Source organism: Bombina bombina, chromosome 10 (genome assembly GCF_027579735.1).
Source record: "Bombina bombina isolate aBomBom1 chromosome 10, aBomBom1.pri, whole genome shotgun sequence".
NCBI classification, from domain to species: Eukaryota; Metazoa; Chordata; class Amphibia; order Anura; family Bombinatoridae; genus Bombina; species Bombina bombina.
The window spans coordinates 183,241,422-183,313,510 of NC_069508.1; the positions used below are offsets into that span (position 1 = coordinate 183,241,422).

At 39.2% G+C, this 72,089-nt stretch overlaps 1 protein-coding gene across 1 annotated transcript; it reads right to left on the reverse strand.

The window, feature by feature from the left end:
- Positions 1-16,358: 16,358 nt before the first annotated feature.
- Positions 16,359-46,624, reverse strand: CCDC17 (coiled-coil domain containing 17). The gene is made up of 6 exons (XM_053693208.1): positions 46,598-46,624; positions 43,553-43,632; positions 35,544-35,759; positions 33,219-33,441; positions 33,022-33,132; positions 16,359-16,546 (listed from the first exon to the last, which is right to left on the reverse strand). The coding sequence occupies exons 1-6, from the start codon at positions 46,622-46,624 to the stop codon at positions 16,388-16,390; spliced, it is 816 nt and encodes a 271-aa protein (XP_053549183.1). The 3' UTR covers positions 16,359-16,387.
- Between the last annotated feature and the right edge of the window lie 25,465 nt (positions 46,625-72,089).

Genomic DNA, 72,089 nt, shown 5'->3' on the forward strand with positions numbered 1-72,089 from the left:
GAGAATCCCTATTCACAAGTAGAGCTGTTGTCTTTACAGCAACAATTAATACCTGGGCTTCAGGTATATGATATTTTTTTATAACAATGTCCCTTTAAAGTCAACATTAAACTTCCATACTGATTCATACAGAGCAGGCACTTTTAAAGGGATAGGAAAGTCCAAATTAAACTTGCAGGCTTCAGATACAGCTTTTCTTTTTATCCCTTGTTGAAATATAATATGCACATATCCTACACTAGTGGGAGCTAGCTGCTGATTGGTGCCTGCACTCATTTGTCTCTTGTGATTGGCTAACTAGATTTGTTCAGCTGGCTGCACGTAGTGCAATGTTGTTCCTTCAGCAAAGGATAACAAGAGAACAAAGCAAATTTTTTAAAAGAAGTAAATTAGAAAGTTGTTTAAAATTGTATGTTCTATCCAAATCATGAAATACATTGTGGGGGTTTCCTGTCCCTTTAAGATATTTACTTATATTATCTAATCTGCTTCATTCTATTGGTATGTGTTGTTAAAACTCATACCTAGGAAGGCTCAGAAGCAGTAATGCGCTACTGGGAGCTAGCTGCTGATTGGTGGCTACACACATAGCCTCTTATCATTGGCTCACCTGATCTGTTCAACTAGCTCCCAGAAGTGAATTGTTGCTCTGAAGCTGACTTTATCTATGTTTTAACCCTATTTAGTTATATGCAAGCAATAGTGCTATAATAAAATACACTACTACATTATAGCACTTTCCTTATGTCCCTTTAAAGCAGTGTTTTTCAACCAGTGTGCCGCGGCACACTAGTGTGCCGTGAGAGATCCTCAGGTGTGCCGCGGCAAACTGACAACAGTGTGACATATTTTTAAAATTTTGCTTGTTTTTTACTCCCAGTGCAGGGGTGTCCCTCCTTCAAATTTTGAAATATTGGGAGGTGTGTGACAGGCTCATCAGGCATAATTTACAACCATGACATATTGCCATTCATTCACAGACAATCATTATGATTGTTTGTGAATGAATGTCAATATGTCACGTATAGTGTGTAGGAGGCATGACATCACAGCACAATATATACAGTATGTGTGTGTGTTTGTGTGTATATATATATATATATATATATATATATATATATATATATATATATATATATATATATATATATATATATATATACTGTATTAGGCTACAATGTGTGATTTTTTTTTTAAATTTTGGGATAGTGGTGTGTCACAGGATTTTTTTAATGTAAAAAAAGTGTGCCACGGCAAAAAAAAGGTTGAAAATCACTGCTTTAAAGGAACATTGTACACTACATTTTTCTTTGTATAAATGTTTTGTAGATGATCCATTACTTTAGCCCGTTCTGGGAGTGTTTTTGTAACAAATCAATGTATAGTTTTGCTTATTTTTTATTTTTTTTAAATATATTCTTTATTAAGATTTTCAGGATAACAAGTCATCAAGACAATAACAAAAAAGAAAATCCATAGTGTATCATAACATAACATTTTCAGCGTCAATTTCAAGTCATACAAATTGTGTCGAAGGATGGAGACCCCCATATTCTTCTCTACTTGTCAACAAACATTGGAGAGTTTATATTGTTCCCAATAGAATTTAATATTATGGAAGAAATCTGTATTTTGTTTCCTAAAATAACCATATCCTCCAATATCAATAATCCTTCTATTCTAGCTGTCCATAATTGTTTAGTGGGGGGCACTGTTTTCTTCCAGTAGTTTTGCTTATTTTTTTAATAACATTGTGCAGATTTTTAGACTCCTAACCAAGCCCCAAAGTGTCTCAATACTTATTGAGAACAATGGAAAATGATCATTTTATTACTTAACTCTTCTACACCCCACCAGGAGTGTAATTTCTTCTGCTGGCTGTTTTTACATTGCCTGTCAACAGCCTAGACTTATGTCTAGAAACTTTCAATATAGGTTGGGATATCACAGGCTAAATCAGCTATTTCGAATGCCAAAATAAGGGTAAAGGAGCTAATTGTAAACAATTTAATACACTCCAGCAGGTAAAATGGGTAATTGGGAACAAATTAAAGGGGACATTTTTTTCAGGTAAACTGCCTCTTTAATTTATGGCCTCACCTCGCCATGAAGGCTTAGCCAATCAGTTTGTTTTGGATCTATGATATTAGCTGAATCAGCAGTGCATCTAGACCATAACATTTGGGGGGAGCAAAAATTCTACCACAAAGCTAAATAGAGGGTGTTTGAGGTACAGGAGGGGAACGGCTCCTGCCTTCTTTACCTCTCCCCTAAGGAAGCTGGTACCTTTAAGGTTTAGGAGGGCTACAGTAATGGGGGTACCCAGCACCCTATAGAACTGTCACTCAGCTGTAGAGGTAATGGTCGGCCACTGGGGTTACCACCTTTTAAAATAAATTTACAAAAGTGATTATACAGCATAACTCAAAAACTAAACCTGCTAGGACTGACTGTAATTTTTTTGTTTTGTTTCATGAGTTGGGAAGAGCATGCAATTTTAAACAACTTGCCAATTTACTTAAATTTCATTATATCATATATTATCATTCTCTCTTGATATAATCTGTTGAAAAGCATATCTAAATAAGCTCAGTAGCTGCTGATTGGTGGCTGCACATAGATGCCTTGTGTGATTGCCTCGCCCATGTACATTGTTATTTTTTCAACAAACAACAAAGAATTAAGCAAATTAGATAATAGAAGTTAACTGGAATGTTGTCTAAGATTGTTTTCTCTGTCTGAATAATGAAAAAAAAAATGTTTAGGTTTCATGTCCCTTTAAATGCTTGTTTGTTTTATAACTGGATCCTGACACACATTAGTTTATCATTTCTATATGTCATCTTTATTTTCTACATTGGCCTGAAATAGCGACCGTGTGAGTAACATACCCGCGGGGTGGCACCGCTATGGACCACACGCGATCTAACAGATAAATACTGACATTACTCATTGTGATGATGTAAATAAACTGTACAATTGCTCACTCACTTGTCCTGTTTTCATGCGATATCCTGTAAGTCTCATTGTCCCGTCTCCGAGAGGCGCCCCCTTTACTCTGTATATTATAAACCCCACTGCTTTTTCTGCTACAGATACGTTCTGTTCCGGGAAACCCTCATCTTCCATTATTTTATCACTGAAAAATACAAACACAGCCCCCAGATGGTTTCATACCTGAACTTAAAGGGACATTATGGTATAAAAATGTTCTATTTCACTACAGCATGTTAAACAAATCATCTTGTTTTACTATGTGCTTAACTATATTTCATTACAGCATGTCAAACAAATCCCCTTATTTTACTATGTGCTTAATGACTTGAAAAGGGTTAAACTTCTAGTCAAAATTTCCCTTTTGGAACATCGACAAGATGAGAATCTAGTCACTGACTGGAGAATATAAATCTACGGTTGCTCCTGATTGGCCAACTAGCTGTTATCCACATGTGGAGCTACACAACCTTAAAGGGACACTGTACCCAAAAATGTAATTTCGTGATTCAGATTGAGCATGAAATTTCAAGCAAATTTCGAATTTACTCCTATTATCAAATTATCTTAATTCTCTTGGTATCTTTATTTGAAATGCAAGAATGTAAGTTTAGATGCCGGCCCATTTTTTGTGAACAACCAGGGTTGTCCTTGCTGATTGGTGGATAAATTCCTCCACCAATAAAAAAGTGCTGTCCAGAGTACTGAAACCAAAAAAAAGCTTAGATGCCTTCTTTTTAAAAAAAATGATAGCAAGAGAACGAAGAAAAATTGATAATAGGAGTAAATTAGAAAGTTGCTTAAAGGGCCATAATACCCAAATGTTTAAACACTTGAAAGTGATGCAGCATAGCTGTAAAAAGCTGATTAGAAATTTTACCTCAAAAGTTCCTCAGTAGCCACATCCCATTTTAAAGGATTTCTAAGCAGCATATCAGTATGTCTGTCCCGGGACAACTGAAAGAATGAGCTTCGTGCACTCTCATATTATTTCACCAATCAGGTAAAGGAAGCTTACTATGAAATCTCATGAGAGTTAAGTCAAATCTCATGAGATCACAGTAAAAGAGTTCATGACCTCAGCACTGCTGATGCTGATTGGCTGCTGTTCATTTCTTCCTTTTTTTATTTTTTTTACCTGCAGCTTGGAGCAGCTGAGTATAACTTTTTACACAGAACTTACTCTGCTGAGCTGAGGAGATTGTGAGGTAAAATATCTTCCTTTTTTACATAGAGATGCTCAGGTGATATTTTCCTGTCAGCTTTTTACAGTTATACTGCATCAGTTTCAAGTGATTTAGCATATGAGTATTATGTCCCTTTAAAATCGCATGCTCTTTCTGAATTACAAATGAACAAATTTGGATTCAGTGTCCCTTTAACTATGTATAGTATATTCAACCCACAACAATTAAAGGGATTTTAAACCCAAAACTTTTCTTTTATGATTCAGACAGAGCATACAATTTTAAACAACTTTCTAATTTACTTCCACTGTCAATTTTTCTTCAGTTTCTTGTTATCCTTTGTTGAAAAGTAGGAAGATAAGTTCAGGAGTGTGCAAGTGTCTTCGGCACTATATGGCAGCAGTTTTTCAACATAATACATTAGCAAGAGCACTAGATGGCAGCCCTATTTCCTGTCATGCAGTACTAATGTTATACATTAGCAAGAGCACTAGATGGCAGCACTATTTCCTGTCATGCAGTACTAATGTTATACATTAGCAAGAGCACTAGATGGCAGCACTATTTCCTGTCATGTAGTACTGTTATACATTAGCAAGAGCACTAGATGGCAGCACTATTTCCTGTTATACATTAGCAAGAGCACTAAATAGCAGCACTATTTCCTGTCATGTAGTACTAATGTTATACATTAGCAAGAGCACTAGATGGCAGCACTATTTCCTGTCATGTAGTACTAATGTTATACATTAGCAAGAGCACTAGATAGCAGCACTATTTCCTACCATGTAGTACTAATGTTATACATTAGCAAGAGCACTAGATGGCAGCACTATTTCCTGTCATGTAGTACTAATGTTATACATTAGCAAGAGCACTAGATGGCAGCACTATTTCCTGTCATGTAGTGCTAATGTTATACATTAGCAAGAGCACTAGATGGCAGCATTATTTCCTGTTATGTAGTACTAATGTTATACATTAGCAAGAGCACTAGTTGGCAGCACTATTTCCTGTCATGTAGTACTAATGTTATACATTAACAAGAGCACTAGATTGCAGCACTATTTCCTGTCATGTAGTACTAATGTTATACATTAGCAAGAGCACTAGATGGCAGCACTATTTCCTGTCATGCAGTACTAATGTTATTCATTAACAAGAGCACTAGATGGCAGCACTATTTCCTGTCATGTAGTACTAATGTTATACATTAGCAAGAGCACTAGAGGGCAGCACTATTTCCTGTCATGTAGTACTAATGTTATACATTAGCAAGAGCACTAGAGGGCAGCACTATTTCCTGTCATGTAGTACTAATGTTATACATTAGCAAGAGCACTAGAGGGCAGCACTATTTCCTGTCATGTAGTACTAATGTTATACATTAGCAAGAGCACTAGATGGCAGCACTATTTCCTGTCATGCAGTACTAATGTTATTCATTAACAAGAACACTAGAGGGCAGCACTATTTCCTGTCATGTAGTACTAATGTTATACATTAGCAAGAGCACTAGATGGCAGCACTATTTCCTGTCATGCAGTACTAATGTTATTCATTAACAAGAGCACTAGATGGCAGCACTATTTCCTGTCATGTAGTACTAATGTTATACATTAGCAAGAGCACTAGATTGCAGCACTATTTATTTTCATGTAGTACTAATGTTATACATTAGCAAGAGCACTAGATGGCAGCGCTATTAAATGACATGCAGTGCTACAGACGTGCACGCTGCCTACCTAGATATCTCTTCAAGAAAGAATAACATGAGAACAAAGCAAATTTGATATTAAAAGTAAATTGGAAACTTTTTTAAAATGGTATCCTCTGTCTGAATCATTAAAAAAAGAAAAGTGTTTCATGTCCCTTTAAAATACATAAAAAAATAAAAGAATGTAAATGCTCTAATTAAATATAGCACTTTATTTTTAAACAAGAATATCCCAGTAATGTGCATTGTGTGCACAAAAATAAATTACAGCTTGTTCAGTAGGGGACTTTTCATCCTGAACAAAAATGTATTTGCGCAATAGTTTACACCGTATTTGTTTTTCTTGTAATGATTTGCACCCTATTCAGGTAACAATAATCGCTACAAGGAAGTAGATCCTAACAGTTGCAAATCAATATGTGATCATTATGACACCACAGTGATTAGTATTGATGCACTGCAGTCTAAGATTGTGGTACTCCCCAAGTCTGCTCCAAGTTCCGTTATAGAGCTTTGCTACATTGTGTTACTGAGCTTAAAGGAACATGAAACCCCAATTGGTTCAAATGTTCCTTGTTGTCTTAGTATGTTTTGTAAAAAAGTAGGGACGTAAGCTCAGGAGCATACATTTGTTTGGAGCACTAGATGGCAGCAGTTTTGCAAGAGCACTAGATGGCAGCAGTTTTGCAAGAGCACTAGATGGCAGCAGTTTTGCAAGAGCACTAGATGGCAGCTATATTTCCTGCCATGCAGTTCTCCAGATGCTACCTCTCTTCAACACAGAATATTATGAGAATGAAGCACATTTGATAATAGAAGTAAAGAGGAAACTTATTTAAAAACATAATTTATGCTTACCTGATAAATTCCTTTCTTCTGTTGTGCGATCAGTCCACGGGTCATCATTACTTCTGGGATATAACTCCTCCCCAACAGGAAATGCAAGAGGATTCACCCAGCAGAGCTGATATAGCTCCTCCCCTCTACGTCAGTCCCAGTCATTCGACCAAGAATCAACGAGAAAGGAGTAACCAAGGGTGAAGTGGTGACTGGAGAATAATTTAAAAGATATTTACCTGCCTTAAAAAACAGGGCGGGCCGTGGACTGATCGCACAACAGAAGAAAGGAATTTATCAGGTAAGCATAAATTATGTTTTCTTCTGTTATGTGCGATCAGTCCACGGGTCATCATTACTTCTGGGATACCAATACCAAAGCAAAAGTACACGGATGACGGGAGGGATAGGCAGGCTCATTATACAGAAGGAACCACTGCCTGAAGAACCTTTCTCCCAAAAATAGCCTCCGAAGAAGCAAAAGTGTCAAATTTGTAAAATTTGGAAAAAGTATGAAGCGAAGACCAAGTTGCAGCCTTGCAAATCTGTTCAACAGAGGCCTCATTCTTAAAGGCCCAAGTGGAAGCCACAGCTCTAGTGGAGTGAGCTGTAATTCTTTCAGGAGGCTGCTGTCCAGCAGTCTCATAGGCTAAACGTATTATGCTACGAAGCCAGAAAGAGAGAGAGGTAGCAGAAGCTTTTTGACCTCTCCTCTGTCCAGAATAAACGACAAACAGGGAAGAAGTTTGGCGAAAATTTTTAGTTGCCTGCAAGTAGAACTTGAGGGCACGAACTACATCCAGATTGTGTAGAAGACGTTCCTTCTTTGAAGAAGGATTTGGACACAAGGATGGAACAACAATCTCTTGATTGATATTCCTGTTAGTAACTACCTTAGGTAAGAACCCAGGTTTAGTACGCAGAACTACCTTATCTGAGTGAAAAATCAGATAAGGAGAATCACAATGTAATGCTGATAACTCAGAGACTCTTCGAGCCGAGGAAATAGCCATTAAAAACAGAACTTTCCAAGATAACAATTTTATATCAATGGAATGAAGGGGTTCAAATGGAACACCTTGTAAAACGTTAAGAACTAAGTTTAAACTCCATGGCGGAGCAACGGCTTTAAACACAGGCTTGATCCTAGCTAAAGCTTGACAAAAGGCCTGGACGTCTGGATTTTCTGACAGACGCCTGTGTAACAAGATGGACAGAGCTGAAATCTGTCCCTTTAATGAACTAGCCGATAAACCCTTTTCTAAACCTTCTTGTAGAAAGGACAATATCCTAGGGATCCTAACCTTACTCCAGGAGCAACGTTTGGATTCGCACCAGTATAGGTATTTGCGCCATATTTTATGGTAAATCTTTCTGGTAACAGGCTTCCTAGCCTGGATCAGGGTATCAATAACCGACTCAGAAAAACCACGCTTTGATAAAATCAAGCGTTCAATTTCCAAGCAGTCAGTTTCAGAGAGGTTAGATTTTGATGTTTGAATGGACCCTGTGTCAGAAGGTCCTGTCTCAGAGGTAGAGACCAAGGTGGACAGGATGACATGTCCACTAGATCTGCATACCAAGTCCTGCGTGGCCATGCAGGCGCTATTAGAATCACAGATGCTCTCTCTTGTTTGATTTTCGCAATCAATCGAGGAAGCAGCGGGAAGGGTGGAAACACATAAGCCATCCCGAAGTTCCAAGGTGCTGTCAAAGCATCTATCAGAACCGCTCCCGGATCCCTGGATCTGGACCCGTAGTGAGGAAGCTTGGCGTTCTGGCGAGACGCCATGAGATCTATCTCTGGTTTGCCCCAACGTCGAAGTATTTGGGCAAAAATCTCCGGATGAAGTTCCCACTCTCCCGGATGAAAAGTCTGGCGACTCAAGAAATCCGCCTCCCAGTTCTCCACTCCCGGGATGTGGATTGCTGACAGGTGGCAAGAGTGAGACTCTGCCCAGCGAATTATCTTTGATACTTCCACCATTGCTAGGGAGCTTCTTGTCCCTCCCTGATGGTTGATGTAAGCTACAGTCGTGATATTGTCCGACTGAAACCTGATGAACCCCTGAGTTGTTAATTGGGGCCAAGCTAGAAGGGCATTGAGAACTGCCCTCAATTCCAGAATGTTTATTGGAAGGAGACTCTCCTCCTGATTCCATAATCCCTGAGTCTTCAGAGAATTCCAGACAGCGCCCCAACCTAGCAGGCTGGCGTCTGTTGTTACGATTGTCCAGTCTGGCCTGCTGAATGGCATCCCCCTGGACAGGTGTGGCCGATAAAGCCACCATAGAAGAGAATTTCTGGTCTCTTGATTCAGATTCAGGGTAGGGGACAAATCTGAGTAATCCCCATTCCACTGACTTAGCATGCACAATTGCAGCGGTCTGAGGTGTAGGCGTGCAAAAGGTACTATGTCCATTGCCGCTACCATTAAGCCGATCACCTCCATGCATTGAGCTACTGACGGGTGTTGAATGGAATGAAGGACACGGCATGCATCCTGAAGCCTTGTTAACCTGTCTTCTGTCAGGTAAATCTTCATTTCTACAGAATCTATAAGAGTCCCCAAGAATGGAACTCTTGTGAGAGGAAAAAGAGAACTTTTCTTTTCGTTCACTTTCCATCCATGCGACCTTAGAAATGCCAGGACTAACTCTGTATGAGACTTGGCAGTTTGAAAGCTTGAAGCTTGTATTAGAATGTCGTCTAGGTACGGAGCTACCGAAATCCCTCGCGGTCTTAGTACCGCCAGAAGGGCACCTAGAACCTTTGTGAAGATTCTTGGGGCCGTAGCCAATCCGAATGGAAGAGCTACAAACTGGTAGTGCCTGTCTAGGAAGGCAAACCGTAGATACCGTTGATGATCTTTGTGAATCGGTATGTGAAGGTAAGCATCTTTTAAATCCACTGTGGTCATGTACTGACCCTTTTGGATCATAGGTAAGATTGTCCGAATAGTTTCCATTTTGAACGATGGAACTCTTAGGAATTTGTTTAGAATCTTTAAATCTAAGATTGGCCTGAAAGTTCCCTCTTTTTTGGGAACCACAAACAGGTTTGAGTAGAACCCTTGTCCTTGTTCCGACCGCGGAACTGGATGGATCACTCCCATTAATAACAGATCTTGTACACAGCGTAGAAACGCTTCTTTCTTTATCTGGTTTGTTGACAACCTTGACAGATGAAATCTCCCTTTTGGGGGAGATAATTTGAAGTCTAGAAGGTATCCCTGAGATATGATCTCCAGCGCCCAGGGATCCTGAACATCTCTTGCCCAGGCCTGAGCGAAGAGCGAAAGTCTGCCCCCCACTAGATCCGGTCCCGGATCGGGGGCTCTCGGTTCATGCTGTCTTTGGGGCAGCAGCCGGTTTCCTGGCCTGTTTGCCCTTATTCCAGGACTGGTTAGGTTTCCAGCCTTGCCTGTAACGAGCAACAGCTCCTTCCTGTTTTGGTGCAGTGGAGGTTGACGCTGCTCCAGGTTTGAAATTCCGAAAGGGACGAAAATTAGACTGTCTAGCCTTAGATTTGGCTTTGTCTTGAGGTAGGGCGTGGCCCTTACCTCCTGTAATGTCAGCGATAATTTCTTTCAACCCGGGCCCAAATAAAGACTGCCCCTTGAAAGGTATATTAAGTAATTTAGACTTAGAAGTAACATCAGCTGACCAGGATTTTAGCCACAGTGCTCTACGTGCCTGTATGGCGAATCCAGAGTTCTTAGCCGTAAGTTTGGTTAAATGTACTACGGCCTCCGAAATGAATGAATTGGCTAGTTTAAGGACTCTAAGCCTGTCCATAATGTCGTCTAGCGTAGATGAACTAAGGTTCTCTTCCAGAGACTCAATCCAAAATGCTGCCGCAGCCGTAATCGGCGCGATACATGCAAGGGGTTGCAATATAAAACCTTGTTGAACAAACATTTTCTTAAGGTAACCCTCTAATTTTTTATCCATTGGATCTGAAAAAGCACAGCTATCCTCCACCGGGATAGTGGTACGCTTAGCTAAAGTAGAAACTGCTCCCTCCACCTTAGGGACCGTTTGCCATAGGTCCCGAGTAGTGGTGTCTATTGGAAACATCTTTCTAAATATTGGAGGGGGTGAGAACGGCACACCGGGTCTATCCCACTCCTTAGTAACAATTTCAGTTAATCTCTTAGGTATAGGAAAAACGTCAGTACTCGCCGGTACCGCAAAGTATTTATCCAACCTACACATTTTCTCTGGTATTGCAATGGTGTTACAATCATTGAGAGCTGCTAAGACCTCCCCTAGTAATGCACGGAGGTTCTCCAATTTGAATTTAAAATTTGAAATATCTGAATCCAATCTGTTTGGATCAGAACCGTCACCCACAGAATGAAGCTCTCCGTCCTCATGCTCTGCAAGCTGTGACGCAGTATCAGACATGGCCCTAGTATTGTCAGCGCACTCTGTTCTCACCCCAGAGTGATCACGCTTGCCTCTTAGTTCTGGTAATTTAGACAAAACTTCAGTCATAACAGTAGCCATATCATGTAATGTTATCTGTAATGGCCGCCCAGATGTATTAGGCGCCATAATATCACGCACCTCCCGGGCGGGAGATGCAGGTACTGCCGCGTGAGGCGAGTTAGTCGGCATAACTCTCCCCTCGCAGTTTGGTGAAATTTGTTCACATTGTACAGATTGACTTTTATTTAAAGTAGCATCAATACAGTTAGTACATAAATTTCTATTGGGCTCCACCTTGGCATTGGAACAAATGACACAGATATCATTCTCTGGGTCAGACATGTTTAACACACTAGCAATAACTTGCAACCTGGTTATAATCTTTTTTAACAAAAAAACGTACTGTGCCTCGAAGAGGTACTTAAACGATTAAATGACAGTTGAGATAATGAACTGAAAACAGTTATAGCATCAAGTTTAAAATAACATAACTTTTAGCAAAGGTTTGTTCCCATTAGTAAATAACTAAATTTGACATAAAAAATTATAGAGTAACGTTTTTATTCACAGTCAATAAAAATTCTCACAGCTCTGCTGAGAGAATGTACCTCCCTTCAAAGAAGTTTGAAGACCCCTGAGATCTGTCAGTGAACCGGATCATGCAGGAATATAATAGTAGCTGACTGGAATTTTTTGATGCGTAGCAAAAGAGCGCCAAAAACGGCCCCTCCCTCTCACACACAGCAGTGAGGAGAAACGAAACTGTCACAATTTAAAGCAGACAACTGCCAAGTGGAAAATAATGCCCAAACATTTATTTACTCAGTACCTCAGCAATGTAAACGATTCTACATTCCAGCAAAAACGTTTAACATGACAATATTTATTAAAAGGATTAGTGACCTTTAACAGAGTAGTTCCGGTGAAAAACCATTCCCAGAATACTGAAGTGTATACATACATGTCATTATAACGGTATAGCAGGATTTTTTCATCAATTCCATTCAGAAAATAAAAACTGCTACATACCTCAATGCAGATTCATCTGCCCGCTGTCCCCTGATCTGAAGCCTTTACCTCCCTCAGATGGCCGAGAACAGCAATATGATCTTAACTACTCCGGTTAAAATCATAGTAAAAAACTCTGGTAGATTCTTCTTCAAACTCTGCCAGAGAAGTAATAACACGCTCCGGTGCTATTGTAAAATAACAAACTTTTGATTGAAGTCATAAAAACTAAGTATAATCACCATAGTCCTCTCACACATCCTATCTAGTCGTTGGGTGCAAGAGAATGACTGGGACTGACGTAGAGGGGAGGAGCTATATCAGCTCTGCTGGGTGAATCCTCTTGCATTTCCTGTTGGGGAGGAGTTATATCCCAGAAGTAATGATGACCCGTGGACTGATCGCACATAACAGAAGAAATTCTATTCTCTGTCTGAATCACAAAAGAAAAAAAATTGGGTTTCATATTTCTTTAAATATTTAATTTGTGCAAAGCTCTATAGCAATAAATGACTCCATGGTTGGAAGTCTGTGAATTTGAAGCTTCCACGCTGTCTGTGTTTATAAAGCCATGGTGTCTAAGCTATAGAAATATCAGTATTTATATAATGGAAATGAAATAATTTTGTAATGTAATGAAATAGGAATTAGTACACGCTGCAAGTGTAGATAAAGAAGTGAGACCACAGAGTTTGCTGGTCAGTCAGGGCTGCATATACATTGGCTCTTATGTGTGTACAGTGACTGCCAGTGATTTCACCAGCACTCAGTGACCGCCAGTGATTTCACCAGCACTCAGTGACCGCCAGTGATTTCACCAGCACTCAGTGACCGCCAGTGATTTCACCAGCACTCAGTGACCGCCAGTGATTTCACCAGCACTCAGTGACCGCCAGTGATTTCACCAGCACTCAGTGACCGCCAGTGATTTCACCAGCACTCAGTGACCAAGCTCAGTGTTTTTATACAATTGTCTGGCACATTATACGTGAGGTTCATCTTGGTGTTAGCAAGTGCCCGCTCCGTACTTTTACATCATTTGTGTCAGGGTCATTCCAAGCACCTGAGATAGGCTTGTTGTGCCTTGTGTTCACTGCCTCTTCTGCTATCTTGGACTCTCACTTAGTTTATCTGTTCTACATTTCCCAGTATATTAAGAGTAACAAGGATCCCCATTCCAATCCACAAGAACTCCTGTGGAATGTGTGGAAATTTTTTAACGCAACATAATTTCAATACATTAGATAACCATGTCTTTTAACTCCGTTTTTAGACTTTTCAAATTCTGCAGCTTTAACTTTTCAAAAAACAGTTCTGAAGTGTTTAGGGCTATATCCAGGCTGCTCCCACAATTTATTTTTATATTAATGTTTTAGTGCATGCTCAGCTCAAATAATAATACTCACATTTTTTTATTTAGTATAGAATTAAAATGATTGTTTAGATCACACTTTTAATTCATGAAACTTGTACTCAAATTAAATCATCAGAATTTTCACTTATATTTGCACAACTGAGCTGCATGATCATTGGATACTTTACTGATATTTTCAGTTATCAAAGTCTCTAAAATAGTTCTTATCATTTATGGACCTTTAATTATCTTTCATTCTATATTCCACTAAACTGACTTGTCACCCAGGAATTTGAACTCATCTACTAGCATTTTTCATCATAACCCATGTATATACACACACACTGACACCATGACAGACCATTACAAACTGTCTACAACAGACATGTCACATTCAGATACATGACCTATATATCTTTATGCATCCACTTGTCTGGGGCAGTATTGATTTGCTAATACTATAAACTAGGGGTGCCTTTTTTATTATTATATGTTTTACATAAAGCGCTACATAATTTATTTTTCTTGAAGGGTAATTGAATTTTTTTTTAAATACATTAAATCAAAACAAAAAGTCTAAACTTCTATGAACACAAATGTTTAATGATAAACTGGGTTGGTTTATAAGTTACTGTGCTCTGCTGTATCTGTTTTATTGTACAGACAAATACACAACCATTTGCTGCTTGAAGAGGAATACAGTTTCTATAATATGGAAGTTCTGCTAAATTCTCAGGGCTTCAGGTTGGACGACCCTGCTATAATCTAATAGTCAGTTTTGTACCTACTCACAGTTGTTCGCTTACTAAAACTGTACTCTGAAGCACACTACTGTAACCACCCACTCAATAGCAAACCGAACAAACATCACAGAAAATCACAATCAGTTCAGTCAAAAAACTATAGACCCAGCCTGACATAGACCCAGCCTGATATAGACCCATGTACAGACCAACAGGTGTTGTCTTTTAGTGTATACATATTTTTTATTGATTTTCACCTGCAACTGAAGTTATTGGCTAGGAAACTGTAGGGTGTCGCTTTAGCAGTTTTTCTACTGAACCGATTGTGATTTATTGTGACGTTTTTCCTGACTTTTTTTGACAATCACATAAGGTGGGAGATTGTCCCATCAAAGTATATACAGATTTTTAACTCTTCTTTAAATAAATAATAAGGGATAATTTATATTTACTCCTTTTTCTTTCTCTTTATATGGTCTATAACTGCACATATATTTCTTTCCCTAGGGAAACAATTTGTTTTATATTAAAGGGATAGAAAGGTCAAAATTGAAATGTGCACAGGTTCATTTCAGTTTTAAATAGAAGCCTCTCTGCAATATATTTCCTTTAGAAAAAAATGCTTCTAATAAAAGTTATTGCCATTTTTCAGCAGCATACACACTTATGCTGTAAAGGCCTGTACACCATTACTCAAGTACTGGGAGGTGGGGTTGGTGTGTATTGTGTATGTGAAGACTTAATTTGTGTCATATAAGCAACTGCTGACTCTCAGAAAGTCTAGCGTTTGAATACAGGTGCACGGGACCTAGCAGCATATATGAGTATGCCTCTAAAAAACAGTAATACTTTTACTGGAAGCATTTTTGATAATGTAAGAATATTGCAAAAATGATGCACATTTCAATTTTGACCTTTCCATCCCTTTAACCCTTTAAAGACCAATGATGGAATTATTCCGTCATGAAACAATTGAGCAAATTGAAGCTGTGTCCTTAAGGGGTTAAGACTGAAACAAAATATTAATACATCTAAGAGCACTGAGTTGAGAACTTTTAGTATTTCTATATTTATGAAGATTTAGAAGATTATTCATAAAAGGTTCTCAATCATCTGACTCTCAATAAATACAGCAATATGTTAAAGGGACAGTCAAGTCCAAAAAAACTTTCATGATTCAAATAGGGCATGTAATTTTAAACAACTTTCCAATGTATCACCAATTTTGCTTTGTTCTCTTGGTATTCTTAGTTAAAAGCTAAACCTAGGAGGTTCATATGCAAATTTCTTAGACCTTGAAGGCCGCCTCTAATCTAAATGCATTTTGACACTTTTTCACCACTAGAGGGTGATAGTTCATGTGTTTCATATAGATAACATTGAGCTCATGCACGTGAATTTACCATGGAGTGAGCACTGATTGGCTAAAATGCAAGTATGTCAAAAGAACTGAAATAATGGGGCAGTCGGCAGAGGCTTAGATACAAGGGAATTACAGAGGTAAAATGTATATTATTATAACTGTGTTGGTTATGGAAAACTGGGGAATGGGTAATTAAGGGATTATCTATCTTTTAAAACAACAAAAATTCTGTTGTTGACTGTCCCTTTAAGATACAAATGGAGCTCATACAATATATGGCTAACAAAGCAAACAGTTATAAACATAAATCTAATTTATCCCATATGAGAAAATGAAGATCCTTTGATGAATAAAACTGTTAGCACTTTGTATTTCCCGTGGAAATGAACTCCATTCCCAAAAATAAGACAAAACCCAGAGGTAGATTTAATGCAATTTTATTTTACACATAATCATTAAATAATATAAATTAAGTACAGTTTGTACAAATTTTTTAAAATATTTAGGTTAAACAAATTGCATTAAGGGGCATTGTATAGTAATAAAATGGTTACTTTATGAGTAATATTTCACAGGAACAATAGATATTATTTAACAAAGTTGCAATATTTACATTTTATGTTGACACCTAATAATATGGCATCCGTACTGCAGGCTGACAGTTGTGGTCATTTTACAATAATGCATTTTCAATAAAAAAACAATAATGTGATATCAATAGAAGCAAATGCTTAGGTCACATCTAGACTTCTCACCTCTGATTGTCTTTTGTGGGAAGTTCCTGAACTGGGGGAGGATCTACATAATCAGTGTAGGGGAAAAGGGGCAGATTGAAAGTTTTTGAAGAGTGGTGGAAAGAATCTGTCTGAGGAGCTGGATTGTCAATCACTGAAACAGCTGGAACAGACATCTGTGACATGAAAGAAAATTAAAAACAAGATTGAGGTTCATATATTGTTGCTGCTTCTGAGTACACTTTATTTAAATCCTTACACAATGGGAAAATGTGACACCTACTGCTTGTGTGATACATTGTATTGTTAAATGTGACACCTACTGCTTGTGTGATACATTGCATTGTTAAATGTGACACCTACTGCTTGTGTGATACATTGTATTGTTAAATGTGACACCTACTGCTTGTGTTATACATTGTATTGTTAAATGTAACACCTACTGCTTGTGTGTGTCAGGGTGCCAGGAATCAGACTGAGACAAGAAGTGCAAAAATAATCACACCTTTATTAATAGCAAAAAATAATAAAAAGTTCACAAGTCAAATAACAAGCCAGGAATCAAAACCAGAGCTGGTAGTCAGACGAGCCGAGTCAGGAGCCAAAGCGAGTAGTCAGATGAGCCGGAATCAGGAACAAGGAGAACAGCAGAGTCAGGAACAAGCCAGGGATCAGGAACCAGGAGGGACGTCAGACAGCCAGGTAATACACAGGAGCTCTCGCAAACAGGTCTGAGACAACGCAAGGGCAAAGCATACTGAACAGAGGCCCTTTAAATAAAAAGTGATGACATCACAATTCTGAGACTATATCCTGTCTCACACGGATGATGTACACCAGTCTGGCCATAAAAGGAAGTGCCGGAAATGAGCAGCATCACACAGTATGCTCAGCAAGAGAGGTGAGTAAAATGTCTGCCTGCAGCACATGGCAAACAAAACAGGGAAAAAACCCTGACAGTACCCTCCCTTCAACGACCCCTCCCCCGCGGAAGGACAAAAGGCTTATTGGGGAAACGGGCATGGAAGGTACGGAAGAGGGAAGGAGCATAAACATCAGAGGAGGGAACCCATGAACGCTCCTCCGGACCGTAGCCCCTCCAATGAACCAAATACTGTACGCGGCCCCTGGACATACAAGAGTCAATAATGCTGCTGACCTCATACTCCTCATGGTTGTAAACAAAGATAGGACGGGGCGAGGCAACACAGTGATAAACTGATTACAAACCAATGGATTCAAGAGGGAGACATGGAAAACATTGGAGATGCGCATTGCAGGAGATAGGTCAAGAGTGTAGGCCACAGGATTGACCCGTCGGAGTATTCGAAAAGGACCAACATAACGAGAGCCAGTTTATTGGAAGGCACACGAAGGTTCAAGTTGCGGGAGGACAGCCAAACTCTCTCACCAACCTGGTAGGAAGGCGCGGACAGACGCCTACGATCAGCCTGGAACTTTTGGCGCTGCATAGAACGATGAAGGCAATCCTGAATCTTCACCCATGTGGAACGGAGTTGCCGGAGATGCTCCTCCAAAGCCGGAATACCCTGAGACATGAATGAATCGGGCAACAAGGATGGTTGAAACCCATAATCCGCCATGAATGGGGATAACTTGGAGGAAGCATTAATAGCACTATTAAGAGCAAACTCTGCCCAAGGTAACAGTTCAGACCAATTATTGTTGTGATCTGAGACATAGCAATGGAGGAACTGTTCCAGAGCTTGATTAGACCGTTCCGCAGCCCCATTGGATTGAGGGTGATATGCCGAGGAGAAGGAAAGCTGGATCCCCATTTGAGCACGAAAGGAACGGCAACATCTGGAGACAAACTCGCTACCCCGGTCCGACACTATCTCCTTGGGTAACCCATGTAAATGGAAGACCTCCCGGGCAAAAATTGAAGCAAGCTCCTGAGCGGTAGGCAACTTCTTCAAGGGAATACAATGTGACATTTTAGAAAAACGGTCAACCACCATAAGGATAACAGTATTGCCATTGGAAACAGGGAGCTCGACAATGAAGTCCATGGAAAGATGTGTCCAAGGATGCTCACCATTAGCAATAGGTTGAAGAAGACCCACAGGAAGACGTTGAGGAGTCTTATTCTGTGCACAAACTGAGCAGGAGGCAACATACGCAGCAACATCAGAACAAAGAGCTGGCCACCAGAATTGTTGAGTGACAGACCAAATCATTTGGTTCTTGTCTGGGTGACCTGCGGCTTTAGGATAGTGGTAAGTGTGCAAAAGTTTAGTTCGAAGATTCTCAGGAACAAAAACACTTACCACTAGGTTTCTCAGGAGGTGCATTGGTTTGTGCAGCCAGAATCTCTTCCCTCAAGTGAGAAGTCATATTAGTACGTATGGTAGCCAAAATATGGTCAATAGGTATAACTGGAGTAGGTACAGACTCCTCCTTGGACAGAGGCGAAAATTGTCGAGAGAGGGCATCAGCCCTAACATTCTTACTACCAGGCAGGTAGGAGACCACATAATTAAACCGAGACAAAAATAGTGCCCATCTGGCCTGTCGGGGCGACAAACATTTTGCTTCAGATAGATTTTTTTTAAACTTTATTAAATCTTCAGTAGAGAGAAACAATACTGAATATTCATGCACAAAACTGAAATAATCATGGCATTATGGCATCACGCAGGACCCAACAAAGCATAAGCAAGACATTTGTCATCATTCAAAAACGTCATGAAGATCTGCAAACGAACAATCTAACCCAAAACTTTGCCTTAATTCCGTACAATAATGTCTTAACTGTAGATATGCATAGAAATCTTGATTCCCAAGCCCATATTGTTGGCGTAAATCAGAGAAAGCTAGAGGAGAATAATCCATATCTAAAATTTGTAAGACATATTTCAGACCCTTACTCGCCCATTGTCTAAATATATTATTTGTAATCCATGTACAAAATTAGGGTTACCAGTAATAGGAAGAAATTTTGAGATATAAGGGGAGCAGCCAACCTCAGAACAACATTTCTGCGACGCTATAATAATATTTGTAATCGTTATCAACGCATAGACCGAAGAAGGCAACAAAGTTATTGGACAATGCAAAATAGCGTTCAGTTGAAAGGGTTTCACTAACGATGATTCCTATAACAGGGAAGTTACCTGTTCCTGCTCAGTAACCCAGTCTAAAGCAATCTTAACACATGCCGCAAGACAATAAAATTGAATATTTGGTAAAGCCAAACTGGAGGCTAATTTGGTATTCATAAGACGATGAACCGCAATACGTGCTTTAGCCCCTTTCCAAATAAACTTGGAGCAACACTTATTGTATTTTAATATCAGTTTTATGTATATTGACTGGGATATTCTGTATTAAATAATATAATTTCGGAAACAATAAATTTTAATCAATATTATACGCGCTGTTAATGAAATAGGAAGCTTTACCCAGTCCTCCATCTTTCTCCTACAATTCTCAAAGCATCTAGGGAAATTTAAATTATACCATTCTTCAGGATTAGGACATAGCCTGATCCCTAAGTAGTTAATCTGGGAGGTTTCAACAAATGAATGATTAATACTGTGATCCTTTTAATGCAGCCACATGAGTTCAGATTTAGACAGGTTAATTTTATATCCAGAAATTTGACCAAATATTGCAACAATATCAAGAAGATATGGTAAGTTCTTCTTAACATTACTCAAAAACAGCAATAAATCATCGGCGTAAAGTAACAAGACTAATTTATTATTCCCTAAATAAATACCCTCAAGCTGTTGATCGCCAGCTGATTCTAAAGAAACATTAAAGAGTAAAGGAGAAAGTGGGCAGCCTTGTCTAGTTCCCCTTTGCAAAACTAACTGATGAGAAATCTCCCTGTTAATAATAAGGGCTGAAGTTGGTGAACTATATATTAAACGGATAAAATTGTTGAAATGTCCAGTCAAACCAAATTGTTCTAGAGAATAGAAAAGATGCTCCCAGGAAATCCGATCGAAAGCTTTTTCTGCGTCCACTGTCAATAATGCCAGGTCCGCAATATCACTATGTCTAGCTGCCTTAAATTTATTCCAAAAAAAAATCAAGCAGTGTCATTACCTTACGCATATTTCTTACCGGATTCCTCCCAGCCATGAAACCTGATTGATTCTCGTGGATAATTAGACCTAGATGCGGCTTTAATCTATTTGCTATGATTGAATTTACTATCTTGTAATCAGCGTTCAACACTGATATAGGTCTATATGATGACATAAGTTCAGGATCTTTATCTTTTTTTGAAATCAGATATATTGGCGTCTGCAAAATATGGGGAACATTTAGATTTATTTAGGAAATACGTATTAAACAATTTCTTTAATGTAGGAGAAATTTCTGCCTGCAAAATCCTATAAAATTCAATAGGTAGACCATCTAGTCGGGCCGCTTTATTAATTTTAGCAGCCTTAATGGCTGTCAATATTTTAGCCTCTGAAATAGAACAGTTAATTTCAGCCAAACTCTATGCTGGAAGTTTGGGACACTTAATTTTATCCCAAAATAGCTTTTTCTTATCTACCTCCCGATCCTCACATTTATATAATTCTTTAAAGTAGTTAAAAAGTATTCTTTCAATATCAGAGTTATTAGTGAATCTATCAGTTCCACATCTAATGGCCGCTATGCTATTCCTATTAATTACTTTTGTGATTCTAGGAAGAAATTTAGCGGACCTACCCACAAAACCCCCGTATAACGCTTTTTGTTTTTGATTTTCTTTAATGGTTTTCTGTTTAATGAAAATATCTCGAGCGGCCTTAGCATTAATATATTTACGCCAATGATAGTTAGAAGAATTACCTAAATACCCTCTATATGCATTTTTGACTTGGTTTGACATCTGAATTTCTTGTTGTTTAAACCTTTTTTTTTTTTAAAACGACAGATATAAGCTTTAATATTCCCTCTTAGAACTGCCTTGGCAGCTTCCCAAAACACCTCAGCCTTTTCTATGTGGTCAATATTATGACTACAAAAGGCTCTCCATTCCTCTTTAAGCCAATTTTGAAAATTGCTATTATTTACTAGATATTTAGGGAAATAGAAACGCTGATAACAAGACGGATGTATAGAGGAGGCATTTAGCTCAATTGAAATAATAGCGTGGTCCGAAATTACTATATCCCCAATATCTGCTTTCCAGTCAAGCCCAATCAAGGAATCAGCAATCAAAAATAAATTGATTCTGGACAAGGATTGATGTCCTTTAGAAACACAGGTGTAAGATTTTAAATCCGGGTTCTGAGTGCGCCAGATATCAATCAGTCCCAGATGTGCACAAAACTTCTGCAAAATACGTGTCTTCCTATCCCTACAGCCCTGCATGATTTTACTATATCTATCTAAGTTGGGATCTGCTGTTAAATTAAAATCTCCCGCCACTAGGAGATTCTGACCAATATATTTATGTAAAAGGAGTGTTAAATTATTCCAAAATTTTCTGTCAACATTATTAGGACCATTACATAATATAAATCGTGTTTTGTTATATGTTATCTCTATAATTTGAAAATGTCCCTCTGAATCAGAGATATTTGACTCTATTACATACTCTAAAGATTTATTGAAAAGAATAGCCACTCCTCTCTTCCGAGAATTATAAGGGGTAAATTGGAAATTTCAGTTGTTTTTAGATGGATTTCCTGTAAAAAGACAATATCGGGCTTAGATTTGCCAAGCTGCTTAATTATTGACTTCCTTTTTATTGGGGAAGTAATGCCGCCAACATTCCAGGATACTAATTTAAACGTTGTCGACATATGTCCAAACTACACTTACGCCTGGGGGGGGAAGAGGAGAGAGGAAAAAAAAAAAAAGGGTGGAACCCCTAATTAAAACCACACACAATATATAAACTAACTTCATCTTGATTTTAGAAGATTTACCTGGGATAATTACCCCACAATAGTTGACTCCATTATAATAGACCCATCTCTTTGCAGAAAGAAGCAGCTTTGTTCACATTATTTAACGTATAAGAGACCCCTTCTTTATTGACTATCAGTTTAGCAGGGTAAATTAATCTAACATTACAACCCACTTTCATCAGTTTTGCATAAAATGGGGACATTTCTCTCCTTTTAGATGACGTCTCCCAAGAGAAGTCTTGGAAAATCAAAATCTTATGTGAACCAATCAAGAGGGAATTAAGTTTCCTATAATATTTCAAATACAGCATTTTATCTTGATAATTGACAAATTTAAAAATGATGGGTCTTGGCTTAGCTTCCACAGAATTCTCTCTAACGAAACCAATTCTATGAACTCTTTGTATCTGAAACGGAACGGAAGGAGGGGGGATCAGGAGTGTCTGAGGCAGGGTAACAGAAACAAAAGCCATTAGATCTTGAAAATCTGGAATGCCAATAATTCTCAGGTTGTTGTATCTCGATCGATCTTCCAGATCTTCAATTCTAGACTGTAACAAAGCAATGGCTTTGTCATGTGCCGTTGAAGTAGGAACAAAACGATTCACTCTGTCTTCCAGATCAGACACTCTTGTCTCTACCTCCTCCATTCTGGCTGTAAACTGCCTAACTTCTGTCGTCAAGTTAGAAATCTCAGATTTAATTTCCTGTTTAATCACATCTAGATGGGGTGTAATCAATTTTTGCCACTTCAGAGGCTAACTCTGCCATATCATTGAAACAAACGCTGGTTGCTCCCCGCTCTTGAGATATATCTAGGACCACCTCTGCATTTTTAGAATTCCCTTTCCTATCTTTTTGTTTAGGAGGCATACTGGGGGCGGCACTTTTAAGGTGAGATATATATCTATCCATTAAAAAAAAGCTAAAACCAACCGTTAAATATCTGGCGAATCTATTTGCAAACACCAAATCGTGAAGGGGGGGAAAAAAAAAAAAGGAAAGAAAAATCACCACTTTCGCGTGGTATTAGTAAGATGTCACCTTGTACTCAAGGTGACAGTGTACTACTAAATTGAGGGGGAAAAAAATCCACCGCTTCCTGCATAATAGTAGGGAGATATCCCTGTGTGCTCAAAGTAACAGTGTACTGCTTATATAATAAAAGGGAAAAAATATATATATTTTTTTTGTGTGTTGTAGGTCAGTCAGGTCCGAACACACCCGTAAGGACACAGCTGAAATGATGTGTTTAGAGTAAACTCTTCAAAAAACTAACTACTAAAGTGAAAAAAAAAAGGGGAGCCTCCCTTCTGGTTGAGTTTTTTAAGGGGGTTATAACACAGTCTATAGAATTACTAAAGTTGACCTAAAAAAAAAAAACCTTCAAGTCTTATACTTATCAGAAAACCATAAACACCATATAGCTTAGAGATTTATACAACTAGCTATAACCTATTAATGTGTTACCATTGTTCATACATCTTAGCTAAAACACAAAACAGAACAATACAACCTATATTATAGACACACAATTCTATAGCAAGAAAAAAAAAAAAAAGCACACAGAAAAATAGACACCCAGGGAAGACAAACAATGCCTTTATGGTATAAAGTTTTTAGTCCAAGAGTGTAGTTAGATAATCTCTTGTAGCCTCTAATCTCAAGGAGGCTAATGAAACAATGTATCTGCAAGTTCTTGCGTGTAGCAAATCACACTTGACACGGCTCACAGAAATTTCTTATATGTTGCCATACTTATACAGTTTATTATAGACAAATTCTCACCCCAACAGCGTGACACGGATCGGGGGGGGGGGGGACTCCAGGCGATGCTTCCTCAACGGCTTATGTTGCTGCAATCCTCCAGGAAAGAGCACTTGAAATTTAATGTAACAGGCCGCCTCCTAGATCCACACCGGGACCAAACAGACACACAAGCAGAGAAGGATGGGACTGACTATAATAAAGCCGTGCATATACCGGAACTTCTGCCCATACAAAAACACGGGAACCAATATGGTTATGGAGGACCACGGGATTTGCCCGTTCCTCCGACAGCTCCAACACCTTTAGGCTCGGCTCCGGATTTCCAAATTTACACATTCCCAGCTGAGCTTCCTCTGATCACCCAGCCATACTCACAGTCTCACAGGCTCACTGTGTGAAACCAAGAACACGGAGGCTGTGCGATTTGCCCATCCCTGCCAGTGACCTGCTGTTCAATCAGAGACTCTTAGACGAAAACAGCTTAAGGCTTCCTGTGTGAATACACTGCCGCTGCTTACGCCAACACACTCCCGGTCCAAGCCGAACAGCTACAAGCCCATCCACCTGGCCGGCAACCCAAATCAGCTGTGCGCCTCAGTGTACACAGGTAGGCAAAAAGGAGCGGCGTTGATGTAAAGTCAGTGTGCACAGTTAATTAGCTGGTAATAAAATTCTTAAAACATTAATCTGTAGGATGAAGTGCTTTAGCAACAAAGCAATATATTGCCAATTGTGGACTTCCTGCTGAGATCCTCAGATCCTATACCAGCCCTAGCACAATCTAATCTGGGCAAGGTAAACTTCGTCAGAGTGGAGAATATTAAGTTCCCAAACACTGAGAAACGTAGCCGATGGCAGCTACCTGCTTGCTCCGCCCCCAAACTGAAGTCTCCTTGCTTCAGATAGATAAGTTAAATTCTTGTGGTCAGTAAGAATGAGCACTGGCATGCTAGTACCCTCGAGAAGATGCCTCCATTCCTTGAGTGCCAAAATTATGGCCAGTAATACCCTGTCACCAATTTCATAATTGCACTCTGCTGGAGACAATTTCTTAGAGAAGAAACCACACGGATGCAAGGAACCATTAGGCGTAGGACGTTGAGACAAGAGGGTACCTACTCCAGTCTCAGACGCATCAACCTCAAGAACGAAAGGCAGGACAGGGTTAGGATGAGCCAGAACTGGAGCGGCAGCAAAGGCAGTCTTAAGACTATCAAAGGTCTTAATGGCATTAGGTGACCAATGGAGTGGATCATTCTCTTTACGGGTCATGTCTGTTATAAGTTTGACCAAGGAAGAAAAGTTTTTAATAAACTTTCTATAGTAATTGGCGAACCCCAAAAAACGTTGAATAGACCGAAGACCAACTGGGCGAGGCCACTGCAGAACTGCAGATAACTTGTCAGGATCCATGGAGAACCCTGCAATGGAGATAACATAACCTAGGAAGGTTACTTGAGTCTGATGGAACTCACATTTCTCGAGTTTACAAAACAGGCCGTTCTTACGTAGTCTCTGAAGAACCCGTGTAACATCAGAACGATGAGCCACAAGTGTGGGTGAGTGTATGAGGATGTCGTCTAAGTACACCACAACACACTGTTGCAACATATCCCGTAGGACATCATTAATAAATTCCTGGAAAACAGCAGGATGCTCCGGGTTGCAGGTCTATGGCACAATCGTAAGGCCGGTGAGGATGCAACGTACCGGCACGCACCTTGTCAAAAACGTCTAAGAACTCTCGGTACTCCTCTGGCAATTGAGATTCCGAAGACGTGCACAAGACTTTAACTGGTTTCTGAAGACAAGTAGAAATACATTGTGGAGACCACAACAAAATTTTGGACCTGCGCCAGTCGAGACTGGGATTGTGCTTTTGGAGCCAGGGATAACCCAGAACAACCGGAAAATGCGGAGAGTTTATCACCTGGAACTGGAGGGTTTCAAAATGGAGAGCCCCAACAGTCATGGATAACGGAGCAGTTTCGTGAGTAACGAGTGCAGGCTGAAAGGGCCTGCCATCAATGGCCTCAATAGCAAGCGGAACGAGGCAAAACAGGAATGGAGTGCTTTGATACAAAAGCACTGTCAATGAAATAGTCTGCAGCACCGGAGTCAACAAGAGCCTGGGTGACTATGGAGGAGTCCACCCAGGAAAGGACAGCTGTGACCAAAGGTTTCTCCTTTAGCGGTTCCGGGGACAAGGATAAACCACCCAAGGTCTGCCCCCGACAGGACCTTAGGTGTGAGCGTTTCCCGGCCGTGTAGGACAAGACTTCAAAAGGTGGCCCTGTAACCCAAATAGAGGCAGAGCCCCTCCCTCCTCCTAAAGGCCCTCTCCGCCATGGAGAGACGCGTGAATCCCAACTGCATCGGCTCAGCAGTACCTGGTGACTCGGGACCAGGAGGTATGGGAGGAGAGGGAGGCATGGCTTGGAATGAACACGGAGACAACGGAACAGGAGGCTTCTGCAAGCGCTCCTTGAAAGAGGGCCTCTCACTTAGTCTGATGTGAATTAGGATCAAGAAAGACACCAATGACCCGAGATCTTCTGGTAAATCTCTGGCAGCAACTTCGTCTTTAATTGCATCATAGAGCCCATGAAAGAAGGCAGTAACAAGGGCTTCATTGTTCCAACCTACCTCTGTGGCAAGCGTACGGAACTCAATGGCATACTGAGCAACAGATCTTGTACCTTGCTGAATGGACATGAGTCGTTAAGCAACAGAGGAGGAGCGAGCCGGAACATCAAATACCCTTCGAAAGGAGGCCAGAAATTCAAGGTAATTTGAAATCACAGGTTTATTGGTCTCCCACAAGGGATTAGCCCAGGCAAGAGCTGTGTCAGAGAGTAATGAGATGAGAAATCCCACCTTAGCTCTGTCAGAGGGAAACGCCTGAGGTAACATCTCAAAGTAAATGCCCACCTGGTTAAAAAACCCTCTGCACTGATTAGGAACGCCTCTATATCGCTGAGGTAAAGGTGCAGAACCGGAAATGCTCCTGGTAGGACTAGATGCAGCAGCGGAAACAGGAGCAGCCATAACTTGCGGGACACTTTGGTCCAAATGTGCAGTGCGAGTCAGCAGGGTTTGCAGGGCTAGTGCAAATTGATCCAAGTGGTGATCCTGTTCATCCATCCTGGAAATTATGGCAGGTAAAGGTGGATTATTAGCACCATTAGGATTTATGGCCCTTGCATAATGTCAGGAATCAGACTGAGACGAGAAGTGCAAAAATAATCACACCTTTATTAATAGCAAAAAATAATAAAAAGTTCACAAGTCAAATAACAATCCAGGAATCAAAACCAGAGCTGGTAGTCAGACGAGCCGAGTCAGGAGCCAAAGCGAGTAGTCAGACGAGCCAGAATCAGGAAAAAGGAGAACAGTAGAGTCAGGAACAAGCCAGGGATCAGGAACCAGGAGGGAAGTCAAACAGCCAGGTAATACACAGGAGAACTCACAAACAGGTCTGAGACAACGCAATACTGAACAGAGGCCCTTTAAATAATAAGTGATGACATCACAATTCTGAGACTGCATCCTGTCTCACACGGATGATGTACACCAGTCTGGCCATAAAAGGAAGTGCAGGAAATGAGCAGCATCACACAGTATGCTCAGCAAGAGAGTAAAATGGATGCCAGCAGCACATGGCAAACAAAGCAGGGAAAAAACCCTGACAGTGTGATACATTGTATTGTTAAATGTAACTCCTACTGCTTGTTTGATACATTGAATTGTTAAATATGACACCTACTGCTTGTGTGATGCATTGTATTGTTAAATTTAACACCTACTGCTTGTGTGATACATTGTATTGTTAAATGTGACACCTACTGCTTGTGTGATACATTGTATTGTTAAATGTGACACCTACTGCTTGTGTGATACATTGTATTGTTAAATGTGACACCTACTGCTTGTGTGATATATTGTATTGTTAAATGTGACACCTACTGCTTGTGTGATACATTGTATTGTTAAATGTGACACCTACTGCTTGTGTAATACATTGTATTGTTAAATGTGACACCTACTGCTTGTGTCATACATTGAATTATTAAACATGTGACACCTACTGCTTGTGTCATACATTGTATTATTAAACATGTGACACCTAATGCTTGTGTGATACATTGTATTGTTAAATGTGACACCTACTGCTTGAGTGATACATTGTATTGTTAAATGTGACACCTACTGCTTGTGTGATACATTGTATTGTTAAACTGTGACACCTACTGATTGTGTGATACATTGTATTGTTAAACTGTGACACCTACTGCTTGCGTGATATATTGTATTGTTAAACTGTGACACCTACTGCTTGTGTGATACATTGTATTGTTAAATGTGATACCTACTGCTTGTGTGATACATTGTATTGTTAAATTTGACACCTACTGCTTGTGTGATACATTGTATTGTTAAACTGACACCTACTGCTTGTGTGATACATTGTAATGTTAAATGTAACACCAACTGCTTGTGTGATACATTGTATTGTTAAACTGACACCTAATGCTTGTGTGATACATTGTAATGTTAAATATAACACCTACTGCTTGTGTGATACATTGTATTGTTAAACTGTAACACCTACTGCTTGTGTGATACATTGTATTGTTAACTGTGACACCTACTGCTTGTGTGATACATTGTATTGTTAAACTACAACACCTACTGCTTGTGTGATACATTGTATTGTTAAATGTGACACCTACTGCTTGTGTGATACATTGTATTGTTAAATGTGACACCTACTGCTTGTGTGATACATTGTATTGTTAAATGTGACACCTACTGCTTGTGTGATACATTGCATTGTTAAACTGTGACACCTACTGCTTGTTTGATACATTGTATTGTTAAACTGTAACACCTACTGCTTGTGTGATACATTGTATTGTTAAATGTGACACCTACTGCTTGTGTGATACATTGTATTGTTAAATGTGACACCTACTGCTTGTGTGATACATTGTATTGTTAAATGTGACACCTACTGCTTGTGTGATACATTGCATTGTTAAACTGTGACACCTACTGCTTGTTTGATACATTGTATTGTTAAACTGTAACACCTACTGCTTGTGTGATACATTGTATTGTTAAACTGTAACACCTACTGCTTGTGTGATACATTGTATTGTTAAATGTGACACCTACTGTTTGTGTGATACATTGTATTGTTAAACTGTGACACCTACTGCTTGTGTGATACATTGTATTGTTAAACTGTGACACCTACTGTTTGTGTGATACATTGTATTGTTAAACTGACACCTACTGCTTGTGTGATACATTGTAATGTTAAATGTAACACCTACTGCTTGTGTGATACATTGTATTGTTAAACTGACACCTACTGCTTGTGTGATACATTGTAATGTTAAATGTAACACCTACTGCTTGTGTGATACATTGTATTGTTAAACTAACACCTAATGCTTGTGTGATACATTGTAATGTTAAATATAACACCTACTTCTTGTGTGATACATTGTATTGTTAAACTGTAACACCTACTGCTTGTGTGATACATTGTATTGTTAACTGTGACACCTACTGCTTGTGTGATACATTGTATTGTTAAACTGACACCTACTGCTTGTGTGATACATTGTAATGTTAAATGTAACACCTACTTCTTATGTGATACATTGTATTGTTAAACTGACACCTAATGCTTGTGTGATACATTGTAATGTTAAATATAACACCTACTGCTTGTGTGATACATTGTATTGTTAAACTGTAACACCTACTGCTTGTGTGATACATTGTATTGTTAACTGTGACACCTACTGCTTGTGTGATACATTGTATTGTTAAATGTGACACCTACTGCTTGTGTGATACATTGTATTGTTAAATGTGACACCTACTGCTTGTGTGATACATTGTATTGTTAAATGTGACACCTTCTGCTTGTGTGATACATTGTATTGTTAAATGTGACACCTACTGTTTGAGTGATACATTGTATTGTTAAACTGTGACACCTACTGCTTGTGTGATACATTGTATTGTTAAATGTGACACCTACTGCTTGTGTGATGCATTGTATTGTTAAACATGTGACACCTACTGCTTGTGTCAAACATTGTATTATTAAACATGTGACACCTACTGCTTGTGTGATACATTGCATTGTTAAACTGACACCTACTGCTTGTGTGATACATTGCATTGTTAAACTGACACCTACTGCTTGTGTGATACATTGTAATGTTAAATGTAACACCTACTGCTTGTGTGATACATTGTATTGTTAAACTGACACCTACTGCTTGTTTGATACATTGTATTGTTAAACTGACACCTAATGCTTGTGTGATACATTGTAATGTTAAATGTAACACCTACTGCTTGTGTGATACATTGTATTGTTAAACTGTAACACCTACTGCTTGTGTGATACATTGTATTGTTAACTGTGACACCTACTGCTTGTGTGATACATTGTATTGTTAAATGTGACACATACTGCTTGTGTGATACATTGTATTGTTAAACTGTAACACCTACTGCTTGTGTGATACATTGTATTGTTAAATGTGACACCTACTGCTTGTGTGATACATTGGCCTCTAGTTATCAACGTATCTACGTGTCTACGTACCTGCCATCGCCGGCCCCAATACGCCTGCCTAAGCTCGCCTCACATCGCCGCCGCGGACCTGAAGAGGCTCGCCAAAGTTATAAAAAAAGCTGTAAAAAAGCTGCGCACCAAGTACGGGGCGATTAGCAGCGGACTGTGATAGTTATCAATCATCCGATCTCGCTGCTCTTCGGCTTTTTCCCAGCTTTATTGATACCCCTGTCACTAAGCACTCACACTATATTATACTGTTCTACCCCCTATACCGGCGCCCCCAGAGCCCCCCCGCAACTAAATAAAGTTATTAACCCCTAAACCGCCGTTCCTAAACCCCGACGCAACTATAATAAATGTATTAACCCCTAAACCGCCGCTCCCGGAGCCCACCGCCACTCTAATAAACTGATTAACCCCTAAACTGCCGCTCCCGGACCCCGCCGCCATCTACATAATACCTATTAACCCCTATCCTGCCCCCCTATACCGCCGCCACCTATAATAAATTTATTAACCCCTATTCTGCCGATCCCGTACCACGCCGCAACTAAATAAATTGTTTAACCCCTAAACCGCCGCTCCCGGACCCCACCGCCACCTATATTAAACTTATTAACCCCTAATCTGCCCCCCTACACCGTCGCCACCTATAATACATTTATGAACCCCTATCCTGCCCCCCCTATACCGCTGCAACCTATAATAAAATTATTAACCCCTAAACCTAAGTCTAACCCTAACCCTAACACCCCCTAACTTAAATATTAATTAAATAAATCTAAATAAATATTACTCTTATTAAATTAGTTATTCCTATTTAAAACTAAATACTTACCTATAAAATAAACCCTAATATAGCTACAATATTACTAATAATTATATTGTAGCTATTTTAGGATTTATTTTTATTTTACAGGCAAATTTCAATTTATTTTAACTAGGCACAATAGCTATTAAATAGTTATTAACTATTTAATAGCTACCTAGTTAAAATAAAGACAAATTTACCTGTAAAATAAAAACTAACCTAAGTTACAATTACACCTAACACTACACTATCATTAACTAAATTATTCCTATTTAAAAATAAATACTTACCTGTAAAATAAACCCTAAGATAGCTACAATATAATTAATAATTACATTGTAGCTATTTTAGGATTTATATTTATTTTACAGGTAACTTTGTATTTATTTTAACTAGGGAGAATAGTTATTAAATAGTTATTAACTATTTAATAACTGCCTAGCTAAAAGAAATACAAAATTACATGTAAAATAAATCCTAACCTAAGTTACAATTAAACCTAACACTACACTATCATTAAATAAATTAAATTAATTAACTACAAATACCTACAATTAAATACAATTAAATAAACTAACTAAATTACAAAAAATAAAAAAATATTACAAGATTTTTAAGCTAATTACACCTAAACTAAGTCCCCTAATAAAATAACAAAGCCCCCCAAAATAAAAAAAAATGCCCTACCCTATTCTAAATTACGAAAGTTAACAGCTCTATTACCTTACTAGCCCTTAAAAGGGCCTTTTGCGGGGCATGCCCCAAAGTATTCAGCTCTTTTGCATGTTAAAAAAAATACAACCCCCTCCAACATTAAAACCCACCACCCACATACCCCTACTCTAACCCACCCAAAACCCCTTAAAAAAACACTAACCCCCTGAAGATCATCCTACCATTAGCCGTCTTCAGCCAGCCGACCACCGATGGAACAGAAGAGGACATCCGCAGCAGCCGAAGTCATCATCAAAGGGGCGCTGAAGAGGTCTTCCATCCGATAGAAGTCTTCATCCAAGCGACGTCTTCAATCTTCATCCATCCGGAGCGGAGCCTTCTTCAAACGAGCCATCCTCTTCCAACGACGCCTACTTAATTTACTTTGTATACTTCTAGCCATGTACTATGCCAGGGTTCTTCAAACCACGGGTCGGGACCCATTACTGGGTCGCAGCACCATGTTTACTGGGTCGCGAAGAGTGTGTCTTGCAGGAGAGTGTGTGTGATGTGAATGTTGTATGAGTGTGTGTGTTTGGTATGAGAGTGTGTTTGGTATATGTGTGTTCTATGATAGTGTGTGTTTTGTATTTTTGTGTGTGTGATGTATGAGTGTGTGTTGTATAATAGTGTGCACTATTACCTTTTATAACACTTTCAAGTTTGACTACAATCAGTAATAAGATATGCACACATTTTAGTTACTTTGCCAAAAAAATAATAATAGGGTCGTGAAGATATGTGGCATTATTGCACTGGGTCTTAAGAAAAAAAAGTTTGAAGAACCCTGTACTAAGCACTATAAATATGGCAGTGCTTACAAACAATATGTATATGATCACTGGTCATTTATTAATAACTCACCATAGGAGGGTACTGGTAGAGAGAGGCATTCTTAGGATCTATCTCTGCCATAGACTGAATATCTGCATCCCTGGCATTCACAACACGTATAAACAGCTCTGCTTTCCCAACCTGTAAACAGATATATTTAGAGGCTGTGACATCTATTTTACTTGTTTGTAAAGTTAATAAGATTGTTAAATTCATTGTGATTCTACCTGAGGAATTGTGTTCAGCTGTCCAATGCTCAAACCCGGCCGTAATGGGAGAGCTCTTACTGGCAGCTTCCACCGACCACTCAGCACCTGGTTATGTTGGTCAAACAAGTCCAGTTTTGTCCAACCACAAGACAATAAGCGCTGAACCTCCTGACCGTAAGAGTTGAATCCTCCTGATGCCTGTAGCTCCATAACTAAAGCTATGGTGGATCCTGGCCGAACCCTGAAATAAACAAAACATGAAACATCATTAGTGTATAATATGTGGGAATATAAAGCAAAAATGAGAGGTTAAAAAAATATATATCTGATTAAAAACAGGTTTCTTAGTGGCCTCTACTGGTACTCCCCTGGTCCAACACCATACTGTTTGGTTTTATTGGCTGCAATTATAGTGCTTAATAAATTATTTTCTTCTAAATCCATGATATTTGTCATTAATTAAAGCAACTTGAAATACTTTCATAGTGTAATAGAAAATGTTTAATTACGTGTAGCAAAAAAACGGTATGGTCTGGCATTAAACAGGAAGCCCTTAGGGACCTTCAGGACAAAGGTGAGTGGAGCGTGTCTCATTCCAAGCAATATCTATGTTGTCCTTCATAGTTTTACATATTGTAAAGAGCCTAGAGCATTATGTTTACACTGTTATACATAAATCGGTCTGTTAATAGTGGCCCTGGACTCAATCATATATGAATTTATCTAAGTAAGCAGTAATTACTGCAAAGGTTTTCTTGAAACCCCGGTTTTTCAAATCTAAGGAGGGGCGGGACCACTACGCTATGGAAAAAAAAAACTCAGAGTGGCAGGGAGGGGAGAGTAGGGGGATCATGCTGAGGAGGTGGGATAAGAGGGTGGGAAATTGATCTAGGAGGGGGTAAATGAGGTGGGGGGCAGCTACACTACATTTTTTTAATGTTATTAAATTTAGTTGGCAAATTTTGGAAAACTGGGTACTGGCAGATAAAACTGCATTCTGGCAGACTGTCTGCCAGTACTTAAGATGGGGGGAACCATTGGGAGGTGAGGGAGGGAAGAGAGCTGTTTGAGAGGGATCAGGGGGTGGGAATGGTGTGGTGTGCAGCTGCAATTGGCGGCTTTATAATTACCAAAAAGCAAGGGCAAAGCCATATATGTCTGCTATTTCTGATCCCAGAGAAGCTTTTACAACCATTTGTGCCATGATTGCACAAGCTGTTTGTATTTTATTTTATTTGATCGCATTTGGTGGTGAAATGGTAGCATGAAATATACCAAAATGGGTCTAGATCAATACTTTGGGTTGTCTACTAAAAATTTTTTTTTTTATATGTATATATGAATATATATATATATATATATATATATATATATATATATATGTATATAAACATATAAAAAAGGCTCTATTTCTGTTTAAATGTAGTGATGGCAAAAAAGCTAAAAATGCACTGGTCTTTTGGGGAAGTTTTTGTCTGAAATGCCTGGTCCCGAAGGGGTTAATAGCATCTATTATGGATGTATAAGAAAAAAATAACCATAATATTTCTTTAATGTCCCTTTAAATTTTAGAAAAATGTAACATGATCACCAAGGGAATTTAGAAGATTATCACCAGCTAGGACCCACCCACTAAAACAAAATCCTGGCATAAGCATTGAGAAAAAAAAAAAAGAAAAGATAACTTAAAGAGACATGATACCCAAATGTTAAAGCACTTGAAAGTGATGCAGCATAACTGTAAAAAGCTGACAAGTAAATATCACCTGAACATCTCTATGCAGAAAAAAAAGTTATTTTACCTCAAAATGTCCTAAGTATTCACACCCCACTGTAAAGAGACTTTAATCAGCCAATGAGGATACAAGTCCCAGGACTTCCAAGGGAGTGTATATCTTTCATGTGCAGGCACAGCCATGTTATTTCCCTCCTCAGTTTAAGAAAGTTTACTATGAAATCTCACATGATTTCAGTGAAATCTCATGAGATCACAGAAAAGCAAAGCATGATCTCAGCACTGCTGAATGGCTATTGGTTTTTTTATTTTATTTTTTCCAACTTGCAGCTGGACAGCAGCTGTAGCATGACGGTTACCATAGCATGAGCTGAAGAAATTTTGAGGTAAAACATCTTCCCTTTTTACCTAGAGATGTTCAGTTGATATTTTCATGTCAGCTTTCTACGGTTAAACAACCTGCATCCCTTTTAAGCAATTTAGCATACGAGTATTATGTCCCTTTAATAACAAAAATGTGGTTATAATAAAAGGACAATGGTTGTGTTTTGGTAATGATGTAACATTATAACAGAGATGTGAAATATAAATACAGTGTTTCTCTTTACCTGGGGATTGGCTGCTTTGTAGAAAGCATTGCAACATTTCCTCTTGGTGCATTTGTTAAGTGGTTAGATGAATGCCACATCTCGCACAGGACATCAGGCAGAGAGGTAGCCTGTCCCATCCTGTGCCCGTTACTGTACAGACCGCTGACAACACGTAGCTTCTGCAATGTTGGCTCTAACCCCAGCAGATAGTCATAAAATATAACAAAGCCAGCGCTGTAGACATTAAGGACAGGAGTGTAAGTAAAACAAAGACAGCAAATTAAACAGCATCGAAAAGACAAGAACGACAAAAGAACATAACAGGGGTGTTTTCATTTGCTTTTTTACGTCTGTTGTTCTACACAAAAGTTAAAGGAGATAGGGGATTTAAATAATATAAAAAAATAAAGACAGGAATAGGTTGCACAAAATGAGGTCCCTCATCTATAAAACCTGCACCCATAATATTTAACTCTAAGCTCAAGTTTCCAATTTTCCAACATCCGTTATCTAATTTGAATCCCTTGCTTGGTATCCTTTGCTGAACAATGCACTACTGGGAGCTACAATTACAAACAGAAGAAATCTGCCAGGAATGAACAACAGCTCAGTGGCTTGTTCTAGGGCCCAGTTACCACCTGGGAGTAGCTTCATTTAGCCCAATTGTGCTTTTAACAGAGGAAAATGTCCCTGAAGTATATCAGTCTGATCCTGCCTAACAAGGTCAGTCCAGCCCCGAAATACCAGGCAATTCTCAGAATAAGGGGAATGGCAACCCCAGACTATCGCTTTGGCCTCCTTTGAGCCTCGTCAGTGAGGTGCAGCCATATCACTACTGGGAGCTGACTGCTGATTGTTGGCTGCACATATATGCCTCTTGTCTTTGTCTCAGTTAGCTACCAGTATTGCATTGCATGAAGCTAATTTGATAACAAAAGTAAATTGGAAAGTTGTGTGCTCTATCTGAATCATGAAAAAAAAATGTTGGACTTCATGTCCCATTAAGCAATTGCTGTTAGTCTATTAGATTTGACTGTAGCAAGGCCAATGCACAAAATTCTTAAAGGCAATTTGCTGGACATCAGCCAGCAAATTCTAAAAGCCAAAGATAGAAAAGAGGTATATTGCAGAGACATGGCTTAAACAAATTGTGGAGTAAAACTTTTATTTTTCCCTCATTATAGATTCTAGAGTGGAATTAAATTTTGGGCAGGTGCAAATCTGCTGAACAGGCTGAGCCATTCACAGCTGTTGGAATGTTGTTTTACTGGGGATAGGTGGTAGAACAACCAATAAGGGAGCAGATAGTAAGTTATCGTCATGGAGACCTCATTGTGGGCATCATTAGGGTAACTAAAGCAGCTGAAGGCCAGAGGTTCCTCAGTAAATCCTCTAAATCCCTGTGTAATACTGTGAAAAGCCAGTAGTAGTAAGCGTGTTTAAAAAACAAAGGAAGGTTGGGAGCACATAACTACCTACTACCCTTTGCATTTGGCTTTTTGATTGTATTTTAAAATACCCACCCAAGAGCTTGAATGTCTAGAACTATTCTTTGCTGGAAAGTGCTCCTCAGGGGGAGGCTTTCTGAATAACTATACTCTGAGTCATAAGAAATATCAATCCACGAAAATAAAAAAATAAAAAAAGCACTGTATATGGGGATATGGGGATGCAGAACCTCACAAAAACATAATTTATGCTTACCTGATAAATTTATTTCTCTTGTAGTGTAGTAAGTCCACGGGTCATCCATTACTTTTGGGATTATATCTCTTCCCCAACAGGAAGTTGCAAGAGGATCACCCAAGCAGAGCTGCTATATAGCTCCTCCCCTCACATGTCATATCCAGTCATTCGACCGAAACTAGACGAGAAAGGAGAAACCATAGGGTGCAGTGGTGACTGGAGTTTAATTAAAATTTAGATCTGCCTTAAAAGACAGGGCGGGCCGTGGACTGACTACACTACAAGAGAAATAAATTTATCAGGTAAGCATAAATTATGTTTTCTCTTGTTAAGTGTAGTCAGTCCACGGGTCATCCATTACTTATGGGATACCAATACCAAAGCTAAAGTACACGGATGAAGGGAGGGACAAGGCAGGAACTTTAAACGGAGGGAACCACTGCCTGAAGTACCTTTCTCCCAAAAATAGCCTCCGAAGAAGGAAAAGTGTCAAATTTGTAAAACTTTGAAAAAGTGTGAAGTGAAGACCAAGTCGCAGCCTTGCAAATCTGTTCAACAGAAGCCTCATTTTTAAAGGCCCAGGTGGAAGCCACAGCTCTAGTAGAATGAGCTGTAATTCTTTCAGGAGGCTGCTGTCCAGCAGTCTCATAGGCTAAACGTATTATGCTACGAAGCCAAAAGGAGAGAGAGGTAGCCGAAGCCTTTTGACCTCTCCTCTGTCCAGAGTAAACGACAAACAGGGAAGAAGTTTGACGAAAATCTTTAGTTGCCTGCAAATAGAACTTCAGGGCACGGACTACGTCCAGATTATGCAAAAGTCGTTCCTTCTTTGAAGAAGGGTTAGGACACAATGATGGAACAACAATCTCTTGATTGATATTCCTGTTAGAAACTACCTTAGGTAAGAACCCAGGTTTAGTACGCAGAACTACCTTGTCTGAATGAAAAATCAGATAAGGAGAATCACAATGTAAGGCAGATAACTCAGAGACTCTTCGAGCCGAGGAAATAGCCATCAAAAACAGAACTTTCCAAGATAACAGCTTGATATCAATGGAATGCAGGGGTTCAAATGGAACGCCTTGCAGAACGTTAAGAACTAAGTTTAAGCTCCACGGCGGAGCAACAGTCTTAAACACAGGCTTAATCCTAGCCAAAGCCTGACAAAAAGCCTGAACGTCTGGAATTTCTGCCAGAGGCTTGTGTAGAAGAATAGACAGAGCAGAAATCTGTCCCTTTAACGAACTAGCGGATAAGCCCTTTTCTAAACCCTCTTGTAGAAAAGACAATATCCTAGGAATCCTAACCTTACTCCATGAGTAACTCTTGGATTCGCACCAATATAAATATTTACGCCATATCTTATGGTAAATTCTTCTGGTAACAGGTTTCCTAGCCTGTATTAAGGTATCAATAACCGACTCCGAGAAGCCACGCTTTGATAGAATCAAGCGTTCAATCTCCATGCAGTCAGCCTCAGAGAAATTAGATTTGGATGGTTGAAAGGACCCTGAATTAGAAGGTCCTGCCTCAGAGGCAGAGACCATGGTGGACAGGACGACATGTCCACTAGGTCTGCATACCAGGTCCTGCGTGGCCACGCAGGCGCTATCAGAATCACCGATGCTCTCTCCTGTTTGATCTTGGCAATCAGTCGAGGAAGCATCGGAAACGGTGGAAACACATAAGCTATGTTGAAGACCCAAGGGGCTGTCAGAGCATCTATCAGCACCGCTCCCAGATCCCTGGACCTGGATCCGTAACAAGGAAGCTTGGCGTTCTGGCGAGACGCCATGAGATCCAGATCTGGTTTGCCCCAACGATGAATCAGTTGAGCGAAGACTTCCGGATGAAGTTCCCACTCCCCCGGATGAAAAGTCTGGCGACTTAGAAAATCCGCCTCCCAGTTCTCCACGCCTGGGATGTAGATCGCTGACAGGTGGCAAGAGTGAGACTCTGCCCAGCGAATTATCTTTGAGACTTCCAACATCGCTAGGGAACTCCTGGTTCCCCCTTGATGATTGATGTAAGCCACAGTCGTGATGCTGTCCGACTGAAATCTGATGAACCTCAGAGTTGCTAACTGAGGCCAAGCTAGAAGAGCATTGAATATTGCTCATAACTACAGAATATTTATTGGGAGGAGTTTCTCCTCCTGAGTCCATGATCCCTGAGCCTTCAGGGAATTCCAGACTGCACCCCAACCTAGAAGGCTGGCGTCTGTTGTTACAATCGTCCAATCTGGCCTGCGAAAGGTCATCCCCTTGGACAGGTGGGACCGAGAAAGCCACCATAGAAGAGAATCTCTGGTCTCTTGATCCAGATTTAGTAGAGGGGACAAATCTGAGTAATCCCCATTCCACTGACTTAGCATGCACAATTGCAGCGGTCTGAGATGCAGGCGCGCAAATGGTACTATGTCCATTGCCGCTACCATTAAGCCGATTACTTCCATGCACTGAGCTACTGACGGGTGTGGAATGGAATGAAGGGCACGGCAAGCATTTAGAAGTTTTGATAACCTGGCCTCCGTCAGGTAAATTTTCATCTCTACAGAATCTATAAGAGTCCCTAGGAAGGGAACCCTTGTGAGTGGTAATAGAGAACTCTTTTCCACGTTCACCTTCCACCCATGCGACCTCAGAAATGCCAGAACTATCTCTGTATGAGACTTGGCAGTTTGAAAACTTGACGCTTGTATCAGAATGTCGTCTAGGTACGGAGCCACCACTATGCCTCGCGGTCTTAGTACCGCCAGAAGTGAGCCCAGAACCTTTGTAAACATTCTTGGAGCCGTAGCTAACCCGAAGGGAAGAGCTACAAACTGGTAATGCCTGTCTAGGAAGGCAAATCTTAGGTACCGATAATGATCCTTGTGAATCGGTATGTGAAGGTAGGCATCCTTTAAGTCCACAGTGGTCATGTACTGACCCTCTTGGATCATGGGTAGGATGGTTCGAATAGTTTCCATTTTGAATGATGGAACTCTTAGGAATTTGTTTAGGATTTTTAAGTCCAAGATTGGTCTGAAGGTTCCCTCTTTCTTGGGAACCACAAACAGATTTGAATAGAATCCTTGCCCGTGTTCCGTCCGCGGAAATGGGTGGATCACCCCCATTAGTAAGAGGTCTTGTACACAGCGTAGAAACGCCTCTTTCTTTATTTGGTTTGCTGATAACCTTGAAAGATGAAATCTCCCTTGTGGAGGAGAAGCTTTGAAGTCCAGAAGATATCCCTGAGATATGATCTCCAACGCCCAGGGATCCTGGACATCTCTTGCCCAAGCCTGGGCGAAGAGAGAAAGTCTGCCCCCCACTAGATCCGTTTCCGGATAGGGGGCCCTCTCTTCATGCTGTCTTAGGGGCAGCAGCAGGTTTTCTGGCCTGCTTGCCCTTGTTCCAGGACTGGTTAGTTTTCCAGCCCTGTAGGTAACGAGCAACAGCTCCTTCCTGTTTTGGAGTGGAGGAAGTTGATGCTGCTCCTGCCTTGAGGTTACGAAAGGCACGAAAATTAGACTGTTTGGCCTTTGATTTGGCCCTGTTCTGAGGCAGAGCATGGCCCTTACCTCCCGTAATGTCAGCGATAATTTCTTTCAAGCCGGGCCCGAATAAGGTCTGCCCTTTGAAAGGAATATTAAGCAATTTAGATTTAGAAGTCACGTCAGCTGACCAGGATTTAAGCCATAGTGCTCTGCACGCTTGGATGGCGAATCCGGAGTTCTTAGCCGTAAGTTTGGTTAAATGTACGACGGCATCAGAAACAAATGCGTTAGCTAGCTTAAGTGCTTTAAGCTTGTTCATAATTTCATCCAATGGAGCTGTGCGAATGGCCTCTTCCAGAGACTCAAACCAGAATGCCACCGCAGCAGTGACAGGCGCAATGCATGAAAGGGGCTGTAAGATAAAACCTTGTTGAACAAACATTTTCTTAAGGTAACCTTCTAATTTTGTATCCATTGGATCTGAAAAGGCACAACTATCCTCCACCGGGATAGTGGTACGCTTAGCTAAAGTAGAAACTGCTCCCTCCACCTTAGGGACCGTCTGCCATAAGTCTCATGTGGTGGCGTGTATAGGAAACATTTTCCTAAATATGGGAGGAGGGGAAAAAGGCACACCGGGTCTATCCCACTCCTTGCTAATAATCTCTGTAAGCCTTTTAGGTATAGGAAACACGTCAGTACACACCGGGTACCCGCATAGTATCTATCCAACCTACATAATTTTTCTGGAATTGCAACCGTGTTACAATCATTCAGAGCCACTAATACCTCCCCTAGCAATATGCGGAGGTTCTCAAGCTTAAATTTAAAATTAGAAATCTCTGAATCCAGTCTCCCTGGATCAGATCCGTCACCCACAGAATGAAGCTCTCCGTCTTCATGTTCTGCAAATTGTGACGCAGTATCGGACATGGCTCTCACATCATCAGCACGCTCTGTCCTTAACCCAGAGCTATCACGCTTGCCTCTTAATTCTGGCAATTTAGATAATACTTCTGTCATAACAGTAGCCATGTCTTGCAAAGTGATTTGTAAGGGCCTCCCTGATGTACTTGGCGCCACAAAATTACGCACCTCCTGAGCGGGAGGCGAAGGTACTGACACGTGAGGAGAGTTAGTCGGCATAACTTCCCCCTCGTTGTCTGGTGATAATTTCTTTACATGTAAAGACTGACTTTTATTTAAAGTTACATCAATGCATTTAGTACACAACTTTCTATTGGGCTCCACATTGGCCTTCATACATAGTGAACAAACAGATTCATCTGTGTCAGACATGTTTAAACAGACTAGCAATGAGACTAGCAAGCTTGGAAAATACTTTTCAAATAAATTTACAAGCAATATAAAAAACGCTACTGTGCCTTTAAGAAGCACAAAAAGCTGTCACAGTTGAAATAACAATGAACCAAATTAGTTATAGCAACCAAATTTTCACAGTAAATGTATTAAGTTAGCAAAGGATTGCACCCACCAGCAAATGGATGATTAACCCCTTAATACCCAAAAACGGATAACAATTTAATAATTAACGTTTTTATCACAGTCAAACACACTGTCACAGGTCTGCTGTGACTGATTACCTCCCTCAAAATGAATTTTGAAGACCCCTGAGCTCTCTAGAGACGTCCTGGATCATGGAGGATGAAGTAGGAAGATTGTGACTGAATTTTTACTGTGCAAAAAAGCGCTAAAATAGGCCCCTCCCACTCATATTACAACAGTGGGGAAGCTCAGTTAACTGTTTCTATGCAGAAACAAAAGTTAGCCATGTGGTAAAAATCATGCCCCAATAAGTTTTATCACCAAGTACCTCACAAAAAACGATTAACATGCCAGTAAACGTTTTGAACATACATTTTAAAAGTTATGAAGTGTTATTAATAAGCCTGCTACCAGTCGCTTTTACTGCAGTTAAGGCTCATACATTACTTCAGTATTAACAGTATTTTCTGAGTCAAATTCCATTCCCTAGAAAAATACTTCAGTGTACACACACTCATCAGCCTAATACCAGTCGCTACCACTGCATTTAAGGCTGAACTTACATTACATTGGTATCAGCAGTAATTTCTCAGTCAATTCCATTGCTTAGAAAAATAATTTACTGCACATACCTCGTTTGCAGGGGGGCCCTGCATGCTATTCCCCTTTTCTGAAGTTACCTCACTCCTCAGAATGTGCGAGAACAGCCAGTGGATCTTAGTTACGTCTGCTAAGATCATAGAAAACGCAGGCAGATTCTTCTTCTAATGCTGCCTGAGAACAAACAGCACACTCCGGTGCCATTTAAAATAACAAACTTTTGATTGAAGAAATAAACTAAGTTTAAAAACACCACAGACCTCTCACAACGACCTATCTTTAGTTAGGTTGCAAGAGAATGACTGGATATGACATGTGAGGGGAGGAGCTATATAGCAGCTCTGCTTGGGTGATCCTCTTGCAACTTCCTGTTGGGGAAGAGATATAATCCCATAAGTAATGGATGACCCGTGGACTGACTACACTTAACAAGAGAAAACACACACACACACATATATATATATATACACACACTGTATATTAGTGTAATTCATTTGTGCTTTGTTTTGTGTTTACAAATGTTTAAAAATAACACAAAACTGTATAAAATTTTAAAATACTCTTTTTTTAAATGCAACAAAAGTGGATTTAATGCCCCTTTAAATGCAACAAAAGTGGATTTAATGCCCCTTTAAATAATTTTGATTTATGACAAACTTGTAATGTCGTAAACCTGCAGTAAATGAATACTATATTATAGAAACACTGAAAAAATGGTTTGCTAATGTGATTTTGTCTACCCCTATACACTTACACTGGGTCATAAGGCGCTGGTCCCAGAGCGTCTGGTGGCTCTAGTATGTGTCTACTTGCTGAATGAGGACGCATTGAATCCTAAAACACAGAGAAAAAAAAATCATAAATACTCACCATGGACCTGCTGACTACAGAATATTTATTTTATATATATATATATATATATATATATATATATATATATATATATATATATATATATATATATATACATACATATATATATACATACATATATATATATACATACATATATATAAATATATACTGGTTACTAAATGGTGTGTTACACACAAACTGGGCATCTACATGAGACCAGAAGCACTAGGCCCATCTTGGTGGTGGAATTGTGGCATAGGTCCTTGTCACTCTAGGGCTCTATTACATTTTAATATCATAATTAAAATAAAAAGAGTGGCTGGGCTACATGGTTCTTAGCCATTAACAGTACTTTCTTCGACTCTAGCAGTAATTCCTAAGTGAAGCCCCTGGCTTCCAGCTATCTGCTAGTTGGCAAATATTTCTCAGGACCACATGGATGCAAATGACATCACATGTGAAAAATGAATTATGGGTAATTTGTGCATGACATAATTTTTCTCCATTTTTATGAAACATGATAGTTGTAGGAGCAATGAGTAAACAAACTGGAGGCTAGAAAATACATGTAAGGAGAATCTTCCCCCACCCAAGATAAAAGGGGTCATCCAAGACACCCATGGGGTGGGTAAGTTGGTACTTTCTGTGGATGGGTTAATGATCACTGTGCATCAGGCAGGAAGGAGAGTTAGTATGGATTGCAGAAGAGATTCATACATGATCTATAGGTTACTGAAAAGAATGGGCTGATCCAGTGCCTAGAAAACATAATACAGTAGACACGTGCCCAACCAGAGCGTGAGCAAAGGCATCACTACTTGTACTGAGCTGGTCACCTCCATAAATCAGAATGCAAAATGTGCTCATAGAAATGACATGCCAGCTGTACATCAATTTGGTTTTGCCGGAAAAAAAGACAGCCCCTGTGCCGAAATACTAAACACTACGAAAAATGGCACTGCAGAGGTAAGGTTTAGCCATCTGTGCAACTCAGCAGTGAGGTGCAGCCTTATCCCCGTAGGCACAATGGGCTGTGGGTTCATGTACGGTTGTCCACATCACCCTTAGGGAGACTAGGCCCCAACAGGCGTTATATAAATACTCAACCAAGGAGCAGTCAAATAATAGCTTGTTCTATGTCTAGTAACCACCCCAAGAGGCTTTTTAGCCCAAAATGTGCCTTTTACAGTTGAGTACCATTAACCCAAAACAAGTAATGAACATTAATATTATATAACAAATTTTATTATACTCTTTAAAATCAGTTTAACCATCTCTGATGGAGACATTATCTTTAGCCCTAATTGCCTGGCACACCTCTAGTCATATGCCGTGGCACACAAGGGTGTCTAGACACCCAGACCAAGAATCACTGGGCTAATTAGTGTTCTATGCAGGGCTGACAACTCCCATTGGAATCCAAGCACACTGCAAAAGAGTGTGGTAGTAGAGACCAAGGAACAGGATCGTGCCACCTAGTAATGAGTTATAATCTTAAATCTGATTGTAAAAAATGCAACAACAACAAAAAGCTGAAGGATTAATATGCAACGTTCTGGAAAGGTCTGGAGTTAAAGGACCATTAAACTTGATATTTCAACAGCCCATAACATCTTTCATTATTGCAAGTAAAACATTTTTGCAATGTACATTAATTATTTATTTTGCAGCCCTTTGCTGTAAAATACATCTAAAAATTGTGCTTGTTTCACTTTTTCCCAGGGAGGCTTGGGTTAATACTTTTAGGTAATTTATGTGAGCTTTTGTTTACTTTTCCTCCTTAAGCTTATGTGGGGTCACTTGCTTTTAAAAAGGGGATTATCAATTTTGCATCAACAATCATGATAGGAAAATCATTCTTTGCAATAGTAACTAAGTTGAATCAGTGCTAAACCTCCTTAAGGGAATACAAGAGGCTACACCAGTCTGCACATGTGCACACAGCGTTTGTGCTGTATCTGAATATTAGTTTGTGATTGGTTAGCAGGGGCTCTTTTGTTCTGGGGGACAGGGAAATCAGTTAAAGGACCAGTAAACACAGTAGATTTGCATAATCAACAAATGCAAGATAACAAGACGATGCAATAGCATTTACTCTAAATTTCAAATGAGAAGTAGATTTTTTTCTAACAAATTTCAAAGTTATGTATATTTCCACTCCCCCTCTACAATGTGATAGCAATCAGCCAATCACAAATGCATATACGTATAGTCTGTGAATTCTTGCGCATGCTCAGTAGGAGCTGGTGACTCAAAAAGTGTAAATATAAAAAGACTGCACATCTTTTTTTAATGGAAGTAAATTGGAAAGTTGTTTAAAATGACATGCTGCGGCTGGTTCCGGAGGAGGAGCACAGGTGTGAGGTCATGTGAGACACCTGTCCTGACTTACCTCTCTGCAAGCTTGCTGGCGGGAACTCTGCGCTTCAGGCCCCTGACCTTGGGCGGCTTGCAAGGCTGTGATACATCGCTACTGGAACCCAATAGTGCCACTCTAATGCACTTATATGACTTTAGCTTGGATTCAAGTCATTTTACAGATATATACATAATAATATCTACCTTTTCAAACCTGATTGCAAAAGGAATAGACTTTTTTTCTGCTGTGTACATATTGCTATTGCACTAATCACCTTATATACCACACCTGCATAGGTATTCTGTGAGGAAAGCCTTGCCTATTCTGGATGCTGCAGGCTTTTTTTTTGCTTGCTAGAGCGAGTGGAAGATAGTATCCCAGTTTGAATGCTGGGGGTCTGCGGCATGGTTCGTTGCCCGGCTGGGGTCCTGTTACCTGATCGTGAGAAGGAGGTTGCTTGCCGGTTGGACTTCTTCCAAATTGAACAGGTGCCCAACGTGTGCAGAGAATTACAGCTTCTATGGTGAGGAGGCGCAGTAGCCCTGAGAGCGCAGCCCTTTACTGGTCCGGACGCTCCCCTCCCACCGGTGCTGCGTGAGGGGCCTGGACCATGCTCACGCACTGTGCTGTTTGTCTTGATCTGGGCTGCGGCTCTCCTTGTCCTGTCCACTGCTGGGGTTGCTCTGCTGGGTACGGCAGTTCGGGATCCTCGTGCCTGCCTGTTTGTTTTGCGCTCCCCCTCCCACCGGTGCTGCGCGAGGGGGGGTTTTGCCTTCACAGGCAAGACTTTCTGGAGTGGGTAAAGTACATTCTCATTATATGACATATGCCTGAGTTCTACCATTTTTTTTTTTTTCTTTTTTCTTTCCCTTTGAACGCAGTGTTAATCAACATAACTGTGTTGTACAATAACTTAACTCTCTCTCATAAACTTAGTTCGTATTGATTCCTTCACCATAAACCTAAATTGGAATTTTATTCTCTGCTGCCCACACACAAAGTTTGTTAACTAGAGATGGACTTTAAGAAGGCACTGGGCTAAAAGCAAGACAGAGAAAAGGGGTGGAAGGAAGAAAAGGAAGAAAATTGAGAGAAAAGAGTGAAATCTGAAAAAATCTAAGGACACAGAACTTTGGTTATTAAGAGTCACAAATAGTCAAAATCTGTGCTTTGATTATATAGTTCATATCTTCCTTATAAAAGTATACAAGCACATATTTTTTTTTATTAAGTAACAGAATTCAGGGCAATTTAGGTATTGGTTTTCAGGCCTTGCCAGGTGAAACAAAAATGTAAAGATTGTGATTGTTCTGATAAATGTAAAAACGGTTGTTAATTTCAGATAGTATTGTCAGACATATAGTACCTAAGAAAATAATTGATTAGGATCTGATGGGTATTTAGGAAGGAAGGGGGAGAAGAAAGGAAAGAGAAAGAAAAGGTTTTTTTCTTTTCTAATTAGAGTTGAATGCAGAAACTGTTGTCTTTTTATATCTTACACTCTATTAGGAAATAAGAAACATTGTGTTCTCCCATTACTAGCAATTAAGTAATTCTCTTCTACATATTCTTCATAAAATTAAGGAAACAGAATTTTGGATATTAAGAGCTACAACTATCTATTTATGTGATTTAAGTATATAGTTCATATCTCCTATATAGAAGTATATAAGCATATATCTTATATTAAGTAGCAGAACCCAAAACGCCTCTCACTGACTGAGAAGGCAGTTTTTAAGTATAAAAACTACTAGGGGGAAAAAAAAATCAGCTTACTCTATTTTTGTCTGAAATAAATATAATAGTCTACCTTGGTAATTTTGGATATAATAACTGAATTTAAGTCTTTTTACCTGACACAATTTGGTCACTTGTGGTGTGACCAATGATACGATAATCCCATTATAAAGGATCCCCCTAAAATACAAGTCTGAGGCGAACTAAAATACCAAAATTATATTTAACCCCCTAGAGAGTGTTTTTTATTGCTTGGTCTTCGTTTTTTCTTTCTGCCTACCCCCACATTGATTCACGACCCCTCACCTGACTCTAAGGTAGTCCACGATTAATTAAATTACCCCACATCCTTCACTCACTCCTTTCCCTCACGGTCCTTCAACTCAAAGTAAAATTCTTTTCAATCACTTTTTTATTCACCCAGGGAATTTTGTTTTTTTCCCCCTTCACTTTATCAAGTCACCCGCCACCCATCACAATCCTTACGGTTACAACCATATGGATAAATTTTTACATCCTCACTCCAAAACATCACTTTCCCCCATGGCGGCTAGACAGAGAGATAAGCGAAATAAAAGCACTCTTGATCCTTCTGCTGAGACACAGTCCTCTATCACCAGCACTCAAACATCAATAGAATCTATGGACATTCAATTCTTGGTTTCTAGAATATCTGAGGCCCTTGCGCCTAAATTCGAAATTTTGAAAAATGAGATCAAAGTAGATATAGCACAATTAGCATTAAAAGTTAAACAATTTGCTAGCAGGCTGACAGAAGCAGAGCAAAGGATATCCGATCTTGAAGATGCCATGATAGAAAATAATACTAGGTCTGAAGTCTCCTTTACTACTATATCTAAACTACAGCACAAAATCGAAGATCTTGAGAATCGCACACGTAGGAATAATTTAAGAATAATCGGGGTCCCCGAGGGGCAACAGTATGAGGATTTATTTAAATTACTTGCATCTACAATTCCCCAGCTTTTAAAGATCTCTGAGGGATTCCCCAAAACTTTTATAGAAAGAGTGCATAGGATAGGTTCTATCTCCCCTGGTAAAACAAATACAAAACCCAGACCAATTATTGCTAAATTTTTGAACTACCAGGACAAGGTTACATTTATGCAATCATTTCGTAAGCATCAACCTATATTTTTAGGGGACAATAAAATCCTCCTCTTTCAGGATTATTCACTAGAGACAGTCACAAAGAGAAGGGAAATATCCCCAATATGCACAAAGTTTATTCAAAAGGGAACACGAGCAACTATCATATACCCCGCCAGACTTAAAATATACTCTGATAACCAGACATATTTTTTTGACTCAGCCGTAGAGGCTGGAAGGTTTTATGCTAAGGAGTTCCCTGCAGGTTAAGGAACTGTATAGCTAATAACAGGAAGGTAATTGATTAATGTTTGCTAAAACTAATCCAAAGATAAAGTCTTGCTTACACTGGGTACCAGAGAGCCTAGATGGCATGGGCTCTCTGAAGTGTCAAATTCCCCCCCCCCCTTTTTTTTTTTCTCTTTTTTCCTCTTCCTTCTCTCTCTTCCTCTCTCCTCTCCCTCCTTTTCTTCGCTCTCATATCTCTCATATAGAGAATAGTCATGTCTGGGGAGTTTAAAATTACCTCATGGAATATTGGAGGTTTAACCTCTCCCATTAAAAGAAAAACAATACTATCATACTTAAAGAAAATTAATACCTCTGTTGCATTTTTGCAAGAAACGCACTTAAAAGCTGAAGAGATTCTCAAACTCAAGTCTTCATGGGTTGGAGGAGTTTTTTTTCTCTACAGGTATTAATAGAAAGGGGGGAGTAGCTATCTTAATAGGTAAAAAGGTTAACTATGAAATAATTAAGGTAGATCCTGATCCTGAGGGGAGATTTATAATTGTTAAAGTTAAAATTAATAATATACTGTATACACTATGTAACTTATACGCCCCAAATGTTTTTGACCTGGTGTTTTGGGAAAATCTACAAGCCAAGCTCATGACATGTGTTGAGGGTTACTGTATTATGGGAGGGGATTTTAACATGGCTCCAAAATATCCGCTTGATAGGCTTAGAAAGGATCCTGTTCCAAAAAAGACAAAAAGGGACAAACTAGAGTCAAAACTCTTTTCTAGATTATTTATTAACCTGAAAGTTAGGGACGTGTGGAGGCTGCAAAACCCTGATTCTTGCAATTATACTTGCCTTTCAAAGGCACATAAATCAATTTCAAGGATAGATTTATTTCTATTAGATGAAAGGCTATGTAAAACACAAGTCCAAGCACATATATTACCTATTGTCATATCGGATCATGCCCCTATTTGTCTAGATTTTCGTGCGAATAATTTGGCACGAGGCCCTAGGCGATTTTTATTTCCCACTTTTCTCGTGAAAGACCTCAAATTTAAAAATTGGTTGGAAATTAAATTTAAAGACTATGCCCACTTTAATCATGATTTTGTCTCTTGCCCGATGTTATTTTGGGAAACAGCCAAGGCAGTATTAAGGGGAGAAATACTAGCCTATAGTGTCAAAAGATCTAAAAAAATTAAGCAAAGAGAGGGAGAGTTAGTGCGGGCAGTCTCAAATGCTTACAATTTGCATTTACTTGAAAACTCTTCGCGAAGCTGGGACAAATATACTTTAGCTCTTCAAAATAGAGATTCTTTCTTACTTTATAAAACAACTCAAAAGGATACCAGGGTTCAATCTAAACTGTATCGATACGGCAATAAGACGGGGAAATTACTAGCAAACCTTCTAAAAATTGAGAAAGGCTCTCAATTGATAGATCTCATAAATACAGAAGCTCAGACTTTTAAAACCTCGGAGGAACTTCTACAAGTCTTTCACGATTATTATACTGATCTTTATTCATTACAAAGTTCGGACACATTAAAACGTGAGGAATTCTGGAACAGAATTTCTCCTCCCCCATTAGATCCAGAGGCATTGCAAGATTTATATGCCCCTATAACTGAGATAGAGGTGAATAAAGCTATCCAAAACCTTCCACACAATAAAGCACAAGGCCCAGATGCGTTACCTAATGAATTTTACCAAATTTTACACTCCCCTATCGTACCATATTTAACTTCTTTATTTAATGATATTTATATAGAGGGAAAAGAGCCAACAGCTAATTTCTCTGCATCTTGTACTTCTTTAATATTAAAAGCAGGTAAGGATCCAACAAAAAAAGAATCCTACAGGCCTATTGCACTACTCAATACAGATTATAAAATTTTAACATCTATATTAGCATCTAGGCTACAAAACATTCTGCCTTCTATTATTCATCCTGATCAAGCAGGCTTCATACAGAATAGAAACTCAGCTGCCAAAATACGTGAACTTTTTCTTGTCATTGATTATTTCGAGTCACTCAGGACCCAGGAAGGGCCGGGGGGAGAGGACACCCCTGACAGGGCGGTAATATCTATAGACGCAGAAAAAGCCTTCGACTCAATACATTATGACCATCTTTTGTTCACCCTAGATAAATTTGGTATAAGGGAAAACTTTGCTAGGTTTGTAAGTAATCTCTATCAAAATGCTTCTACGAAACTGGTGGTTAACGGTTATCTATCACAGGATATAAAATTACAGCGAGGTACCAGGCAGGGATGTCCTCTCTCCCCGCTTTTGTTTGATATATCTATTGAACCCCTTGCCATTGCAATAAGACAGCAACTTGATGGCATAAAGATAGGCAAGAAGGAGTTAAAAATCGCTTTATATGCGGATGATGTCCTTATTTTCATGACTAATACAAAAATAAATATTCCTAAGCTTGTCTGTATAATACAACAGTTTGGATCCTTTTCAGGATACAAAGTTAACAACACAAAATCTGAATTGTTTTGGATTACTCATGTAGTAGATTCCCTGGCAAATATACTGTTCTCTATAGCTCAGACCTCTTTTCGTTATCTGGGCATTAATATCTCGTCTACACCAGACACTTGGTATACTCTTAATATTACTCCTGTATTAAACAGAATTAAGGATACATTCAAAAATTGGCAAAATCTCCCTCTTTCTTTATCTGGACGAATAGCAGCTTATAAAATGATGATTCTGCCTAAACTCTTATATATTTTACAAAATATCCCTCTTTTCCTTAAGAAAAAAGATATTGATTATTTGAATTCCATTTTGAGACTCTTTATTTGGCAGAGTAGAAAACCCAGAATATCCCTTTCTAAATTATCGCTTCCTTTGAAATATGGTGGTCTTGCCTTGCCAGATATAGGGGCATATAATCAAGTTTTTTTGGCGCGAACAGTCATTGACTGGATATTTTTGCAGAATTATGTAACAGATAACGATTTGGAGAAAAGTATAACACATCCTTTATACCCAGCGGCACTTATACATTGCGATACTAATGCGATACCGCCTGAAATAAAGAAATTAAAATCGATATATAACCCAATCCTTGCCTGGAAGAAAATTTGTAAGTTATTAATAGTAGATCATCATATCTCTAGGTTTATCCCATTTCTGGGTAACCCCCAATTTCAAGCAGGACTTCAAACCAGAGTGTACCTAGAATGGGAAGCACTAGGATTTATTAATGTTCATCAGATCCTAGATTTTGAAAGACGATGCATTAAATCATTTGACTCTATTAGATCAGAATTTAAACTACCACATAAGAATTTTTTTGCTTATTTACAAGCAAGACACTTTGCTCTTAATCTTACACATGATCATGGATGGGACTGGTCCCTGAAGGGTGTTGGCGATTGGCTTACCATTGCCAAAACTGGAAATTTATCAATTACTCCAGGATATTCAATTATGGTATCAGCAAAGGGCTTAAATAATTTGGAAAAAATACATAATAAATGGGCTATACAGATTAATCAAGCACTGGATCCCTGAATACCTTATCTATCAATCCAAGAGACTGCTCGTGTAACTCTCTCCTCCTCATGGAGGGAATCCCATCTTAAATTATTATACATGACGTATTTCACCCCAGAAAAGGGATCCAAATATAGGAATTGTAGTTTTGTCACTTGTCCAAAATGTTCCTTCCCTGCAGCAGACCTTCGGCACATGTTATGGGCTTGTCCAAAGATCAGGAATTTTTGGCTGAGGCTTCAATATTGGCTAAATAAGATACTAAATCCTATCGTAGTGACTTTTTCATTTAAAACTATAGTCTTTCTTTATCTTCACCCAGCGGGCAATTTAGGCATCAATCAAAAAATTATTAATATGACTATATTAGCTGGTAGGTATCTAATTTTCAGAAAATGGAAATTAAGAACTACTCCTAGCATAACTGAAATTAAGAATTATTTAAAGAAACAATACATTCTTGAACAAATTGATACCAATCAAGACAATGATCAAGAAATTAGGAGACTCTTCTCAAAATGGTCTCTCTTTATTAAGGATTTTACACCTAGTGAAATTGATTACCTGATATATCCCTTCAGAAATACAGAATTAGTTGAGCTCGGTATGTGGTGAACTCCGGAGGTGGGGGAGGGGGGGGGTGAGAGGGAAATTTTTCTTTCTTTTCCCTTTTTTTTTTTTTCCCTCTCTCTTCCCCCCTTTTTTTTTTTTTTTTCTTTTTGGTGTATGGTTGGGGGCCATATTGGCTATAGACAGGGAAAAAATATGAAAAACCCCAATTCAGTTACAGGAAATTAGATGTTAATTGTATTGCTTCGTTATTAACTGTGATGTTATAATTTTAGGTTTATAAGCATTATTGTTAAAACTTTATTTATTGTTTTGAATGAAGCTGTAACTTTGAATTGGAATAAAATAAATATTTAAAAAAAAAAAAATGGCATGCTGCATCTGAATCATGAAAATTTAATTTGACCTGAGTGTCCCTTTAAAAGAATAAAGATAAAACAATAAACTCATTTGACAAAATAATGCTGCAGTTTTAATTGCAAAATTATTATTATATAGTTTAAATTGTGTGTTTAATGTCCCTTTAATGTTATTTTTATAGGGACAGTAAAGTTAAAATGAAGCTTTTATGACTCAGGTAGTAGAATTGTTTAACAATGCTCTTGTTTACTTCTATTAACAAATTTGCTTTGTTGTCTTTGTATCATTTGTTCAAGGATAAACCTTGGTAAGCTAAGGAGCAGCAATGCACTACCAGAAACTCGCTGAACACATCTGGTGAGCAAATGACAAGAAAACCGCCACTGGCATATATGTGCAGCAACCAATTACCAGCTACCTCTCAGTAATACATTGCTGCTACGGAGCCTACTAAGGTATGCTTTTCAACAAAGGATACCCAGAGTACAAAGTAAATTTGTCTGTTTAAATCATGAAATAAATATGTCCCATGAATGTGTTGAATTATGTAATTTTCCTCATTGACAGTTTAACAACCCAACTTCAGATGCCAGACATCTTTATTTTTAATACTTATGATTTGACTGTTGAGGACAAAATTAAAGAAGTTACTCCATTTATTTATCCACATTACACAAACAGGACATGTAAGTAAGTAGCCCACATGCAGATCTAAGTTTACATTTGGTTCCATAATGTAATAAAATGCTTAGCTGTCTGGGTATTCTGAGGGTACAAAAACCCAGGAAACAGATTTATTTCCTATGATGGGATACATATAATTGCACTGATAGTTTACTTTTTAAAAAAAAAAGAAAAGAAAAAAAATTTATGCTTACCTGATAAATTTCTCTCTTGTGGTGTATCCAGTCCACGGGTTCATCCATTACTTGTGGGATATTCTCCTTCCCAACAGGAAGCTGCAAGAGGACACCCACAGCAGAGCTGTCTATATAGCTCCTCCCCTAACCCCCACCTCCAGTCATTCGACCGAAGACAAGTAAGAAAAAGGAGAAACTATAGGGTGCAGTGGTGACTGTAGTTTAAAAAATAAAAACACCTGCCTTAAAGTGACAGGGCGGGCCGTGGACTGGATACACCACAAGAGAAAGAAATTTATCATGTAAGCATAAATTTTGTTTTCTCTTGTAAGGTGTATCCAGTCCACGGGTTTATCCATTACTTGTGGGATACCAATACCAAAGCTTTAGGACACGGATGAAGGGAGGGACAAGGCAGGAACTTAAACGGAAGGCACCACTGCCTGTAAGACCTTTCTCCCAAAAATAGCCTCCGAGGAAGCAAAATGATCAAATTTGTAGAATTTAGAAAAAGTATGAAGCGAAGACCAAGTCGCCGCCTTACTAATCTGTTCAACAGAGGCCTCATGTTTAAAAGCCCATGTGGAAGCTACCGCTCTAGTAGAATGAGCTGTAATTCTTTCAGGAGGCTGCTGGCCAGCAGTCTCATAAGCTACACGGATTATGCTTCTCAGCCAAAAAGAAAGAGAATTTGCCGAAGCCTTTTGGCCTCTCCTCTTTCCAGAGTAGACAACAAACAATGCAGATGTTTGACGAAAATCCTTAGTAGCTTGCAAATAAAACTTTAAGGCACGAACCACGTCAAGATTGTGTAACAGACGTTCCTTCTTTGAAGAAGGATTAGGACACAGCGACGGAACAACAATTTCCTGACTGATATTCCTATTAGATACTACCTTAGGAAGAAACCCAGGTTTGGTACGCAAAACTACCTTATCTGCATGGAAGATCAGATAAGGGGAATCACACTGTAAGGCAGATAACTCTGAAACTCTTCGAGCCGAAGAGATAGCTACTAAAAACAGAACTTTCCAAGATAAAAGCTTGATATCTATAGAATGCAAGGGTTCAAACGGAACCCCTTGAAGAACTTTAAGAACTAAATTTAAACTCCATGGCGGAGCAACAGGTTTAAACATAGGCCAGATTCTAACCAAAGCCTGACAAAATGCCTGAACGTCTGGAACATCAGCCAGACGCTTGTGCAAAAGAATAGACAGAGCAGAAATCTGTCCCTTTAAGGAACTAGCCAATAATCCCTTTTCCAATCCTTCTTGGAGAAAAGATAGTATCCTAGGAATCCTGACCTTACTCCACGAGTAACCCTTGGATTCACACCAATGAAGATATTTACACCATATCTTATGATAGATTTTCCTGGTGACAGGCTTTCAAGCCTGAATCAAGGTATCAATGACCGACTCGGAGAAACCACGTTTTGATAAAATCAAGCGTTCAATCTCCAAGCAGTCAGACGCAGAGAAACTAGATTTGGATGTTTGAAGGGACCTTGAAGTAGAAGGTCCTGCCTCAGCGGCAGAGTCCATGGTGGAAAGGATGAATTGTCCACCAGATCTGCATACCAAGTCCTGCGTGGCCACGCAGGTGCTATCAAAATCACTGAAGCTCTCTCCTGCTTGATCTTGGCAATCAGACGAGGGAGGAGAGGAAATGGTGGAAACACATAAGCCAGGCTGAAGGACCAGGGCACTGCTAGAGCATCTATCAGCGTTGCCTGGGGATCCCTTGACCTGGACCCGTAACGAGGAAGCTTGGCGTTCTGACGAGACGCCATCAGATCCATTTCTGGTTTGCCCCATAGTTGAATCAGCTGTGCAAATACCTCCGGATGGAGCTCCCACTCCCCCGGATGAAAAGTCTGCCGACTTAGAAAGTCCGCCTCCCGGTTCTCTACTCCTGGGATATGGATAGCTGAGAGATGGCAAGAGTGAACCTCTGCCCATAGAATTATCTTGGAAACTTCCATCATTGCCAGGGGACTCCTTGTTCCCCCCTGATGGTTGATATAGGAAACAGTCGTGATATTGTCCGACTGAAATCTGATGAATCTGACCGCAGCTAGCTGAGGCCAAGCCTGAAGAGCATTGAATATCGCTCTTAGCTCCAGAATGTTTATCGGAAGGAGGGCCTCCTCCTGAGTCCACGAACCCTGAGCCTTCAGGGAATTCCAGACTGCGCCCCAGCCCAGAAGGCTGGCATCTGTCGTCACTATAGTCCACTCTGGCCTGCGGAAACTCATACCCCTGGACAGATGGACCCGAGATAACCACCAGAGAAGAGAATCCCTGGTCTCTTGATCCAGATTTAACAGAGGAGAAAAATCTGTGTAGTCCCCGTCCCACTGATTGAGCATGCAAAGTTGCAGTGGTCTGAGATGTAGGCGGGCAAACGGAACTATGTCCATTGCCGCTACCATCAGGCCGATCATTTCCATACACTGAGCCACTGACGACTGAGAAGTGGAATGAAGAACACGGCAAGAAATTAGAAGCTTTGATATCCTGACCTCTGTCAGAAAAAATTTCATTTCTACCGAATCTATCAGAGTTCCAAGGAAGGAAACTCTTGTGAGGGGGGAGAGTGAACTCTTTTCTCTGTTTGCCTTCCACCCGTGAGACCTCAGAAAGGCCAGAACAATATCTGTATGGGACTTGGCGATTTGAGAAGTCGACACCTGGATCAGGATGTCGTCTAGGTAAGGAGCCACCGCTATGTCCCGTGGCCTTAGAACCGCCAGTAGAGACCCTAGAACCTTCGTAAAGATTCTTGGCGCCGTGGCTAATCCGAAGGGAAGAGCCACAAACTGGTAATGCCTGTCTAGGAAGGCGAACCTGAGGAACTGATGATGATCTCTGTGAATCGGAATGTGGAGATAAGCATCCTTTAAGTCCACGGTAGTCATATATTGACCCTCCTGGATCATAGGGAGGATGGTTCGGATTGTCTCCATCTTGAAAGATGGGACCCTGAGAAATTTGTTTAGGATCTTGAGATCCAAGATTGGTCTGAACGTTCCCTCTTTTTGGGAACTATAAACAAGTTTGAATAGAAACCCTGCCCCTATTTCTCCCTTGGAACTGGGTGGATCACTCCCATAACCAGTAGGTCTTGAACGCAACGTAAGAATGCCTCTCTCTTTATCTGGTTTGCAGATAGTTGTGAGAGGTGAAATCTCCCCTTTGGAGATGAACCTTTGAATTCCAGAAGATATCTCTTGGAAACAATCTCTAGTGCCCAGGGAGAGAAAGTCTGCCCCCTACTAGATCCAGTCCCGGATCGGGGGCTACTCCTTCATGCTGTCTTAGAGGCAGCAGCAGGTTTTTTGGCCTGCTTCCCTTTGTTCCAAGCCTGGTTAGGTCTCCAGACTGGTTTGAACTGGGCGAAATTTCCCTCTTGTTTTGCATTAGAGGAAGCTGAAACTGCGCCACTCTTGAAGTTTCAAAAGGAACGAAAATTATTCTGTTTGGTCCTTAACTTATTGGACCTATCCTGAGGAAGGGCGTGACCTTTTCCTCCAGTAATATCAGAAATTATCTCCTTCAGACCAGGCCCAAATAAGGTCTGTCCCTTGAAGGGGATGTTAAGAAGCTTAGACTTTGAAGTAACGTCTACTGACCAGGACTTAAGCCATAGCGCCCTATGCCCCAGAATGGCAAAACCTGAATTCTTAGCCGTTAGTTTGGTTAAATGAAAAACGGCGTCAGAGATAAAGGAATTAGCTAACTTAAGAGCTTTAATCCTGTCTAAAATCTCATCTAACGGGGTGTCCACCTGTAGAGCCTCCTCAAGAGACTCGAACCAAAAAGCCGCTGCAGCAGTGACTGGGGCAATGCATGCAAGAGGCTGGAGAATAAAACCTTGATGAATAAAATTTTTCTTAAGGAGACCCTCCAATTTTTTATCCATTGGATCTAGGAAAGCACAACTGTCCTCGACGGGGATAGTTGTACGCTTAGCTAGGGTAGAGACTGCTCCCTCCACCTTAGGGAACGTCTGCCACGAGTCCTGTGTGGCGGCATCTATGGGAAACATCTTTTTAAAAGCAGGAGGGGGAGAGAACGGCACACCTGGTCTATCCCATTCCTTAGTAATAATTTTCGAAAACCTCTTAGGGACTGGAAAAACATCAGTGTAAACAGGCACTGCAAAGTATTTGTCCATCTTACACAATTTATCTGGAACTACAACGGGTTCACATTCATCCAGAGTCGCTAAAACCTCCTTAAAGGGACACTCAGGTTAAATTTAATTTTCATGATTCAGATACAGCATGTAATTTTAAACAACTTTCCAATTTACTTCCATTAAAAAAAATGTGCACAGTCTTTTATTTTTACAATTTTTGAGTCACCAGATCCTACTGAGCATGTGTAAGAATTCACAGACTATACGTATATGCTTTAATAAATGTGTCTTGTGACCAGTCTTGAAAAAGGTCCCTAGGGACCGAAATGCGTTGACTATACTGGTATTATGGCTCAGGTTCATTTGGTAAGTTTAATACCTATATTATCTATATATAGTAGCGTTATTGCACTATGTCTATTTCTATTCTCTTTTAGGACAGCTTAAAGGTTTTTACTACTGGATTTTCTACACGTCATCTATTACTATTTACAAAAACGTTAATCACCTATTATTCATATGGTTTAATTCTTCTAAGAAAAGGAACACTTATTTCCACCATCACTATATGGGTTATCGTATGGGATATCACATTTAGGAATACAACACAGATTGCACAGCAATTTATTTTTATTTTTCAGCTTTATTTTTCAGCTTTAGGTGTACACCTTATTTCTTTAGATATATATACAGTTTGCTATATATTTCTACCAATTTTTGATTTTTCACTTTGTTTTACACCACCTGTTTGGTCAATTTTTCTTCCAAAAATTCTTTTTGATCCCATTTTTCCACAAAGGCATCTATATTTTTATATATTTTTATACATCTTTTTTGGATTTTTTATTGCATTTAAATCACTCATCACGGATTTGTTTTACCCAAGTTCACGGAAATATTAGCTATCTGTAACCATCATTCTGGACTGTATAGACTTTTAGACTTTTCTACACTGTCCATTGAGGACACCTATTGGCACAATTTAGTCCGGACCAATCGCTACTTTCTTAATTAAGCAATAGGAACCCCTTATGTATTCTTTTTCAATTAGCCATTGTTTTTAGCCTGATGTTTCAACTTAATATATCAGCTCTTTGATGTTTTAGCTTGATGTATTAGCCCTTGATGTATTAGCTATATATGCTCTTTTTAACCATTTGATCTTTTTGATGTATTAGCTATATATGATTTTTTAATATATTTAATATATTTAATATATTTTATTTTTTATTAATTATCATCTAATTGTGTAGTACAACCAATAAACTGTTTTTTATACTGTATCTATTTATACGTATTTTTCACTATATCTATCAATATAAACTCTGGTATCTACCAATAAATTGTAATTTATACTGTACCTATTGATACGTATTTTTTACTACATCTATTAATATACATCTGTTATTTACCACAGCCTTTATTGGCACCTATATTATATATCCTACATCTTTAGCTACATATCTTTGGATTCCACCTTAAGCTATCAACCCCTTTCTAGGGTTATTATAGCGCTCCCTCAAAGCATCCTTTTCATCTCGTTAAATGTATCCACTTATATTTTACCAAACAGCCGTAAAAATGTATAATATAAATTGTTTTATGTAGCTATATTGTGTTGCAATAGGATGAAACCGAGGGCTGGTTTGGTAGCATCATTACATGTTTTAACCTATCACAGAGGCTTTTATCCTTTATGAATGGAAGGCAAGGTAGGCAGGTCATACAGATATGACTACGACCCATTGGCCGAAACACGTCAGCTGACCTGTGACGCTACCGGAAACAGCAGAGATTGCTATGTCTGCCATGTTGTTGTGGCGTTTTTAATGCATATTAAATAAATAAGAAGTTTTAAATACCTGACTCCTGGGATTACATTATTATACTGCTAGCTGTAATGCTCATGGGATATCAGAACAAACTTGTCCAGTAGTCTTCTTATCCCGGTGTCAAGTGGAAGGATAAGGAAATATCCCAGAACAAAGTGAGTTTAAGAAATGAGGTAAGCAGTACTCATGGTAGACAGGGTAGTCCTTCATGGCAATAAGGGTAAGACAGAGAATGGTAACAGAAAGGCAATCCAGCAGTTCAGGGGTTAGCCAGTAAAAAGGTCAGAGACAGGCAGAGTTCGGCAACAGAAAGGCAATCCAGCAGTTTAGGGGTTAACCAGTAGAATGGTCAGAGACAGGTAGAGGTTAGCAACAAAAAGGTAATCCAACAATTTAGCAGTTCAGGGGTAAAACAGTAGAATGGTCAGGAACAGGCAGAGGTCAGCAACAAAAGGCAATCAGCAGTTTAGCAATTCAGGGGTAAATCAGTAGAATGGTCAGGAACAGGCAGAGGTCAGCAACAAAAGGCAATCAGCAGTTTAGCAGTTCAGGGGTAAACCAGTAGAATGGTTAGGAACAGGCAGAGGTCAGCAACAAATGGCAATCAGCAGTTCAGGGGTTAAGCAATAATAAGGAAAGCAGCAGTTCAGGGGTTAAGCAATAATAAGGCAAGCAGCAGTTCAGAAAACAAGCACCCAGGAGCACATACAGTAACACCTATACTTGGGCAAAGATGTAAGAAACTGAGGTACTTACATAGGAGCAGGATTCACGCCAAGGAGAGCACAGGTGAGATCCAGACTGGCATCAGGGAAAGACAGGACATGCGGCGATGACATCATCGCCATGCGCCTGAAGCAACCTCCGTGTCCATGGCAATGACCATGACAACGGATCTGAGAGGCGGCCGGGACCTGAGACCAAGGAGTGGCGTGACACTAGCTAAAGAATATGTCTAAATGACCAATCACAGTCATTCACATGTCAAAGGTGGTCTTAGCAGTTACATAGTAGGTTTCTCTATAAAAAGGGGTCACACACAATACAATCGGTCCCACAACTGAACAATCCGCCGACTGCCAAAGCAGAACCAGACATTATCATATTCTACCCAGCACAGATGGGGTTAACCTGAGATGACTCCAAAACCTGCCGCATCTCATGGACTACTACGTATATCATTTCCTTTCACTTACATTACTTCACACCTAACTTCCTCATATAGGGCTATTACTGCAATAGAATAACATTACTTTTACTTATTTTTTTTGTTTATTTCCTATTATTTGGCAGATGTGATTTATAATTATTTTCTATGGCACCATATCTCGTTCTAGGGCCCAGAAATGTAGAGTAAGACATTTTACTTGAATAACTTTACATGGCAAATTATTCTGGTTGCCTTATACTGCAGTAATTGTTCTTAGTATCCCACTATCACATAGTAAAAAAGGTCACATTTCCACTAAGCCAAGAGTTATGTTTTCATTATACATTCTTATCTCCAAAATGCTTCACATAGATATTTGTGCTATTATTCTTTTGTTTGGTATTTTTATAAAATCATCATCTAAGTATATAACCCTTGCTGTTATTAATGTATTATTCTTTTTCTAGGTTTGGTTATATTCACACTTGTATTGCTAAGCTGTAGCATACGTGTGCTGATAACGGATTTATTACTACACTTATTTTGCTATTGTTGGTTGCATATTCAGATTATTTGCTTTGGTTTACTATTGTTAATACATTGTACTTTCATTTATAATTCATGAGTTTATCTTATTCTAATGCTACTTTCTGGAACACGTGCAAGATTTCAGTAACATTTACATTCAGATTACTTTTTTTATCCAGAGCGCTATATGTGTTTTCTCTTTATATAGCATTACTCATTTGTTTTGTGAGATTTTAAAACATTACATGAATGACAAGTATAAAGGTTTCCACTGAGATGCATTACATAGTCACAAGAGCTTGCAACTTACCAGCCCATCCATCATAATTGTAGCCTCCGGTCTCCCTAGCGCAATCCTTGTAGGGTGCATTGGTGGTGGAAGATGAGGTGCCACAGGGGGTGGCAGAAATGGCGGTGGGCCGTGCATAGGGCGAGGGGGCATTCTGGTAACCTCCTGTCGCAGCAGTTGCATATCAGCCTGGAGTTTTGCCATTTGTTGAAGATGTTCCTTATGCATGTCAGCTATCTCAGCCTCTCCTATAAAGAAGCAGTGATAAATAAGATAACATTCATATTAGAACATTGATACTCAACAACACAGCACTGTGGTGCTCCAACCACCAGCTGTCACACAGGATTAGGGGTGATGATGAAAAGATCATCCTTTGAGTTTTATATTTTCAGAATATTTCTGGTTTAAACAATGAGCACAGTGCACACACTGGGCAAAATATTGTTGATAGATACTTCTGAATTTGCTACATTTTCATCATTTAGGGTATAACAGGTCCTTGGGGGTGTAACAGGTCCTTGGGGGTGTAACAGGTCCTTGGGGGTGTAACAGGTACATATAAAATACATTAGAGGTGTTATATGAATTGAGAAAGTACTCTGATTATATCCCATAGCACAAATGTTAGGAATTCAATTGTGGTTCTCTGAATAGCACTAGGTATTTACAACAGATTAAAGGGACATCGTAGTCACCTAAGAGAAAATATCAAAATGTATTCTATTTAATAAAAAAACTAGTGATCTTTTCCTGACCTTATCATTTTTTTATCACACTTGTAGAGGTGTGTCCCTCTCAACCAGTAAAGCGGAGGCAGTTGTCCTAATCAGCCAGTGAGGGATTAGTAGGAAAGTTCCCAATCAGTACTGCAGTAAGATTTTACATTTACATTTAAACAGTGTTTGCTTAACCATTAACAACCCAATAAACCTAATTAAGCTATTAACCCATAAACCGCCACCCCCCACAAAGCAATAAACTAATTTTATTACAAAGCCCCCTAACCTAACACCCCCTAAATTTACCCCAATTACATAAAATAAAAAATACTAAGTTATAATTAAAATAAAAACCCTAACATTACTTAAAAAAAAACTAAGATTAAATTAAATTAATCTAAAATTACAAAAAATAAAAAAGTCTAACATTACAGAAAAAAATAAGCCAAATTATCAAAAATAAAAAAATTAAACCTAATCTAACACCCCTATGAAAATAAAAAGCCCCCCCCAAAATAAAAACACCCCCTAATCTAAACTACCAATAGCCCTCAAAAGGGCCTTTTGTAGGGCATTGCCCTAAGTTAAAGCCCTAATATTAAAGTGCAGCAATATCACAGTCACAGAAACCTTCCCGTGGATTATCCCATCCACTCATCATATGGCGAAAGGTCAAACATTCAATAACTAATCAGTGTCATAGTCAGTTCATACACTTAGAAAGCCTTGGTATGTGGAGTAAATTATGTGGCCGTATCACCGCTACCTTTAGCGTGCATATACAGGCATACTCACACATTTAAACTGGTGGTCAGACGTCTGCAGCCAGGGCCATGGCGTCCTCTCAAAACCTAGCAAGCAGGTAAGACTCTCTGGACAAAACTGTGCCGTTCCGACCACACGTCCTAATTCTTCCTTCCTCGTAACAGGCTGAGAAGCAGTGTATGACTCATCACAATACACTGGCGGATTTGGTAGAAGCCTCTAACAGGGTTCTGTGTGCTGTGCTCCAGTGAGGTTCACAGGAAACCGGCAAAGGACAAATAATCAAAGTAGAATCCATGAGCCTTGATGTAATCATAAAACTTGACCTTTATTCCATAAGGTTAAAACATATCGACAATGGTATACTTCAACTGGGTAAAAACGCCAAACAAGCTTACGCTTTTTGGCCGTAGCCTTAATCATAGCTTGGTGTGATACTGCCCAACTGCTCTATTTAAAAGACACAAAGCTGCTGTGATTGGATAAAAGAGAATTGGCGATTTAACCCTTTATACACAATAGTATGAAACACTGCTATTATTAACTAGACTGAAGATTTGAACATATTATACAAAAAGGCGAAAATATAAATATTGTAGAGAATACTGTAATAAGTACTAATGCCTGATATAGTATTGACAAAAGAACAGTATTTATAATAGTTATATATATTAGAGTGTTAGACAGTTGCGATGATAATAATAATAATGATGCCAGGATCATTATATGTTGAATTTTAAAACATGGAAACAGATATATGTATGATAGCATTGCTTAATGGTATAATTTTATGTCCCTTATTGAAGGAATCAACATAAATGTTGGAGATAGGTTAGAAAAAATACATCATATGGATGCAATCCGAAAACGTATAAACATATTTAGTAAGTCTAAAGATAAGCACACCCCTGTGGGTAAGATATCCAACTTTGCCAGGAAAAAGCTGGAATATATATATATATATATATATAACTACTCCCAATAATTGATCAGATCATATTGGGAATTCAGACCCCCTGGATATCTGGTTTCCAGTTTAAAAACTCTGTTCAATGGCTAGCCATCTGAATGTTGATAAACTCTTATCATGTCTTATGGCAAAATGTTGCACCAGTGGTGTGGATGCTTTGCCAATGTTGATGGTACTGAAGTGTTCTCTAATTTTTGATCTCATGGGGTCTATTCAAGTTATGAAGCAGCGGTCTAAAGACCACTGCTCCATAACCTGTCTGCATGCTCTGAGGTGGCGGACAGACATTGCCTAAAATCAACACGATCCAATACGATCGGGTTGATTGACATCTCCTGCTGGCAGCCGATTGGCCGCAAATCTGCAGGGGGCGGCGTTGCACCAGCAGTTCACCAGAACTGCTTGTGCAATGCTGTCCGCATTCAGTGATGTCTGTCGGACATGATCCGCTGATCGGATCATGTCGGACAGACATTTGATAAATCGGCCCCCATGTCTCTAGTCGTAAGACCTATGTACTGTAAATTGCATTGTGTGCATTTAATCATATAAACCACATAGCCGGATGAACAATTCCAGCATTCTTCTATGTCATATGTGATGTAGGTCTTTGCAGATGAAAAAGTGGAAGATATTTACACATGCTCAGAGGGTTTGCATTTGTTGTGTCCACATTTGAACATGCCCTTGTGTCTTAGCCAAGAGCTGGTTAATCTGGTTTCTAATTTTAGTTGTGATGGGGACAGTGTGTTGCCTATAGTGCATGAACACCTGAAATCATTCTCTGCTACTGTATTAACTAATTTGTCATCTGCCCTTAGGAGGGAGAAGTGTTTCTGTACAATGCCACAGACCTGCTTGTACTGGGCACTGTAGTCAGTGACAAATGTTACTCTTTCAATCTGGTCAACCTCTTTTTTAGCCTTATAGATATCAGTGTTCCTATAACCTCTTTGTTTAAGACGATCTATCAAGGCTATGGACTGACTGGCATATAGAAAGTGGAGCTATGCTTCTGCCAGTGATTTATAGTGATCACTGGCAAGCTAGGGGTTAATAGCTCTGAAAATTAAATTAAACTAGCTAAATGGTTCTGAAAAGAGCCTTTGGGTCTCATAAAAAAAAATAAAAAAAATTAACCCCTAAAAAATGCACAGACAGCAGAAAAGTTCAGCTATGCTACTGTGATCACTGGCAAGCTAGGGGTTAATGGCTCTGAAAAGAACCTTTGGGTCTCACAATTTCTATCAAATATACTAGATATATCTCTCTCTCATAAACACAGATCTCTCTCTCTCCCACAAAAACGCAAGTGAGGAGAGGGAGGGAGATCCACACTGGTCAGAGTCAATATTTACAAATATTGACATGATCAGACAAATTAAATATTTTATTATCATTTTTTTATTTTTATTGTGGCAAGTTCAGATTAGATGACTCTAGCCTGCCCCTATGATGAGGCAGGCTAGGGACACCCCCAGAAGCCCCATGATGCACTGGACATCGCCATTTTTGAAGCCTCATGGGGGTTGGGGGAGGGAAGCTATATGTCGGCTTTTATATGAAATTAAATACATATATATATATATTTTTTTTAACATACTTTTTTTATTGAGGAAAAGAGAAGAGTGGCATGTACAACGTAAGATGTTACATCTTTAAAAGCATATAAACAAAAAAAAAGAAGGACACAAAATCATCATGTGTACATTACATTGTAAATAGAAATAAAGTCATGAATCAATTTCTCAGATCTCTTTTTTTCTTTTTTCTTTTGCATAACCATATTTTACATAAACTCAACCTAACCAACAACCACTAACTTTATAACTTTATAACTTATTCGTAGTTGGGCCATCAAAGCTCAATGGATAAGTCGCTGGAACTCCCTTTGTGATGTAGAGGGGAGAAGAAAAAATAAAAAAAATAATAAAAAATATATATATATATATATATATATATTTTTTAATATTATTATTACTTACTAAGTGCCTCGACCCACCAAGGCACTCAGCACACAAGCAAAGCATCGGAAGTCTGTCCGATCGCTTCCGATGCTCTGCTAGACTGCTGGGCTCCACGTGGAGGGAAACCGGAAGTGATCACTCGTGGGGAGTGATCAATCTGGGTCCCGGCAGTTGGGAACAGTATTGCAGGATGCCTCCTGTAATACTCATCCAGCAATACTCCTGGCATCCTGCAATACTCTTAGAGCGTCTGGAAGCGATCTCGATCGCTTCCAGCACTCAGATTACCAGGGGACGTACAGGGTATGTCCTTGGTCGTCAACGATCGTTTTTTGTAGGACGTACCCTGTGCATCATCGGTCGTTAAGGGTTTAAGACTTTTTTTTTATGGAAAAAAAAAATTAAAGAATTTTGAAGCTTGAGAGACAGTTGACATTTGGCTATGTTAAAGGAAGGGACAGCACAGACTCTTTGTGGCATTTCTAAGAGGTTCTGTTGAGGTTACAGAAGACCCACTAGCGGTTCCTGAATTCCTATTATTAAGCACATAAGGTAGGAGCATCTCAGTTGTCACTTATCTGATGTAACAGCTGTTATGTGTGAGCTGGCAGTTACACTATGTCATCTAAAGGACGTCAATGCTTATTAGCTATACATAGGATACATAGATATAGATATTTTCTAAAATAAATAAAAACATTTTTATTAAGTTATATGCTTTATTGACTAACTTATATAGTCATACATCATAATTGGAACAGCACATACACAAACCAATGGTTTTTAACAAAGGATAGCAAAAGAACACAGTAAATTTGATAACAGAAGTAAACTGAAAAGCCACTTAAAATTACATGCTCTGTCGGAATCATAAAAATGTCATTTTTGACTTTAATTTCCCTTTAACATAACCATTTTCTAGAAGAAAAAAAAACCCTGTTTAAAAATAGTGCTTTTTGCAATGCATAATATATTAATTGTGGAGCTGCATGTCCTTTGAAAGGGACACCAAACACTTTGAGATGGTAATATAAAATGATAAAATATAAATAACCCTGCAATATACTTTCATTATTTATTTTGCCCCCTTTTCCTGTAATTCCATTCTGAAATTGTGAGCTTTTCAGTTCCTGTTAGAAATGGAAGTGCAGAACACTGTTATATTCCACACAGCCATTGGCTGCACACTCTAGTGACCTTTTTATAACTGTTCCTAATTGGCCACAGCAGAGAAGGTAACCTAAGTTACAACATGGCAGCTCCCATTGTTTTATAGGCACAAAAACTTTACACTTATTTTGTCAGTATTTAAACAACTAATGAAACTTTAAAAAATACATCTAGATTTTATTATCAGACTAATCTTTTCTTTGAATTCATCATTCTATCTCTAGCATTTACTTAGTGTTTAATGTCCCTTTAAGTTAGAGAAAAACTTACTCCTCCTCTCAGCACCTTGTACCGTTCTACTAAGGTACAAAGTGCATGTTTTTGGGTTTACATGGAAGAATTAATTTTATTTATATAACCAACATTTATAAAACGTGTTCATGTCAGAGCATATCAGAAACACAATTCCATTGTAACCATCATATGAAAAGGATTAACACAACCAATTTCAAGTCGCATGTTATTCATCTACCGACTTAAAGGGACATGAAACCTAATATTTTTCTTTCATGGTTCAGAGAGAGCATATACGATTTTTAACAACTTTCCAGTTTACTTCTATAATCTAATTTGCTTTATCCTCTTCCTATCCTTTGTTGAAAAACATACCTAGGTAGGCTCAGAAGCAGCAATGCACTGGTGGGGAGCTAGATGCTGATTGGCGGCTACACATATATGCTCTTGTCATTGGCTCACTTGCTAGTAGTGCACTTCTGCTTCTGCAACAAAGTATAACAAATTTTATAATAGAAGTAAACTAGAATGTTATTTAAAATTGAATGCGTTATCTGAATCACGGAAGAAAACATTTGTGCTTTATGTCCCTTTAATTATAGCCTCAGTAGCATAACTATAGCAAACTATAGCTGTGATAATATTTAACAGATACAGGTGTAACTAGTTGTTGGATAAATCTGGACAAGGATTGACAATTAAATACAATTATTAATATTCAAACACTCCCTGCAGCTGTTTTAGACACAACTCAATTCGGCCCTTTAAGTACTATATTAGTATTGTATTTACAGTATCAAAATATAAATAAGAAATTACAAATAATTATATTGCATCTAGAGCCTGTGCTCCGCCTAGTAAATCAGTTTACAAGTCTGTTTTACATGAATTTGCGCAGTTCAAAATCTACTGTAAGTTTCCAGGAAACTGAGAGTGTTTTACAGCCAGTCAGAAAAAACTGAATTAAAGGGCCATGATACCCAAATGTTGAAACACTTGAAAGAGATGCAGCATAGCTGTAAAAAGCTGACTAGAAAATATCACCTGAACATCTCTATGTAAAAAAACATAATTTATGTAAGAACTTACCTGATAAATTCATTTCTTTCATATTAGCAAAAGTCCATGAGCTAGTGACGTATGGGATATACATTCCTACCAGGAGGGGCAAAGTTTCCCAAACCTCAAAATGCCTATAAATACACCCCTCACCACACCCACAAATCAGTTTAACGTATAGCCAAGAAGTGGGGTGATAAAACAAAGTGCGAAAGCATAAAAAAATAAGGAATTGGAATAATTGTGCTTTATACAAAAAAATCATAACCACCACAACAAAAGGGTGGGCCTCATGGACTCTTGCTAATATGAAAGAAATGAATTTATCAGGTAAGTTCTTACATAAATTATGTTTTCTTTCATGTAATTAGCAAGAGTCCATGAGCTAGTGACGTATGGGATAATGACTACCCAAGATGTGGATCTTCCACGCAAGAGTCACTAGAGAGGGAGGGATAAAATAACGACAGCCAATTCCGCTGAAAATAATCCACACCCAAAATAAAGTTTAAATCTTATAATGAAAAAAACTGAAATTATAAGCAGAAGAATCAAACTGAAACAGCTGCCTGAAGTACTTTCTACCAAAAGCTGCTTCAGAAGAAGAAAACACATCAAAATGGTAGAATTTAGTAAAAGTATGCAAAGAAGACTAAGTTGCTGCTTTGCAAATCTGATCAACCGAAGCTTCATTCCTAAACGCCCAGGAAGTAGAAACTGACCTAGTAGAATGAGCTGTAATCCTTTGAGGCGGAGTTTTACCCGACTCGACATAAGCATGATGAATTAAAGATTTCAACCAAGATGCCAAAGAAATGGCAGAGGCCTTCTGACCTTTCCTAGAACCGGAAAAGATAACAAATAGACTAGAAGTCTTTCGGAAATTCTTAGTAGCTTCAACATAATATTTCAAAGCTCTAACTACATCCAAAGAATGCAATGATCTCTCCTTAGAATTCTTAGGATTAGGACACAATGAAGGAACCACAATTTCTCTACTAATGTTGTTAGAATTCACAACCTTAGGTAAAAATTTAAAAGAAGTTCGCAACACCGCCTTATCCTGATGAAAAATCAGAAAAGGAGACTCACAAGAAAGAGCAGATAATTCAGAAACTCTTCTAGAAGAAGAGATGGCCAAAAGAAACAAAACTTTCCAAGAAAGTAATTTAATGTCCAGTGAATGCATAGGTTCAAACGGAGGAGCTTGAAGAGCCCCCAGAACCAAATTCAAACTCCAAGGAGGAGAAATTGACTTAATAACAGGTTTTATACGAACCAAAGCTTGTACAAAACAATGAATATCAGGAAGATTAGCAATCTTTCTGTGAAAAAGAACAGAAAGAGCAGAGATTTGTCCTTTCAAGGAACTTGCAGACAAACCTTTATCCAAACCATCCTGAAGAAACTGAAAAATTCTCGGAATTCTAAAAGAATGCCAGGAAAAATGATGAGAAAGACACCAAGAAAGGTAAGTCTTCCAGACTCGATAATATATCTTTCTAGATACAGATTTACGAGCCTGTAACATAGTATTAATCACAGAGTCAGAGAAACCTCTTTGACTAAGAATCAAGCGTTCAATCTCCATACCTTCAAATTTAAGGATTTGAGATCCTGATGGAAAAAAGGACCTTGTGACAGAAGGTCTGGTCTTAACGGAAGAGTCCACGGTTGGCAAGAGGCCATCCGGACAAGATCCGCATACCAAAAGCTGTGAGGCCATGCTGGAGCCACCAGCAGAACAAACGAGCATTCCTTCAGAATCTTGGAGATTACTCTTGGAAGAAGAACTAGAGGCGGAAAGATATAGGCAGGATGATACTTCCAAGGAAGTGACAATGCATCCACTGCTTCCGCCTGAGGATCCCTGGATCTGGACAGATACCTGGGAAGTTTCTTGTTTAGATGAGAAGCCATCAGATCTATTTCTGGAAGCCCCCACATTTGAACAATCTGAAGAAATACCTCTGGGTGAAGAGACCATTCGCCCGGATGTAACGTTTGGCGACTGAGATAATCCGCTTCCTAATTGTCTATACCTGGGATATGAACCGCAGAAATTAGACAGGAGCTGGATTCCGCCCATACCAGTATTCAAGATACTTCTTTCATAGCCAGAGGGCTGTGAGTCCCTCCTTGATGACTGATATATGCCACAGTTGTGACATTGTCTGTCTGAAAACAAATGAACGATTCTTTCTTTAGAAGAGGCCATGACTGAAGAGCTCTGAAAATTGCACGGAGTTCCAAAATATTGATTGGCAATCTCACCTCCTGAGATTCCCAAACCCCTTGTGCTGTCAGAGACCCCCAAACAGCTCCCCAACCTGTCAGACTTGCATCTGTTGAAATCACAGTCCAGGTCGGAAGAACAAAAGAAGCCCCCTGAACTAAACGATGGTGATCTGTCCACCACGTCAGAGAGTGTCGTACAATAGGTTTTAAAGATATCAATTGAGATATCTTTGTGTAATCCTTGCACCACTGGGTCAGCATACAGAGCTGAAGAGGTCGCATGTGAAAACGAGCAAAGGGGATCGCGTCCGATGCAGCAGTCATAAGACCTAGAATTTCCATGCATAAGGCTACCGAAGGGAATGATTGAGACTGAAGGTTTCGACAAGCTGAAATCAATTTTAGACGTCTCTTGTCCGTTAGTGACAGAGTCATGGAGACTGAATCTATCTGGAAACCTAAAAAGTCTTGTCTGAGGAATCAATGAACTTTTCGGTAAATTGATCCTCCAACCATGATCTTGAAGAAACAATACAAGTCGATTCGTATGAGATTCTGCTAAATGTGAAGACTGAGCAAGTACCAAGATATCGTCCAAATAA

Coding starts and splice junctions, on each gene's coding strand:
- CCDC17 (XM_053693208.1), bottom strand. CDS start 46,624: ATGGTCCAGGCCCCTCACGCAGCACCG. Junction 43,633..46,597: donor AGGCCCCTCACGCAGCACCG/GTGGGAGGGGAG, acceptor TCTGTGTTTTAG/GATTCAATGCGTCCTCATTC. Junction 16,547..33,021: donor TCTACCAGTACCCTCCTATG/GTGAGTTATTAA, acceptor TTCATGTCACAG/ATGTCTGTTCCAGCTGTTTC.